This window comes from Xiphophorus hellerii, chromosome 7, assembly GCF_003331165.1.
Source record: "Xiphophorus hellerii strain 12219 chromosome 7, Xiphophorus_hellerii-4.1, whole genome shotgun sequence".
In the NCBI taxonomy this organism is placed as follows: Eukaryota; Metazoa; Chordata; class Actinopteri; order Cyprinodontiformes; family Poeciliidae; genus Xiphophorus; species Xiphophorus hellerii.
In genome coordinates this window covers 26,893,652-26,950,483 of record NC_045678.1, presented here as the reverse complement: position 1 = coordinate 26,950,483, position 56,832 = coordinate 26,893,652, and the positions used below count along the sequence as shown (strand labels likewise).

The 56,832-nt window shown below is 38.4% G+C and overlaps 3 protein-coding genes across 16 annotated transcripts; 1 reads left to right on the top strand and 2 right to left on the bottom strand.

The window, feature by feature from the left end:
* The first annotated feature begins 11,503 nt into the window (after nucleotides 1–11,503).
* Nucleotides 11,504–23,326, top strand: LOC116723094 (activin receptor type-2A-like). 2 transcript variants are annotated; one of them, XM_032567687.1, is made up of 12 exons: nucleotides 11,504–12,408; nucleotides 14,862–15,087; nucleotides 16,431–16,546; nucleotides 17,445–17,590; nucleotides 18,176–18,199; nucleotides 18,423–18,566; nucleotides 19,564–19,707; nucleotides 20,639–20,772; nucleotides 20,847–20,961; nucleotides 21,465–21,603; nucleotides 22,077–22,207; nucleotides 22,544–23,326. In XM_032567687.1, the coding sequence occupies exons 1-12, from the start codon at nucleotides 12,354–12,356 to the stop codon at nucleotides 22,736–22,738; spliced, it is 1,569 nt and encodes a 522-aa protein (XP_032423578.1). In that variant the 5' UTR covers nucleotides 11,504–12,353; the 3' UTR covers nucleotides 22,739–23,326. The 2 variants fall into 2 exon arrangements, with proteins under 2 accessions (XP_032423578.1, XP_032423579.1); XM_032567688.1 differs by lacking the exon at nucleotides 18,176–18,199 and having other exon boundaries at nucleotides 11,506–12,408.
* Nucleotides 23,327–24,554: 1,228 nt separating this feature from the next.
* LOC116723098 (interferon-induced protein 44-like) lies at nucleotides 24,555–31,853 on the bottom strand. The gene is made up of 10 exons (XM_032567695.1): nucleotides 31,757–31,853; nucleotides 31,573–31,596; nucleotides 30,054–30,083; nucleotides 29,739–29,759; nucleotides 29,633–29,666; nucleotides 27,853–28,054; nucleotides 27,571–27,729; nucleotides 27,282–27,450; nucleotides 27,009–27,109; nucleotides 24,555–25,173 (listed from the first exon to the last, which is right to left on the bottom strand). The coding sequence occupies exons 1-10, from the start codon at nucleotides 31,779–31,781 to the stop codon at nucleotides 25,000–25,002; spliced, it is 939 nt and encodes a 312-aa protein (XP_032423586.1). The 5' UTR covers nucleotides 31,782–31,853; the 3' UTR covers nucleotides 24,555–24,999.
* A 3,081-nt stretch (nucleotides 31,854–34,934) lies between these two features.
* Nucleotides 34,935–54,195, bottom strand: LOC116723092 (interferon-induced protein 44-like). 13 transcript variants are annotated; one of them, XM_032567676.1, is made up of 22 exons: nucleotides 54,098–54,195; nucleotides 53,914–53,937; nucleotides 52,402–52,431; nucleotides 50,913–50,942; nucleotides 49,635–49,805; nucleotides 49,444–49,473; nucleotides 45,484–45,516; nucleotides 45,083–45,103; nucleotides 44,976–44,996; nucleotides 44,870–44,903; nucleotides 41,470–41,671; nucleotides 41,188–41,346; nucleotides 40,883–41,051; nucleotides 40,610–40,710; nucleotides 39,338–39,493; nucleotides 38,721–38,868; nucleotides 37,898–37,927; nucleotides 37,735–37,782; nucleotides 36,970–37,032; nucleotides 36,657–36,701; nucleotides 36,322–36,571; nucleotides 34,935–35,045 (listed from the first exon to the last, which is right to left on the bottom strand). In XM_032567676.1, the coding sequence occupies exons 1-21, from the start codon at nucleotides 54,120–54,122 to the stop codon at nucleotides 36,357–36,359; spliced, it is 1,755 nt and encodes a 584-aa protein (XP_032423567.1). In that variant the 5' UTR covers nucleotides 54,123–54,195; the 3' UTR covers nucleotides 34,935–35,045; nucleotides 36,322–36,356. The 13 variants fall into 13 exon arrangements, with proteins under 13 accessions (XP_032423567.1, XP_032423564.1, XP_032423569.1 ...); XM_032567673.1 differs by having other exon boundaries at nucleotides 37,735–37,818; nucleotides 54,098–54,193; XM_032567678.1 differs by lacking the exon at nucleotides 49,635–49,805 and having other exon boundaries at nucleotides 37,735–37,818; nucleotides 54,098–54,191.
* Between the last annotated feature and the right edge of the window lie 2,637 nt (nucleotides 54,196–56,832).

Below are 56,832 nucleotides of genomic sequence, written 5' to 3'. Positions count from 1 at the left end.
TTAACATTATAAATTGAATACAAATGTTCTGTTTTATATTTTGGAAAATTGGGATTGTTTTTTCCACCTTTGCACTCTTTGGGTTTCCAGAGTTTAAAGTGAGGTTAGCCCATCCAACAACTTCTGTTTTTTTGACAGTCATGTTTACAGCTTATGTCTATTTATACACTGAATTCAGGTCCTGTCATATCTAAAATATTCAAAAGAAAATGCACCTTTGGAAGCTGAAATATCTCAACACAATGCTACTCGACACACTATTGGCTGGAAAGCATCAAGGAAAGCAGCCAATACAGGAGTGCTATTTCCTTTCTTTTATGCTGATTGGCTGCACCCCAAAAATGGGAAATAAGGAGAATATGTAGATGTTAACTTCTGTGGTAATGCAAAGATGATTTCCATTGTGTGTGTTAATGCATAAGGCATATTTTGTGTTTGAACTATTAAAACAGGCAGATATAAGTGTTTTTGGAGGTAATTGTAGGAGGTTGTCGTCCCTGAGTGTTTCAATTCATTTCAATTAAAGAAACAAAATTTGAAATGTTCTTGAAAACAATTGAACTGTTTCTTTAAAGAATAAAAACCAAACTGGTTTCCAGTCAGACAGGACTCATGTGGGACTGCTGTGAGAAGAGCATCAAACTGTCACTCTGAAAACCTTCTGTTTTCAGAGTAACAGTTTGACGTAACTTTCAGACCTACCAATCAATCTGATCGTGTATCGATCAGAACCGTCTCATGGATAAACAGTAGATTTTCCTCCCCTGTGTCCCACCTCAGAGGCTCTTCTTCCCTCGCTCCCCTCACAGCGTCGTCGTTGTCATCCTCTCTCTGACTCGTTATCAGGACGCCGAACAAACGTGTTCTTCAGCAGTGAACAGATAAAGAGTTGATGGTGGTGCCCGCCCCCAGGAGCCCGTTTGGGGGGCTTATGAATGTGCGTCTGATTTCATATAGAGATGGAGGATGCCACCACACTGAGCTGCTTGTTGACTGTCGTCCAGATGTGCAGCGGTCAGAGCCAGCCCATCAATGCCCCCCCTGTTCCAAACACACTCAGGGTCTCATCTGCACCTCATATACCCCCCCCCCCCAACAGAGAGGACAGAGGCAGGGAGGGGGCCACAGAGCACAGTTCATGTGTTCACTGTCACCTTCTGCTGTTGGTTCATGTGTCTGAACAGAGGAAACAGAGACGCTTTAATCCCCTGATGTTTAACGTGACAAGCAGGGAGAGTCTTTACCCGTCACAGCTCAAACTGCTGGGAGGGTTTCCAGTTTGACCTGCCTCAGAACTGGTCCTTTAAAAGAATCCAACAAATCTGAACTGTTCAAAACAGAACACCCAAACTGTTCATTTAAAAGAATCCTACAAATATCAGCTGTTCTTTACAGCATCAAAACACACGAACTGTTCCTTTAAAACACTGAAAATGTGTGCTGTTCTTTTAAGAAAACAATGCAGTCCCTTTAAAACACAAACACCTGAATTGTACATTTAACAGGGTGTCTGTATGCTTCAGCAAGTTAAATTTAAACATTGATAAGACCTTTTTAATGCAAAAATTGTAACTAATTTAAAATATAGTGGGGTTGGGATTGGGAGATCTTGCTGTATTACAATCAAACAGAGCAGAAACTGCACACAGACAGCTGAATGCTTCCTTTAACGTACTCAAATCAAGATTTGTTCTTTTAAAACAACACTCAAAAGTCTGAACTATTATTTTAAAATATTAAAAAAACCGTAACTAGTCAAAGCCAAAAGAAAATAACAAAATGAACTGTTCCTATAAAGAGTAAAACCCCTGAAAACTCCTTTAAGCAGTAAAACTAACAAATATACCTGTACTGTATCTTTAGATTTAAAAGTGTTGAAGTGTTCCTTTAAAAAACAAAATGAACCCCTTCAAAATCTGGGTTGATGTAAAGAACAGAAGGAATACACTTCCTGCTCCTTCTTCTCCTTTTCTCTTTTTTGTGTTGTTAGTTTTGTTTTGAGATGTTCCAGCAGGAATCTTTGATTTCTGTCGGGATTTTCTTGACTTCTCATCAGTTCCCACCTGTTTCTGTCTCAGTGATGGATCAGCGCGTGTTTTTATAATGTCAGACGCAGATTAAAGACCACCCAACCCCACCCGCACTCATGTGTGTCAACAAAGATAAGTGCAGTCTGATAATCTTCATCCTAATGCAGAGACACCTGCTGTTGCCACGGCAACATTCAGCATCCCATAATGTTTCTATAAGCAGATTAGGCCTCTAATGCAGGTATCCGAGGTAAATTCCTGCTGTTGGGAGCTGATGGAAGGCTGCTGTGTTAAATGGTGTCACATCCATCCATCCATGAGAGTCTATCAGGTTCCAGTCAAACTTTAATTAGATGTTATTATGATGCATGAAAATGACAGAACAGCTGCAAGGTTGGTAGAATAAAGGCGGAGCTTTAGGTAAATAGGCGGAGCTTTGCATGAGCAAACAATTAGATACATGCATTAAAGAATAAAAGCATCACACCAGGTATGTTTCTGATGAGGGAATAACTTTATAGCATGAGATAAAGATAAAAATAGTTGATCTTTCATAACAAAAATACAGTTGCATTTTACATAAACCATGTTTTAAGAACAGCTTTCAAAAATGTAAAAAAGACCCTATAAATTTATATTTAGCCAGAAATTTTATTCTCTACACAGAGATATAAGCAACATAAATCTTTGTGGATGAACATTAATGTGTTTGTAGATTATAATCTGGAGTCTGATGCATCAACAGGCTGATCAAACCCGTCACATAGTCCTGCTCTCCATTGTGTTCAATCAGCTTTCTGTGAAAAAATGGATTGAAAAGTTTTTTATATGGAACTCTGTCACTCACCTATCAGCAGGGAGTCTTCTGGCTGAAAATGTTTTCACAATAATAATACAGTTATTGTCCATAATGCATCCATCATACTTTCCAAACATAATGAAATCTGTCATGTAACCTGCAGTGATGTGTTGTGTGTGTTAATAAATAATAAAATTAAGCAGAGCCAAACTGATGGACAAAATGAATAAATCTCTTGCACTGCTGCAGTTTGAAGGCTGCCATATAAAACATGGAGCTGTTTTAGACCAAAACCCTGGAACAGGAAGTTTTTTTTAATCTTCTTGTCTTCGTCTTGGCTGCAGCTTAGTCTGACGTGTGTGCAGCTCCACCTCTCACCTTGTTGCTGTGAAAGGAGAACTGGGTAAAACGGCGGCTGGTTGGGTAACATCAGTCTGACTCAAAGTGCTCACTCAGCAGCTTTCATCGCCGCGTCTGTTAGCAGGTAAGACAAACTGTCAGCAATGTGGCAACTCCAGACGACCTGCTGCTCCCACACTTCCTCTCTGATCAGTTTCAGAGGACGACAAGAGGAACAGAGTTAGATTTTACCTTCTGTCCAGCCTGCAGGAGCGTCCTGCAGACGCTTCAACGCCCTGCTGACACACTCTGCCTCATCGCTGCTCAGAAAGGGTCAGTGAGTCACTGTCGCAATGTTACAAACTACCTTAACGATCTAAAAACCACCTAAACTGCAACACTACTCTTATGAGGTTTATTAAACATGGAGAAAATAAGAAAACAGTGTTAAATGTAGAAGAAAGTAAAGTAGACAGTGTGTTGATTTCAGTTTCTAATGGAAAAAAGGACAGTAGCTGATTGTTTTGAAATTTGTCCAGTTCTGTTTAGGAAGTTATGATTAGGTTTTGTTTTGTTTTATGTCCTATTCCAAGTTCTATGTTCAGGGATTTAATGGTTGCGTCTTGTTTCTGTCTGTATTTGTACAAAATTGACATACCTGGTTCTGGTTTGTGATCACACACGGTCTTGGCATTTTAGTTTGTTGCCTTTATGTCTGGTTCTGGTATGCTGACAAACCACATCTAGTGATAGTTTTGTTAATCAGCTGGTTTTGATCTTGACCTGGTTTGGCAATTTGTTACTAGTTGAATAATGAAGTTGAATTCACCATTTGGTTCTGGTGAATTCAATGATTACAGACCTCAGTTCCTCCCTTTTTGATGTTCTCAGTTTGATCCTGTTTGCATAATGTTCTATGACCTATGACCTGTGAAGACCCAATTCTTACTCAAGATAAAGTTAAAGCATTTAGGTGAATTTGTTTGATGCTTCAGGATAATTTATGTAAGTATAAAACGACCTGCTGCTTGTAAGAGAGTCATTTAAAACTAGACTGACTGAAACATCTCCTGAGCTGCTGTTATACTTCTTGAATCAGAAATTGTTAAAACCGTCTTTCTGAACAAAACCAAACTTTATTTATGAAAATTTCCTCATCAGACTGGTTTCCACATTTCTTTATGCTTGATCTGATTTTCATCACATCCGAACTTTCCCCCAGTCTGGTGCTCTCTCCTGATCTGGCCTTTGACCCATAAACAGAACCCTCTTAACAGGACCGGAGACAGGAGGTGCTGTCAGAGCAGAACATCTGCCTGACCCTAATTTAAATGAGCCAGAACCTGGAACCTTTCACCTGGTTTCTGTCTGTCTCATATGAAGTTATCTCCTCAAACTTTATATTCATGACCTGCTGCCCAGTTTCAGTCATTCAGGTGGTTTTTGTGTGACACAATGATTTTTTTTTTGTACTTTTCCACTTATGTGAAAAAGTGGCAAAGGTCACCAGTCCAGGAGGACATGATCCGGCTCATAAAGAGATATATCTCCAATCCAGAACGTTCTGGATTGGCAGTTTAGTCCTGGTTTATATACTGGGTTTCTGAGGTTGGTGTTGTCTCTGTTCAGGGTCTGCTCCTGACCCAGTTCTCAGGTCAAAACTCTCTGACCCAGAATCAGAACCAAACAAGGAGAAGCAGCATTGAGCTTCTATCCACCTCAAATCCGAAACAAACTTCCAAAAAAACTGCAAAACAGCTGAAACGCTTAGTTCCTTTAAATTAGGTTAAAAACTAATTTTCTATAGCTGCCTAGAAAATATATAAAATTAGTTTGTCTTTAGAAAATCCATTCAAACTCAAGCAGCTACACTGTTGCCATAGTTACCATTATACCAGAAAAAAAAAATCATTGAACACATCCAAACAAAAATCTCTAAAATCAGAGTTTCAGCAGAAGGAAGATGACAAAATGAAGTTTACTGCAGCAAGCAGCCACTAGAGGGTGCTGTACCCAGTCTGCAGGGTATTGTGGGTATTATTTGATGGACACTGTTTTCAGCTAAGAGCAGGTGTAGATCAGACATCTGAAAAGATCAGATCCTCTGTGCAGAAACAAAGATGGGTCATGTGACTGTGTCCAGTTAAACATGGAGCGTCCCATCCCCCAGCCCGACCCCGCCGCCCTGACAATGTTCTGATCCAACATCTGATCTGTTATCAGCTGCAAACATCTCTGTAATCTGACCCTTTTATCAGATTACCACAGATTACCACTGAATGCCTGGCTACACACACATACACACACACACACACGCACACACACACACACACCCACACACCAATATGTAGACACACACAAACACACGCCAACCTGAAAACACACAAAAAAAACATGCAGGAACAGATAGACTCATGCAGGTACAGCTTGAGTGACCAAATAACATCATCATATTAGTCCATCAACATGACAGCAACATGATAACATCACAAGCCAACCAGCCTGCTGTGAAAATATCTGACAAGAGAAAAGCTTGCAAACCTTCTCCTCAAGAGAAATATACCTCAGTTCTGTCACCTTTCACATGCATGACTGCAGAGATGATTCCTGTCACCACAGATCATATGACTTTACGTATTATTGAAACACTAGATTTTCATCTCCACTCTGCAGTAAATCAGTCACAAGCTGTTGATCTGCTGTAACAACCAATCAAAGTTCAGACACCATCCATCAACTTTACTCATAAACAGAATCCAAACTGATCCAGGAGTGTTTCCAAACTGATTCCAAACTACACCAGGAAAGTACAAACCCTGAAGGTGAATCCCTAATGCCTAGTTCACATGGTAAGATTTTTAGACCAATTTTCACACACTGACAATCATAAAGCTGTTCCTATTATCACAGAGGCTCTTAAGGTAACCTTACGTGATCTTCCTGCTGTGTGTCTTGTGCTAAGAGTGATCTGGTCTGCTCAGAAAGATATCGGGGACGAGTCGACTGGTATCTAAAATCAAAAAATTGAACATGTTGAATTGTCTTGCCTCGATATCGTGTAGGTGACGGAAATACAGAGGGAAATTCAAAGATGACAACATAACTGCTTTGGCACATTAAAAAGTCTGTTGGATGTCAGAGATGTCTTTGTTTTGTTTCTTCTCTGTTAAGCATGATCCACAAACTATCACCATTGTGCCTACCTAGTCGGCCATGTTTGTTTACTCTGAACTCACATTTGGCCTGAAGGGGTTTTGTGAGATTTTCTGTCTGACATCTGAATGTTGGTGAATGAAATTGATTTGTGCGAGGTGTGTTGCTCCTACTATACTATCAAATCTGTAACAGCTTAGACTGTGTATCGTCATGTGTGTGTGGTCTCTCGGGTTTTGAAAATTTGCTGTGTGAACCAGACATTAGAGGATTTTCTGGTTCTGGGGATCAGAATGACTGGGCTTGTTCTGGCTGCTCTGAGATTCATTTAAACTGTGTTTCTCAACTGAATATTAACAAGTCTTATCAGAGACTCTGCCTGCAAATCATCATTTTTGCAATTCTGATAGAAATCAGAACTGCAGATTTAATGAATCCCATCAGAAAAGTCTGACCTTCAGAGGAGAGGAATAGGAAACTTCAGATCAGACATAATAAACAGATGAGGTCTGGATGAGACAGATCTCACTCAAAATCTGAACCTAGGATTTGATTCAGACCAGATTAAGAATGGTTGAGGAGTTTCGCTTCCTGCAGCATCATATGCTGCAGCTTCATCTGTAAAGGTTTACTCAAACTGATAAACATACCTGCAGGAAACAGCAGAGGAGAGCTTTCCTGTGTCATTCACAAAAGAATCCAAAATCTGCAGACATTGGGAGCGAACGGAATCAGAGAGCGTCATTACTTATGTGATGAGCTGCTGCATCCAGTATCTGTGTTCATTATCTGGGCTCTGATTGGACGACAGCACGGTCCCTTCATAATGAGACAAACTAATGATGAGGAGAGGAAGGAGGATGGGAGGGTCAAGAGGTCATCGATAACATTATCACCTCCACTCTGACACAAAGCTCGTCCTTGAAGGCTGAAAGGTTCTCGTTCAGACAAAGAGCTCAGACAGCAGGAGAAACATGTCGGAATACAGATGCTGCTGAGATCTGAACTTCCTCCAGACAGAACCCACAAATTTTCACGTATGTTCAGACGGTCACGCGTGTAATTTCTGCTCACACTGCAGTATCTGCCACTCTGACAATTGGAATCTGCAGTGACGTCTTTCTGAACTTTGAGTGAGTGAACTGTAAGGCCGAAGACAATCTTGAGACTCGAAGCAATAAAATATTTTGGACCCAAGATCCAGCAAGAACATACTGAAGGAAGAGGGATGCAGTTCCTGTAGGTTAAAGCTCAACTCTGAGATTTTTGTGCACATTCAAGTGGCTTAGCCTCCCTCTCCAAAGTCAGCTCATTCTGTGTATTCTCCTGTGGTCAGCTACATTAGCTGGCAGTGTCCTCAGCAGATGGACATTCCATATCAAGCTGTCAGTCATCGTATATACGTACATCCATGGTTTATCATTTTGTTTTAAAAAAATAAAATAAAATCTGCAAAGTGAAGAAAGAAAAGGCAAGTATACTTTTCCTGCAGCAAGAGGCTTCTGCAAAATTACTTTCTGCATTCTTAAATTTTTTTGAATTTCTATCTGGGAGAAACTATGAAGACAAGTAGCAGCTTTGTTGTCTCAGACTGGGATTCGAGAGTTTTGAGTTTCCTGGTGGTGGCGCTGCAGTGCGGGCTCTTTTTCCTGTGCTGCTCTGCAGGCTCTCTGACACCTTCTTTCTGCAGGAACAGCCTTTAAACCAACAGACAGGAAGCAGCATGACAGGAACACATCAGCCATTTTCAGCCTGTTTGTTTTGTCCCAGTTGGGCTCTCCACTTCAGAATAAAAACCCTGCAGGACGTCCAGGCACTGCCATCAGGTCACTTTTCTTCGTCCTGACTCTGAACACAAAGACGGAGTCGAGGAGGACGGAGTCTGCAGCTGAAAGCCACCAATGGGCCCCTGATGTCTGCAGGATGTCTGCAGCAAAAGGCCTGAATAAAACCGAGGGTGCGTTTGGTTTTAATGTTGGCTGCAAAGGAGAGCGACCGGCGGGGAGGAGACGCTTCCAGAGCCGCGGCAGCATCTCTTAGCAACAGCACCTTTCAAACCAGACCAGAACTCAGCTGGAAGAGCCTGTCAGACAGGAATACGGAGGACCAATAAAAAATAAATAACTTTATTAGTGACTTGCAAAAAACAACAACACATAAATCATTCACATTTTTAATACATTTCCACATTAAAACGACCAGTCAATATTTCACAGGGCTTTTATGCATGTGACCAGCACCAGGAAGTCCATGGTGTTCCAAAGTTTTTAAGAAATTGTAAAAAAAAATGATGATTATTTGTGCATAATTCAAATGGGTCACTGTTGTGTAAACACATTTTACTGAAATTGGAGTTTTATGTTTGATAGAGCAAGTTGATAATTTGCAGAATGAACTGATTTTTCTGGTGAATTCTTCACAAAATAACTGCTGCTCCACTTCTTTGCGGACTTTGACTAATCAGAAGATAATTTTCTGACCACTTTTCAATTCTGCACTATATTTGTTGATCTAAGAGAGAAAATCCATAGAAGAGAAAGGTTCACTGCTACTTTTGCAAAGCACTGTACTCCACAGTTATGACGTGGATCTCATTGTAACACTTTCAACAGGTCAATCCCATTTGGAATTGCATCCCTCAGGGTTCCCAATGGAGTCACAAGGTGGAGCTGATTGATGAGGAGAGAGCAAAATTTTCTTTTAAATCTGTTTATTAAAGACAAATCAAGCTAAATAAAACCCCTCCATGATGTCTGAGAAACAAAAAGCTCCCAGTGGTTCCCACAAAGTGTCATAATGTTGGCAGACGGAGCCAAGCATTAAAATAAACCTCCACACTGCTGCATTCATTAAGTCCCAGCTGGAGCAAGAACCGTTTCCTCTTCTTCACACGTTCAAATGAACAGAACACGGCAGGAGTTCCTGTCCTCCAAACAAGCTTTTATTTTGGTGGGACAGAAGCCTTTTTTCGAGGAACAAACCAAAACCACCAGAAATCTTTATGTTCCCACAAAGCGGACCTCAGATCAGACCAAAGGTTCCTGATAGTAACTCATAACCTGCACTGGTGGATCAATGGAAGCAGTGAGGGTTTTTTAAGATCATTGTAGCTTCTCAGTATTCTTGCGAACTAAGTGGATTTGGTTTAAATGGTCGCTGAAGAAGCTTCAGGTCTCCACTGGAAGGTTCTATTGGTTTTGGTTCCAGGATTTTCTTCTGGGAATTTTGTACTTTCAAAATAAAATGTTATAGAGAAAAGCAACCTTCCTCTGCTCTCCACTGAAGCTCCAAGCAACTTCCAGGTTTTCCAGAGCTCCTTTATTCAATAGTTTTAACAAATGATTTCATGTCATCAGATTTGTGCAGAACATGAGTTGTACTGTGGATATATTTTAAACCATGACTCTTAGGCCCTTCAGAGGCACCATGGGCTTGTTGGCTGCTCTCCATGGTGGCTCTGTGAGTTTAGTGGAGGTTGTGGTTGGTTTGGAGTTGTACCATGCTCTTTCCATTTTCACATGTTGGATTGAAAGAGCTCTGCTTGAGATGTCTCAAGCTTGGGATGTGGTTTTATACCTTACCTCTGCTTTTAATGTGAAAGTTGAAGGTAGGTAGATGCCTTGTATTGTCCTTTAGAGAAGCTAAAGGAGACTGACCGCACTAATTCTTTAAAGTTTTAAAAACGATGCTTTATTTTCCTAAAACTTCACAATTATATTCACCATTTTGTTGATTTATCACATACCCAAGCAAAATAAATAGTTTGTGGGTTGTTTAGAAATGTATTTATTATTTCTGATGATTGACAGAAAATAGGCTCCAGTTTCCACCTCCGTGTCCGTGGTGTGTCAGCTGATCCCAAATCAGATCTAGCTGTTGCGCTTTCAATGTATGTGGATGATTTTACAGCAACATATCGGTATCATACCGCCCTCTACGGGACTGACTACAGTACTACACATTCATCTAAAAAGCATCACATTTTTTCCTTTCATCATCCTGAAGTTTAAACCGTGATTTCATCGTTCATTTTGATTACTTTTATCCAAAATGTTTCATCTTTGACCCTGATCATTTTATCTGCAGTGTTAAAAAGGCCACCATTCCATAATTTATTATCATCTGAGGCCTCACATCTTAGCTTAATTTGGCCAGTGTGAATGTTTTGTAAGATAAATCCTGTTGTATTCAGTGTTTGCTATATGAGAAGCCTTAGCACTGCTGGCTTCATTATGTATCTGTTCTCTTACAGAAGCAGAAAGTATAGTATTAAATTACTACACAAAAGTATAGTACGCTTATTTTTTATTTAACACAAAACAAATTAACAAAACACTGCAAGCATATGAACAGACCCTTATTGGTATATCTTTAAACTGCAGCTCTCCCTTTTTTTTTTCTCTCTTTCAAGCTACTAAAGTGGAAACATTGAACAAATGTCTTCAAATGGACACAGACTCTTGCTCCAGATTGTGTGATACTTCAGTGGGTATCTATTGAAGACCTAGAATTTCTCTCATTTGGCATATATTAAAAGTGTTTTGTGGTTCTATCAAAAGTGTCCCGATTTTGTTTTGTCATCGTGTCCAATAAATTATGATCCTCAGTTTCCCTTATCTTGCTTCTATTCTTTCTTGCTGTTTGTCCCTTAATTTTATCTCTAAAAAAAATTTGCCAGAGGAAACTTTAAACATAAATACGTATGGTTAAAGTATGATGGATAATATTCTCCATCATACATGTGCTGTCTGATGGAGAATATTACTTAAAGGTCCAAGGAGCTTTAAGTAATAAAGCTCCTTCAATAAAAACACATTCAATAATTCATATCGTCAGAGCTATTAATCTTTGTTAATGAGCTCAGTTATTATGAAACTGATTGATTAAATTACTGGATCTGGTTTACTGGAATCTGCTGGTTAAACTGGCTGGTTGTAAAATAGAGCACCGGCCTGAAACATAAAATATTATTTCCCTTCACTTGAGCGTCACAAGACGCTTTATTTTGAAAAACCGGCTGCAGCCTTCTGTTCCTGTTAGTAATCTTGACAGGCATAAAGCGGCGCTGTGTGAACAGATTGGGCCTGCGTTCATAGTTTGTTTTTATGGTTTGATACTTTGCTAATGTCACGACATAACCGTCCATACTCGCATTGTCTGTCAGATTTTTCAGAACATGAAGCTGGTCCGTGGGCCAGAAGAGGTTGGATATCGCTGGTTTAAAGAGCCTGACAGGGGGCGGGGCTTTTCCCGCTCCATCAGCTGTTTTACATCCACACGTAGCAGTTGATTGGTGGAGAAAGACCATTCCATCTTTCTATTGGCTGCTCGCAGTGTCAGTCACTATATTGTGGAAGAAGCTTAAAAACAGATTAATATCTACACGGCAGCCATTTTTTGCAATGCTGGGACGGTCAGGGAGAGCAGAATCTAGCCTGAGACAACTGAAGCTCTATATCTACCCGTTCTAAGTCCGGAATCAGAACTTCGGCAGGTTCGGTCCAAGTCGCGATTCAGTTTGTGCTGGATGAAGAATTGTCTCTTCAGTTTTAGATGGCAGGGCTAAGCTAGTAGCTAACCCCGGCTCGGGTAGATGAAGCAACCGAACACAAGTCCATCACAACCGAACTAAGGTAAACAAGGACCGAATGGTGGTTCGGTTCTCATGGAAAACAGCTCCAGGTCTGGAGCGAAGCTTTCCAGCCAGAACCGAACCCGCTCCTGAAGAAATCAATCTCTGCCAGTCCGCCTCCTCTGGGACTCTGTTGTGATCCAGATACCCCTGATCCGAACCGACTTCAGCTGCCCACATGATGACCGAACTCTGTGGGTCAACGTTTCGGACATTTCTCCAGTTCCACAAACGGGTTCTGACTCTTCCCGCAGAGCTTTGGTTCGGTGTTTTTCGGTAAACGGGACGGACCTTAATCAGCTGTCTGGATCGAAACGTGGTTCCGTGTTCTGTTCATCAGAGCCAGTTTAAAAGTCACAGCGTCACAAACACAACTCAGGCTTTACGATTTGGACTCAGGATGGGACAAGAAGCCAGACTGGTTCTGAGCATTCTCCTCATCTCCTGCTGCTCAGGTGAGATGCACACCTAGCTAAAGGTTAGCTGATCAAAGTTAGTTCTGGTTCCGTTGGTACCAGCTTCACCCAGATTAGTTCTGTTTAATCAACCAGAGGTGTTTGGTTCTGGTGTTTTTGCTCCTTTTGGCTCCACATCATTGGTTCTTATCCACCCTTTGCTAACTCCATCCTTAGTTGTGTTTCTGTTCCCGCACACCTGGTTCCGATCTAATCTCTGATAGTTTCCCGATCATTTGAACCGGAAGTGTTGGAGCTGAGAAGCGAGCTGCTTTCTGTGAGACCCGAGGTCTGGGTTCTAGGTAAAAAGTCCGAATTTCAACAATGTACCGCTTACAAACATCAATATAAGCTTTACTTTAAGCCAACACCACTTTTAATTTGTTCAGTTTATAGTTCCAGGCGCTACGTGTAAAATTAATTTTAGACGCAGCTTACATGCATATCTTGTAACATAAACCTTCCCACCACATCTGGATAAATCGATGTCAGTAGTGGCCATATTGAAAAGCGAAGTGGGCTTTAATATGCGACACTCCAGCTGTGGCTGAACTGGGAAATTTCGAGTTCCCAGTTGTAAAAAATCAATTGGGAAAATCAGTGGGAAAGTGGAGCAACTCCAGGCTGACTTCCTGTTTCAATATGGCCGCTCCTCGCATCAACAGTAGTAATCTGTGGTGGAAACAATCTTATTTTACAAGACACATAAGCAAACACAAGTGAGTGTTTGCTTATGGAAAGTTAGACTTAAAATAATGTTTGTAACGTCAAACTCTGTTTAAGGGTGACGCCATGTTGAAATTCCAGCTTCTTAATTAGAACACTGTGATCTCTGGTCTGACGCCAAACCCAGGTTTGTGTTCCCACTTCCCAGGTAACTGGAACAACATAAAACCAATTGTCCTGGAGAACTACAGGTACCCACCTTCATCTTACAGTCTGACTCCAGAAACGGCAGAAATGAACATTATTCATTCTTTTCAGAAGGAGTGGAAGGGAAACTGATCCTGAACTGAAATTCCAGCTCTTTTGAATTTTCACAAAGTCTAAAGACCTTAATTCAGGACATTCTTCTTCCTGCCTCAAGTTCTCGTTGTTCTGAAGAACAGTTCAACATTAATCAAACTCCTGTTCCCTTCCCTTTGTCTTTTTGTCATTAGTTTTATTGCTTTCACTTTTTCACCTTGATGCTCTGACATCTTCCTTAGTCCATCTAGAAATAATCACTTGTTTTCCTTAAATCCATCCACTGGGAGCCACCATGTGTCTGCTCGGTCCAGGTCGGATGAGGCTCTTGGTACCAAACACTGGGCCAAATCCTACTTCACTAGTGTGTCCTGTTCTCCCTCGCTGTTGGCTCCTAAATCAGGAAGTTAAAATATTCCACAGAGAAATGGGGCACTCCTTTAACAAGCACGATCAGCGCTCGCTAATTTCAAATACATAAACACACGTCGCCTGACTTGCTCTTATACTGTTATGTAAGCAGTTATCAGTCCTGCAGCGCACTTTATTTTTATGGTGAAGAACAAAAATGTAATAATTCCCAGAGGATCCCAGTGAAACACAAATCAATTTAATGTAGGTTTATATTAGATAATATACGGACAACATGCAAACTTTTATATAGCACAGATTGTCTATATTAGAGAAATGCTACACATTTTAATAGTTGGTGTAGCAAAACATTTAAATTTAAGAAATATTTGACTATTTTGTAATTAACAATAATGTAGTAATATTTAATATATCAGAAGTAGACATTACAGTGGTTATTGTGCCATTAAATTGCAATATCATAATACACATTATGCATATTGTGAAGAGCTGCTGGGACTTCATTAAGTGTTGTGTAATTATCTAAGCCTCATGCATACAGGCTGTCTGCGTCTTTTATGTTTATTGGATTTTAGTAAAAGGACATATGCTGGCAATGTCAATAAAAACAGTCTGAACTCAACTGTAGAAATTTGAGTTTGGAGTTTTTACATAAAGATGTGTAGGAATGCTGTCAAATACAATGTTCTGATTGATTTTCTTTTTTTTTCCCTGTGATTTGTAAGATCTGGGTTAAAAGTTTTGGTTGGGCAATGAAAAATCAAACCTACCCGTTTGGGGTTTCCACTAACTGCTCCTCCATCCTGATTAAATGAAGTTTTTCTTGAAAATGGGGATTATAATGGCCAACTAAAACCTAGTTAATAACTTATGAAGATTACTGCTTACTGTACACTGGTGTAAAAGCATTCAAGTCCCAGTCCAGAGCTGAAAAACACCAAATTAAACTGAAAAAGTTTAACATTTAATAACTTAAGTTTTTTATTTAATTTGTGTAGAACTTTTTAATCATAGTGCACTTAAAACCTGTCCTGTGAGACCGTTGATGAGCTCTTCCACGCTATGAACGCCTGCAGCAGAACTTCTGCATATTGAAAGTCTTTTTGTCGCGTCAGGGTCGATCCTGGGCCGCTCGGAGAGCCACCAGTGCGTTCAGTACACCCACAACCCGTCGTCGTCCGTCCCGATGGACGCAGAGGGTCGGGCTGACGGCAGGACCGTGGTGACCTGCTCCGGGGAGGAGGACAAGCGGCAGCACTGCTTCTCCACCTGGAAGAACGCCTCCGGAGAGGTGAAGCTGATCCAGCAGGGCTGCTGGCTGGACCACCCCAGCTGCTACAGGTGAGGAGCTCAGGGGAAAAACTGTTTGTGCTCCTACGATTAGTTATTAAATAAATGAACATCCGAACACAGGCAGGGATTCTTTAATGTGACAGGAATCTGAATAATGTTGGGTTTCTCTGTATGTTTACTGTGGAATCTGCCTGTCTTAACATTATTTGTGTGATTTAATAAGTTAACCGTAACATGGTGGTTGGTGAGCTTCCTTCACAGCCTGTTGAACCAGTTTATTAGCATCTGTAGAGTCAGTGAGTTCACATCTTTCTGCCTGTTGAATATGATGAAACCTGTGTACTACTTTAGTTTTTATGAGGACAGACATCAGTGTTTCCATAGAATTATTGTGCAACATCTCCCATCCCTTCAGGGTGAATTTTAGTTCACTCTGTCTTTATATTGATTAAGATCACAACAGAAGTCATTCGAGGTTCATCCGTTTATTAAACAAACAAAACCGTTTTGTGTCTTATTTACACAACGGCCGCGATGCTCCAGACACGAGCAGAGAACAGAGCTGGTGTTGCTGGATTCATGATCAAAATATTAAAATGTTCAGTTTGAAAACCAACCAGTTTTTAATCTCCCAAAACTTACAGGTTAAAGTTTCTTTTATTAAAATATAAGAAACGGATTCCCTGACTGCTTCCATATATGGCAAATAACTTCAGTGTTTAATATCCTTGTGAAAATGAAAATTTCAGATATGAAACACGACTTCCTTCCTTTTTTCCACTGTCAACAGATAATTCTTCCTAAAACAAATCTTGAGTAAAGCTGTGTTATTTGTTAAATCACATTCATCATATCAGCATCAATGTTTGTATAAAACTGCTTGCATACAATATTTGGCAGATTATTATATTTAAAGCACCATGCATGCTATTCCTGCATGCCTGTGGCATTTCTGGGCTGCTACTGACTTTGATTCCTTCAGTTGATGCATTTTTTAGTGGCTGAGACGCTGAAGCATTGAGTGGTGTGGACATTGCAATATTTATCAGTAGTAAATTAATTGTATTAAGTCCTGATTTGCTTTTTATTTTGTAACTCTTGATATGTTGAAAGTCTGTGAAGCTGTTGATGTCTTTAATTACATTTATTATTATTCATTCTTTATTAGTTACATTTATTAATATCTGAAAAAGTGCATTTTTTGATTGTGTGAAGCCACTGTGATAATAACACCTGATAACTGCTTCTTCAGGAGAAATCATAATAAAAAAAGTCTCACTAGAGTCAACAGTAGAGTTCAGTTAGAGATGTTTTCACTCTGGTTGGTCAGCTGATCACTGCGTTCACATGGTGATGATGACGATGTGTCGCTGTTCTTCCTCCTCCACCAGGAGTGAGTGTGTGGAGATGGGAGAAGCCCCTGAGGTCTTCTTCTGTTGCTGTGATGTCAGTTTGTGTAACATAAAGTTCTCTCACCAACCCAACGTCAGCGAGCCTTCAGCAACACGTAAGAGACACCTGTTCACCGGCCATGCCCTCACCTCCTGTTCATCAGACCTATAACTTTTCTGATTGTGTCACTTCTTTGTAATCGCTCAAAGTAGAAACAGCAGATGTAGAAACTCTGTGTAGATCAGGCCTGTATTCTGTTTCCACTTGTTTTGAAACTGTAGGGTAGATCGTTCTGTTTACTAAGACTCATATTTTATTAAAAAATGGTGTAGATTGGTGTCTAAATCAATGTTTATCTCTTGTTGACGTCAATATTTTTCCTACTTTTAGAAATAAACTAATGACATCATCATTACACCGATGATGTCAAGTCAGCCAGCTGACATAATTATTAGGTTATGACATCATCCGGATATTATAATTCTCCTGTGATGTCATAATTATGGCGTAACGTCCAAATCCAGATGACTTCATCACTGTTACCCTGATGACTTCATGCTAACCTGATAACATCCAAGTCTGTCGTAATAAGACATTAATCAGTTGAAAATAAGCTTGATAATTGTCATTCTGATTATCGTTTGAAGGAACCGTTGTTTGTGTTGTGTCTTATTTTGGATATTTAAAATATGTTGCAGTGTTCTTTACAAAATTAAAAGTTTTTTGGAGAAGGTGAACTTGCATTATTATGAGTAATAATAATGCAATGAAGTTGCATTAAATAATAATGTAGTTGCGATATTGAAGTTATTTATCGCAATAACTTCTGGGACAATTTCTCGTCCAGCAGAATTTATCGCGTCAGGCCTGATGGCATCACCAGTCCTTCCTGCTTAACAACTTTATCACACATGGTTATTTTCACCTGGTTATATCATGTCTGATATTTTTGTCTCTTGTGTTTATTTCCTTCTACTTATAGTACCTGTCGTCCTCTTTTTATTTTTCCATAGCAACCAGTGCCCCGCCCAAGCAGCCAGTAGAGCCTCTGATTTTCTCCATGGTGCCCAGCCTGGCCGTCAGCGGCGTGGTGCTGCTCTCCTTCTGGATGTACCGACGCCACAGACGGCCGTACCCTCCGGTCCTGCTGCCCACACAGGCAAGTCCACCTGGTTCTGGTCCCATGAGCGGAACGGTTCAGCTGCAGTTTGATCTCTTAATCATGTTATTTTATTAAAAAAATATATATACAAAAAGCAGTTGACAGGTTCTGTCTTTTCTGTTGCTCCAAACTGATCTTAGTGGGACAGACTGAGTCTCAACAGTTCAGCTCAAACCTTCTGTGATTGTGTTGCCATGGGAACCCTGGGAAATCAGTGCCGTCTGACAAAGTTATCTGAACATTGTGTGATGGGCTGAGTCCAAACACTGCAGGGTTCTCCACTCCATATAAGCGCCAGATCCTGACTTTTAGTTTCTATGAGTCCGCTCTGCTGAGACGGTAACAGACGCATGCAGCTCACCAGAAACGCTCATCTTTTTCTAACCCTTCTGGATCAGGACTCCGATCGTTTATTCATGTCAAACAATGACAGACATTTGAGGTGGCGTCAGCTGGACATTTCTGTACCCTGTGAATAAACTTGTGACCAAGGCTGTCAGCAGCTCAGTGCTGTCGGTGGCGACTGACGACAGATCTCAGATCAGCTCTGACTGTGACCTCCTGTTTGTGTTTGTGCCTCAGAACGTCTTCCACATTCTGATGGAGGTAAGAGCTTCTCTCATTCCTCCCTTCCTCCCTCTATGTGTACAAACACTGATCACTGTGATGCTGCCTGTGCTTGTCTCACACTGATGATGTCCACTGAGGAAGAGGAGGATGATGATGATGATGATGGTGCATGGAGATCTGTTTGGTTATTCTGAGGAAAACGACTCAGATCTGAAGGATCCCATCTCACCCAGAACCTCCTGTTTCTGTTTTCCTGTAGGACCCCAGTCTGATGCCTCCGTCCCCCGTCTTGGGTCACAGGCCTGTGCAGCTGCTGGAGGTCAAAGCTAGGGGGCGCTTTGGCTGTGTGTGGAAGGCTCAGCTGCTCAGTGAACAAGTAGCTGTCAAGGTCTTCCCCATCCAGGTGAGTCTGCTCCATCAGTTCAGGATTAAGTGATTAAATTTAAAGATTTAAATGAACAAACTTCCAGGAAACTGCAAAACAGCTGAAACACTGAGTTTGTGGAAATCAAAAACATGTACAGAGTTGCTTTTAGAACCATAATCATTAGAACATTGACTAACATATTTGGTGCATATGGATGATGGCATTCAACAAAATGTAATGTTTACTAGTTTCACAATTGGTAACTGTATGATGTTTTTATGAACTGCCTTGTTGATGAAAATGACATTAAAAAACATTACATTTGAATCTCAGTGGCAATAAATTTTATTAGTTTTCCCAAAAAAGATGCATACATGCAATCTGGGGGCCATAAATCGACTATAACTAAAGAAAACAGTTACGTTTCCCCAGTTGTTTTTCCGCTGGTATGCTAACACCATTCATTCTCATCCATTAAAATCCTTTATTGGATGTCCAGATTCAGAAATAGCCAAATGTTTCACGTGTGGAAAAGATAAATCTAGCTACATTTTAATAAGAATAAGAGAGAGAGAGAGAAAAGAGGCTTGAAAGATGATCTGCCAAAGGATGCTGATGAGTTAGCTGATCATGCTGAAAATGAATCCAGCGCAATGATAGAGGGACAAAAGCAATTATCTGAAAAATGTTGAGTTAGAACTGCAAAGAAAAGTTTTCAAACTAAGCCACATAACGTAATCTGTTATTGAAGCAACACAAATATGTATAATAGTTTACGATTTTACTGTCAATGGCTTAAAATAGTATTTTTAAAAACACTTGTTCACTTTATGCATTCACTCAGTGGCATTATGAGTGAGAAAGATGACATAAAAATGGCAATAAATTTAATATACTGCCTTCTGCAGAATCCATGCAGTTCCAAGAGATTGACCAATATTTCCCAAACACATTTTACTTTAATAAACGTTTCCAGTGTTGCCTGAATCAGAGTCGCTTTATTCGATGTTGAGTTTTCCGTCTCTGTGTTCAGGAACGTCAGTCGTGGCAGACGGAGTACGAGATCTACAGCCTGAGTGGGATGAGGCACGAAAACCTGCTGCTGTTCATCGGAGCAGAGAAGAAAGGCTGCAACGCCGATCTGGAGCTGTGGCTCATTACTGCCTACCATGACAAGGTGAAACGGTGACCCCTGCTGGGCTTTTACAGTACTGCAATATGTTGACAGAGGATGGACCTCTGCTGGTGATGCCGGGTATTTCAGGAAATAAAATATGGACCACTGCTAGATAATAAGGCTAAATACACAAAACAGTGACCTCTGCTGGATACAGAAGAAACTGCAATAAACATAAAAAAATGTAGCTGCAAGTAATGTGGAGAATCTCAACCAGAGACACATAATTCCTACAAAAATATGTAATCTCCTGCAGAAGATGTTAGTGTTAGCTTTTTTTTAAGTTGCAACACTGTATAAATTGAATTTTGTTTACTTGTGTGTAGCAGTTACAGCAAAATTGATTTGAAATTTTTATAACAAGAGTTTTGCAAATAAGAGTTTGATATATTTTATAATAAAGTTTATTTAGCTATACAGCAATTACTTAGTGATATCAATAAATAGTAATTCAAAAGGCAAAGTAACAGTGAAAAAAAATTAACAGCTATATATTTAATGTTTGTGTGTTTTTACATTAGTATTTGGCATCTTTCAGAAAGATGCTAAACAAGAGTCTAACTATTAATTGGTTAGACTCTTGTGCTAAAGAAACCCTAACCCTGAATAAGACACAAACAGAATATTGTATTTTTTTTTTATTTTACGCAAAACACTACCATGCAAGTTTCTTGTGGGAAGTTTTGTTGAAAACTTCCCACAAGAAGTTTTCAACAAACTTCTTGTGACCTCTGCTGACCTCTGCTGGACAGTCAAGGAGGTGCAGCGTAAACATTGATTTGCTCCTGCAGAACTTTTAAACCTGAAAATGACACATTTATTGTATTTTTCCTGCTACAAAAGTGTAAAAACTGCATTTATTTTAGTGATCAAACTAATATTCCCACACAGCCGTGTTATAGTATCCTAACTGTCCGTCCTGTGACCTCAGGGCTCGGTGTGTGACTACCTGAAAGCCAACGTCCTGTCCTGGTCTGAGCTCTGTCTCATCGCTCAGACGATGTCCCGAGGTCTGGCCTACCTGCATAAGGACGTACCTGGACACAAACCTTCCATTGCTCACAGGTAGGACGTCACATCCAAGTACAGAGGTTAAACCACAGGCACACAGAAGGTTTTCAGTCGTCTTGTTCTTTCAGGGACTTTAAAACGAAGAACATCCTCCTGAAGTCTGACCTGACGGCCTGCATCGCTGACTTTGGCCTCGCTCTCAGATTCGAGGCTGGGAAATTTTCGGCGGCGAACCACAGACACGTGAGTCCTCCAGAGAAAAGTTCTGCTCTGTAATCTCCTCTAAAGGGCTGTTGCTAGGTAACCTGCAGCTGATCTCACTACTCTGGTGGCTGATGGGTAAAACATTTAGTTATTCAGAAGTGGGACTGAAATGGTTAATTGATTATTGAAATAATTGTCAACTAATTTACTAATCGATTAATTAACTAGACTACACAGACTCAAAAAGAGTCAAACTGCTGAAAGAACAACATAGTTAGAGTTGTAATAGTCAAAACTGTACAAAATGTAAATACGTTTTGTTCCAGCAAATTTAAATTTTCTGTGTATTTCTAATATTGTAAAAAATAAGCTTAAAAAGAAAAATCAGAATGTGCCATTACTCAAATAATCGATAAACAACCAAATTAGGTGTCAGTGTCAATGATTCTTGAGTTTTAGCTCTACTTTAAAGCTCTTTTGGATCAGTTTAAAAAAAACGACCTCTTTTGTGTAATCTTTGATGTTTCTATGTTCCTGTTCAGGTGGGGACCCGGCGCTACATGGCCCCTGAGGTCCTGGAAGGGGCCATTAACTTCCAGAGGGACGTCTTCCTGAGGATAGACATGTACGCTGTGGGCCTGGTGCTGTGGGAGCTCGCCTCACGCTGCAAAGCTGCTGACGGTAAGAAACACGACCCGACTTGTTGGGCTGAATCATTAAAATACTGGAAGAGTTTAACAACTGTGTGATAAACTGTGTGGTTCACACGTTTATCAGAACCAAACAGATTTGGAGCTGAGCTCTCTAAAAAACACAGCAAGTCTAGATTCAGTCTGGACAAGTTCAGCCCGTTAAGTAGGCAGAGTGGCTGCGCAGCCTTAAGAAGTCTTAAATTCATATAAATAAAATTAAGGCCTTAAAATGTCTTGAATTCGTTTTCAAAAGTTAGTTGGCCTGTAATACGTTAATTACAGGTCTTGGATTTTCTCCTGACAGGATTATTGAATCTTGTTTATTCTGAGGGTTTTTTTTTTTTCTCACCAGACTTTTCGGTCATGCAGAAGTTTGAGTCTCACTCAAACGTCTTCGTTGTGTTCTGTGACTTGAGGCTACCGCTAACATCCTGCTCATATCTGCTTCTGCTCAATGTCCAGGTCCGGTGGATGAGTACATGCTGCCGTTTGAGGAGGAGGTGGGCCAGCACCCGTCTTTGGAGGACATGCAGGAGGTGGTGGTCTTCAAGAAGCTGAGGCCGACCTTGAGGGAGTGTTGGCAGAAACATGCAGTGAGTCATACTACGCTACCCAGCATGCACCACTGTCTTAACAACTCAAACTGAGGAAATAACAGCCATGTTAGAAATTGCAAATGTGTTTTACTGCGTTGTTTCTCACTGGTGTTGTGGACGTGTTTGTTACTGATTGGTCTCTGACCGGTGTTGTGGACGTGTTTGTTACTGATTGGTCTCTGACCGGTGTTGTGGACGTGTTTGTTACTGATTGGTCCCTGACCGGTGTCGTGGACGTGTTTGTTACTGATTGGTCCCTGACCGGTGTCGTGGACGTGTTTGTTACTGATTGGTCCCTGACCGGTGTTGTGGACGTGTTCGTCTCCCCTGCAGGGTCTGGCTCTGCTCTGCGAGACCATCGAGGAGCTCTGGGACCACGAGGCCGAGGCTCGGCTGTCGGCCGGCTGCGTGGAGGAACGCGTGACGCAGATGCAGCGGCAGGCGAACGCCACCGCTCCTGAGGACCTCGTCACGGTCGTTACCATGGTAACCAACATGGACTATTCTCCAAAAGAATCCGGGCTCTGATGGGGAACATTGACTTCTACCTGCAGGTGGAAGGTAATCTGAAACCCGTGACGTAACGTTGGCACTACAAAATAAAAGACTTGAGGATCATGATGATGATGATGATGATGGACAGCGAAGGATTTCAGGGTGAAACTAAGACCTGGTTCTGGCTCCTGATGGACAGTCGGACTTGAGGGTTTTGGACGGTGGAATCAGAGGACGATGGTTCAGTTTCCAGGTGAATTGTTGACCTCGTTTTTAATCTTCTGGAAAGCAGAGAATCGCTGCTGAAGACTTTCTGTGAACACTTCCTTCCCACAGACGAGTTGTCTAATCTACAGGAACCTGAGGAGCCTTTTACGTTCCTGTTGAACATCTGCTGCTCAACTGAAGAACTGACCTGTTTAGTGTTTCATGACCAGCATCTCAGGACAACTTCAGATGTTTTAAGAACTAAATTATTTATTGATGATCTGAAAAAGTAATCAGTGTCTGGTCCGCAGAACGCAGCTGACTTTATTTTATAGTTTAATACAATCCACAAAGTCTGTGACAAAGCAATCCAGATGTTTCCAGTGTTTGTAAAATAAATAACAGTTTTCAAGATTTGAGCATCTTCATTTTTCTCTGCTGTCGTAACAGCTAGCAGCGTCCCGATGCTGTTTTTTCAGAACAGAGAATGAAAACTTCAGCTTAGATACTTGCTGATACTAAGTAGTTAATAAGTTGATACTTTAGAGCAAAGTGGCTTCTTTTCTTACAGTTTTGACTGTATTAACAAATCCAAATTATAGCATGACATACACTGTGTCGTACTTACAAAAGACATTTTTTTCTGAGCATTCAGTTACTAAATTTAAATTAAGATCTAAACCGTAACGCATACAATAGTAAAACATCTGTATGATAGCATAATGTTACGCTGTTTATTCTGTTTTTCACTGGGACTTGGTCTTTAAAGCATTAATTTTGGTTACTTGATTACATAGATTTTAATATGTTAAAAATGTCAATGCAATTAATCAAGTTTTGTTGTTTTTACATAATGATTTTTGTTTAAATTTAGACAGAGCAGCTGTCTGTTTCCAACATGCGGAAACTGCAAAGAGCTTTATTACTTTATCCTGGCTTATTAACAGTAGCTGCTCATTTTGTAAGTTCAGCTGGGTTTTTTTATTACTTGAAGATGTTGCACTTCTCATCCAAATGACTTCTTTAGTGTTATGGATCGTATATAACAGTCTTTAAAGCTGTAGTTGGGACAGTCACAGGTACTGAGGTTCTTTGAGTCCCTCACACAGCTCTAGTTTTTCTGTAAGGCAACACGCCTAACTTCCTCTTTATCTGAAATGTTCACCTCTAACGTCCTTAAACAAACAAGCAACAAAACTGAGATCCTCCTTGTAGGAACCAAATCTCTATCACCCAAAGCTGACAGTTTCTTCCTTTCATTAGATGGTTCTACTCTCCAACTCTCCTCATGTCAAAGAGTCCAAGTCATCCTAGACAGCACTCTGTCCCTCACCTCTCCTTTCAGTCTTACAATATGACCCATTCTGTTTATTCCACCTACGCCATATTAATCATCTTTGTCCCTCCCATCCCTAATACTCCATATCTCCTCTTGTCCATAACCTTGTCGCCTCCTGCATCGGCTATAACTGTCTTCTCAACCTCAAAAATCCCTCCATAAGCTTCAAGTTGTACAAAATTCGTGATATCACATTAAAGAGTGATATGCAGTTCCTGCTAGTGAATAAATGGTTCACTTGTTTTCACCGAAGTTGCATCCAACTCAACAAATAAACCAAAATTATTAAATTGACTAGACAAATAAGATTTGTGGAATTTATTCAAACTTCTGATCGAACATTGCGTTTTCGTCTTAAATCAAAAATCATCCCAGTTGTTCCTTTTACATCAAAATCACACCCAATAGTTTAAATATGCTTAACACTGTATCATATTGCATGGCAACTACTATTGTAATGCAAGATTGATGAGAAAAGGCAAAGCAGGTTTATTTGTATAACCTATATGTATAAAAAACAGATGAAGCACATCAGGAAAATATCACATTCATATGAAAAACAATTATATAGCAGAACCTTTTACATAAAAAAACAAGCACCAGAAACATACAACAGATTTAGCTCTGATTTAAGATAAATGTTCAAGATTCAAATTTGTCCTACATTGCGTTTTAATGACATTAAATTGCATCATTGCAACACCATCAACATTCTCTCTCCTAAAGCTGCTGCACCTCACTGTTTTCTCTATATATCAGTTTTAACCTTCTCAATGAAGTCGTCTCCAGAGTTGATCATATTCCTCAGAGCGCTCAGGATCAGAGTATCAATGTCATCGTTCATGTCGATTTCTTCACTGTAGTTCTTCACAGGAAAGATGCAGTTCACTGGGATTCCCACTGCTGAGCTGAAGTCTTTCATCTGAACAGTAAAAACCAGCCAGTCACAGTCTGAAACATTTTTTGTGTTTTATTGTTGAACCAGGGATGTGCTGTGAGGTCATGAGCCTCATAGCACATTTTAACCCTCTATGGCATGGCGTTGCCCTCAGGCAACAAACCACATAGCTGTACCTCACATTGCTCCTTTATTTTATTTTTTGGGGGGCATGATTTTTGACATATTTTTGTCCAAAAAATAGTTCTTTTATGAATATAGTTTTTGTTTGATTTGTATTTCATTTCTCATAATCAGTGTAGACAATCTTGGTGTTCTAGACCAATGTTACCCTGAGGCAACAAACCCAAATCTGGTTCCAGGAGGTGTCAGAGTCCGATTTTATGATTGACATGTAATTAGGGACCACCAAGCTCCCAAAGAATGCAGGAAAATATTTCTTCCCCACAAAAATAAAAAGTCATGCCATAGAGGGTTAATCTGAGTCAAATTTTTGAATCTAAAAGCCTGCATCTCAATTTTGACCTGAACTGCACACATTATTTTAAAATCTTAAACTCAATAGCATATTGTTAAACAATAATACAGCAAGAAAAAATAAGAAATATAGGAGATAAAATTTCATTCTTTTCATTAAATGTTGTCTACTGTTGATCTCTCTTTCCTTATTAAAACTGAAACTCACCTGGTCTCACCTTTATTTGTATATAAATGCCATATTTCTATCTTTTTACACAAATGTCTTTGTTAGTCTGTAAAACTTCCCAAGCTTGTCTCTCATTTTTATTTATTTTTTTCACTGAATTTAAGGCCAATCAGAAAGATTTAGCATATCGCTCACATTTATTAAAAAGGCTAAACAGGCTATGGAATATCTACAATGGGGTGTTAGTGTCATATTAAGAAAAAATAATAAATAAAATTATAACAATAAAGACAAAATTACGAGAATAAAGTTGAGATAATGACTATAAAGTTGTAATACTATGACTTTATTCATTATTTTGCCTTATTTTCATACGACATTATTCTCATAACATTATTACTATTGTCTTAATAACATGACTTTATTCTTGTACGGCTTTATTCTCGTCATTTAATTTACTTAATTTTTTTCTTAGTGTGGCCTTAATACTCAGCATGCTTAGCAAATGTGTAATTTAAAAAAGCGGATTAGCGATAAAAAGAGACAACAATGCGCATGTGTCGACTGTTTGCTTCATTCAGTGTGACACAGCGCCACCAGCGGTGAGATACAGTATTGCACTGCCTCACCTCGGACTTCTTCAATATACAGTACAGACCAAAAGTTTGGACACACCTTTTAATTCAATGACTTTCCTTTATTTTCATGACTATTGACATTGTAGATTCACACTGAAGGCATCAAAACTATGAATAACACATGTGGAAATATGCACTAAACAAAAAAGTGTAAAACAACTGAAAATACCCCTTATATTCTAGTTTCTTCAAATTAGCAACCTTTAGCTGTGATTACTGCTTTGCACACACTCTGCATTTTCTTGATGAGCTTCAAGAGGTAGTCACCTGAAATGGTTTTCACTTCATAGATGTGCCCTGTCAGGTTAATAAGTGGGATTTCTTGCCTTATAAATAGTCATGAAAATAAAGAAAACCCATTGAATTAGAGGATATGTCCAAACTTTTGGTCTGTACTGTAGGTCATGCATGAATTCACAGATTTTCATCCATAAATGTTGAAAGAACAGAAAACAAATTCATCAGTCAAGTGGACTTCCCAATTACTTCCCAATTTGACCATTTTTCTAGTCAAAATGAGACATTGCTTCACCTGTGTGCAGGTCACAGCGCTGAATAAAATGACTGAAACTCACCTTTTTTCTCAGGTACTTGCTCTTGTAGACAATCCTTAAGTCTTTGTCAGTTTCACAGCAGGCTTCATCTATACGTGTCATCATTAACATTTGAGGAATTCCTGCAGAAATAAAATACACCCAAGTAAATAATATTTGTATTTTTATCAGTAATTGTCAGTGAATGCAGATAAAGTTTCCATCAGATTGGAACCAGAGACCCCGAACTGGACCTTGTTATGGATTTTCTCTGTTAACATGAAGTCTGAATAAGATCATTATCCATAAACTCACCCAGGTCTCTGGCTGTATCTCTGACGCTCTTCATCTTCTCCAGAACTGATGAATTCATCTGTGGAGTGTTGGCAGACATCACACAGACCAGGACATGAACTCTGTCATCAGCAGAGGGGGTCGGGTTGTAGCCTGGGTCATCCTGAGATATTGGAGCAACTTGGTTGAACTGGAAGGGATTAAAGATACATCATGAAAAGTATTTCAAATAGACACACCTCTGGTCTTTAAATCAGGGCTTCATTCATTCATACAGAGTTTTTATAACTTGTTTATGAAGTTGCTGCACCTCATAACCTTCCTTCAGATGACCTCTCAAAGCCAGTTTGATGTCGTCAGCATGAACTCCCCTGTTGGTTCCATCTTCCAGTCCCATGAAGTCGTTGAAGACCAGAGGGTAAAATGTCTTTGCACTTCCTCGTCCTTTATTGAATTTATGAGTTTCATGCTAAAGCACAAAAAAAATAATTTTGATCCAGAGAAAACTCTTGTTGCTGAAACAGTTATTTTCTGACTGGTCCATTAAAGTTTATATTCTGAAATATAAACAGAAGAGTCTTAATTTTCAAACCTTTTTGGTGAAGCTTTTATCAGACGTGGTCGCGCTGGCCAAAGCAGGAGTTGTCATCCGACCTCTGAGGACGCTACTGACAGAGTTGATGAAACTGGACTTCCCAGCTCCGACGGGTCCGTAAAGGAGGACCCGGAGGTACCTGATGTCATCTTGTTCTGGTTTGTATTCCTGCACATATTTAAGGTTCTTCTGTTTTTCTCTGAGAACGTAAAGTAAATCGGTTAGTTCCATCCCAAAATGAACAAAATGCATAAAATAATCCAACAGGATGCCAAACCAGTTAGATTCAGAGACCAGCAGAAGAACTCAATAAAAGAAACCATCTCAATTTAAAGACTTTTATTTACAAAAATCCTAAAAAATAATTAACCAGGAAATAAAACCTGTATTTGCCAGCCTGAGGTATTTAAAAACCACTTATTAAATCATTTCAGACCAATCTTTTGGACTAATCCCACTTCACTCTCCATTTGGTCCTTGTCATGAATCGTGAAAGTTTGTACAAATCAAAGGTCATTTTTTGTAATCCTATTCAAGTAGAAGAATTGCATAAAGCTCTTTTAACTGGACTGTCAGAGAGATTTAATGTTTATTGTATGTCACTACTGGCAGCCTTATCACATGGCTTCCTAGTTATTTTATTAACCATTTTAAAGGGACAATATCATGTAATATCAAAGTTTTTCAGCTTCACACCAGGTTATAATGTAACTTAATCATCAAAAACATACCTGGAGTGTTGCCTTGATTTTTTTCATGCATGTTTGAGAAATCCTTTAGTTTCCCATGGCAACCATTCAACTGTGCAAAACACCTGGGTGGATTGAGTGCCAGGTGGAAGAAACTCCACCTCAGAGCAGCCCTCCCCAGCAGCACTCCTGCTCAGTTCCTCTAAACTAGCCAGCAACAATTAGCAAACAAGTGTGTGTCTACTGAGCTCATCATGGGAGTTACTTCTCAGTGCAGTGCTGGTAGAAATGTTGCTGAAGGGTTAATAGAGGATCGATATTGTGATGACTTACTGAAAGAGCAGGAGTTTTTAAAGAGACAGACGCCCAATTTCAAGGTGTCAAATCAGGAGGTAAAATTTCTCTTAAGTCATATTTGATATAACATTGTTATAACATTTTTATAACTGAAGGTAATATGCTTACTTGATTATGCTATAAAATGGCATGTATCTGCAAAACACATAGCACTGCACCTTTAAGTTTATTCATTGCATATTAGATTTGTTCCAACCCACTCATGAGCATTTTAATCATGAATGTCTCTCACTTCATAATCCTTTTGCTCTTCATTATCCCTGTACTCCTGCTCTTACCTAAGAGCAAAGTTGAACTTTGACTCCACCACATTCTTATCTTCTGATATCAGTGGTCAGCTCATCTGTTTCATAGTCGTCCATCTTGTAGCAAAGCTTTTTCAGCTAAAAATAATAACTACATTTATTTAAACTGTGTTCCTCCTGTATGTTGATGATTTTCCCTGCAGTATTTTTTTCATTTATTTCATTTTCTGCTTAACACTTTATCATACAGTCCCCTCCTGTTCCACTGACTTCCCCCATTTCCTGTAAAATCACAAACCCTTTGGGTCACACAGCTGTGATCAGAACAAGCAGAACGTCCCACAAAAAGCCCATGTGAAGCTGTGCTTTTTCTTTTTCCACTGAGCTCTGGAGCTGCATTTTTACATTTCAGCAGAGTGACAAACAACCTAGCAGCAGTAAACAGGCTGTTATTGATCAGATGTGACAGTTTTACTGTAAACTCACCCCCAGTCTAGTTCCCTCCACGGTTCATCCAGAGCTGAACAGAAACATGAATTATTATTCTGCAAAAATACCGGAAACATTTCAGAAACGTAATGTGATCACTCACTTGGAGACTGTGCCTTTTGAGCTTCAGAAAGCAACAACAAAAATAAAACATGAATTAAACTGTTCCTGAAAGACTTTTTTCAAATCAATTTCCCATGTTATCCAAACTAAATTATGATTTTACAATCACTCACTTGGAAACTGAGCTTAATTGAAAAAAACAGAAGATAAATTATAATAAGCTGTAGTTGAAGGATATTCTTTGATCAAGTTAGTCTTTCCAAATGTATTAAAACAAACATAAATAACATTTTAAAATCTTGAAGGCAATGAATGTGGAGCAGTAAATAGCATTGAATTTGACACTTTAACTTACCAGCAAGTTTTGCCTTAATCCTTTCCTCTTCTAAAAAAGAGAAAAGAAAGTAAAATAAAAACTTATGATGGTCACTGCAGAGTAAATAGGTGATTCATAAAGTATCCTGCAGATTTTTTTGTACGATTTGCTGAATCTGAATCAATTCATACAAATATGTAGAAAAGTCATCTGAAGTAAAATACACTGACTTAGATGCATAAAAAATGACTTGTGTTGAGCCATTCTGCTGTTGTTGCTGCTCTGCTGCAAAATGAACCAACAGCAACCTTCTCCTCCCTTAAATTATGTAGGTTGCTCTGATGAACCACATGACTTCTGATAAATCCCTTTTACTTTCACTTTCTGTTTTGTCTGTTCTGCAGTGATAAGAGTTTTTACTTGTTTAAACTTCTAGAATAGCTTTCCATTTTATTGATCAAACCTAACCATTTTCACTTATAGCTGACCAGATTGCTTTGTTTCCAGACGTCCCTCTCCACAGACAACCTCAGTCTTGTCCAAAGACTGAGGGCAAGACTTTAAATAAAATTAACTGATGGGTTTTATAAGGGTTTATGATAATCTTTAATAATTTTTATCATACAGCGTGATAAAACAGAACTTCTATAGAAACAGAAGCTTACAGAAGAAGAAGCTCTGGTCAGTCATTCCCTCCAGCAGCACACACATTATATCAGTACTGCATTGTTTAAATAGCAATAGTTTGTATGTGTTGCTTCCAACTAATGAGCAAACCAGGGATTACTGAGAAGATTACAAATTGTTATTAATTAAGTTTATTCATACATCTGGTTGAACATTTTATCATCTTCCTCTTGCATCAAAATTTCACCATCTCCAGTCAGTCAAATATTCCAGAAATGATTAACATTGTATCATATTTCACAGCAACTGTGAAATATGATACAAGACTACGGTTGTCTGTGGAGAAGACAACCTCAGTCTTCACTGAGATATTGATTGATAAGATATTGATATCTTACACAGGTCCATTCAAAGTGCTTTGCGTGAAAAGCAGATCAATTAATCAATCAATCAAATTTTATTTGTATAGCACATTTCAGCAGCAAGGCATTTCAAAGTGCTTTACATCATTACAAACACAGAAACACAATGCAAGATAGAATCAACAATCAAAACACAACATTAAGTCAAGTTCCATCAATAAATTTGTAATTGATTACATTTCAAATACAATCCTAAACAGGTGGGTTTTTAGTCGAGATTTAAAGGAAGTCAGTGTTTCACATCAATTTCCCATGTTATCCAAACTACATTATGATTTTACAATCAACCACTTGGAAACTGAGCTTAATTGAAAAAACAGAAGATACATTATAACTAAACTGTAGTTGAAGGATATTCTTTGATCAAATCAGTCTTTCAAAATGCATTACAACTGACTTAAATAACATTTTAACATCTTGACTTTTACTTTAAATCAGTTTCAGCATCAGGAGCAGAAGGCAGTGAATGTGGAGCATTAGATAGCATTGGATTTGACACTTTAACTTACCAGTTTGTTCTGGGGGCCCAAACCCTAAAAGAGAAAAGAAATGAAAGTAAAAACTTATGATGGTCACTGCAGAGTAAATAGGTGATTCATAAAGAATCCTGCAGATTGGTTTTGTACGATTTGCTGAATCTGAATCAATTCATATAAATATCTAGAAAAGTCATCTGAAGTAAAATATACTGACCAAATAGACGCAAAAAAAAAGCCATTCTGCTGTCGTTGCTGCTCTGCTGCAAAATGAACCAACAGCAACCTTCTCCTCCCTTAAATTACATCTGCTGCTCTGATGAACCACATAACTTCTGATAAATCCCTTTTACTTTCACTTTCTGTTTCGTCTGTTCTGCAGTGATAAGAGTTTTTACTTGTTTAAAATACTAGAATACTGTAGCTTTCCATTTTATTGATCAAACCTAACCATTTTCACTTATAGCTGACCAGAATGTTTTGTTTCCCAGATGTTTTTCTCCACAGACAACCTCAGCCCAAATACAAAACAAAGAAGTCTAATTAACTGATGAGTTTTATCAGCCTTTTTTATTTTTTATCATAAAGCACTTTCTCCTGACTTGAAGGACGTTTGAATCATTCCTCACTGGCCAGTCATTCCCTTCAGCAGCACACACAATATGAATTATTTCACCAGGAACTCTAAGTTATTGCAAAGTGACACAGAAACAATCAATTCATTTATCTGGGGTATGGATAACTGTATTTTTAGCTCATACTGATCCGTATGTAAATAGAAGCTCTGCAGACTTAAAGTGAAAGTATTTGCTGTTGCTTCAGATAAGCTGCAGGGTTTATTATAAGTCACATGTTCAGTGCAGGATGTTGCAGGGTGGGGACGGAAACACCCTGCGGTAGGCAAACAGCCAAACTCAGAGCTGTTTACTATGTAAACTGTTTAGAGCTGTGCAGAATTAATTGCAAACTATTTTGTTATGTGCCTTTACTAAGGGTTGCACAACTTCATATTGTTTTTTAACGTCAAGGTCAACATGATAAAAGTAAAGTCAATGACGACTAATAGTGATATCATAGAAACATAAAAAAGACTTCACAGCAGCTTACAAGCTTTATTAGCTATTTTCATAGCAAATATTGACAAATGATCACTTAGGCAGAAGTCTATTATGTAGCGTGAAAAGAAGAAAAAGAAAGAGTGGTGATCTTTTGTCACTGTGGACCAAAATATTACACAAAGTCGAGTCTGACTTTTATTTTTTCTAACACCAGGTTGACTAATATTATTGGTATCTTGTGTGAGCCAGGTGTTACCTGTTTCTGTTAGGAGGGCATCAAGGAGCCTTTGTGTGACATGGAAGTGTTTTGGGGGTGAAAGTTAAGGGGTTGGGAGTTAAGTTGATTTTTAAGTGAGGTATATAATCTGAATAACAAGGAACATCAACAGGTATTCTGAAAGGAACTTCCTTAGAGGCAGAAAAGTATACGATCTGATCGGTTATTACCCTATTTAACAGCTTTAATATTCATTTGGAACAGTTTTTTTTTGTTTGTTTGTTTGATAAAAATAAATGTAATTGGAAAACCAGTCTACATTAGCTTAATGAAACTGTTATAATTCTTATTCACTCTGACTAATCAGGTTTCACTTTAGGATGGAAATCTTTTATTTCTAAATTAGAGGCTGCTCTATATTGTTTATCACTCCAAGTCAAATTGAAAATATCTTGTAATTCTTCAGTTTATTGCTGGTAAAAGTTCAGTTTGTTTATCTGAATAAAGACAGAGATGGCTTCTCTCAGTTAAAGCACATTCACTAAACTGTGCTACAAACTAAAAACCTGATCGATCAGGGGCTCACTGAATGTTTCTTACAATTTGCTAGTCTCAAAATCTCACAATTAACTTCACAGAAAACACAATGTAGATATTTGTTTCTTCTATAACTTAATTCTCTCAAACAACTAATTATTTTGAAGAGTCTAGGCTTATTTCTTTGAACTTCATTTCAATGCGTAAAACAAGAGAGAAGGTTAGACAATAGTTCAGAATTCATTAAACATTGTTGCCTCAGACTGAACATTCATTTGAGCCGCATAATTCTGGTGAAAGTTGCATCGAAGGCAAACGAGGACCAATCGGTGCAGTCAGCAGGAGGTGAGGCTGGAGCAGCAGAGGACAGAGTTGTCTTTAGTTTAGCAACAATGTCCAGTGAAGTTTCATCACATTGATTTTAGTTATTGCACGTTAATGTGACATAAAAAGCTGTGAGTAGTGTGTCGTGGAAAAAATACTATTTCCAAGCACTGTTCAGGTGAAATCACTCAATCAGGTTTATTCATATATTGTGCACAATACAGAGAGCTTGTAGGACAATCAGTAATGAAGCAGGTCTGGATGAAAAGCTCTCCCAGGCAGAGACAACACATGAGTTTTATACCAAAGATAAAGAATTAACAACAAAGGGTGAGACAGTCTGGTTCTGATGCAGCTGTAGAAAACAACTTCCAACCTTCTACATGTAACCCTAATAGTTCTTTTGGTGAGAGTTCACAAGCATTCATATAACACGACTAGCAGATGTGACCTTATTGTAATTTTTCCATCACAAGTGAAATCACAGGCGGCAAAAAAACAGTCTGTGCCGCTCACCTTCCTGTCCATCACATGTGGAACATTAGAGAACTGAAAACAGACACAAATGAAAATAAATGAAACAGTAAATTCTTCTGTTTTATTCAGCAATATTTTTGTCTTACAGTGAAGGTGTAGAAATCAAACCAATGAACATTAAACATGACACTTATTGGTGATATGTTCAAATAGCAACATCTGTAATGAAAATTAATACAAGATACGGATTAAGATTCACCATCTTAATCCGGTAGAACATTTACATGTTACATTTCTACAACATTCATTTGTTTATTTTTCATAGCTGCATAAACTGAAACTGACTGCAGCCTAACAGCATGAAGTTGATGAACATTTCCTGTTTATCTTCTGTTCTAGTTTTCTTTTATTTGCCGATTAGTTTCGGCCTTAAACCTCCGTAGAATCAGAGCAAACTTGTAGTTCGCTATATAAAACATTCTGTCAGAACTAAACATTCAGAAAACACAGAATTGAAGATAACTGGAAGAAAAAAAATGCTGTTTACAGTCAGAAGATCAGTAATTTTAGATTTAGATTTCCCTCTTTTATTCCATCATCAAATATGCAATTGTGGTCTCTGCTGAAAGGTGTCGATAAATTAAAGTACTTAAAACAAAACTGATAAAAAGCAGAAGCTCTCTATGTCTGGCAGAGAAGTACGTCTTCAATTAACTTGATTGCTTGGGCATTTTGTGAACATTCCAGTAATCCTGGTTTAGTCTCCTGGTAAAAAACATGGACATAAAACACATTTTTCAGCACTTCAGAGACGTCACATCCTGCAGTGGAATAGTCCGGGTGTCTGGTGTGATGCATCAGAACCACAATGAATGGTTTACCAGATGATGAGACTGGAAAAAAATAATATAAAGTAGTCGTCATGAAGAGTTGAGTTCATCAAAAGAAAATAAACTTCTCTCTCAGTTTAAATCTGGAAACGTGAATTGGAAAAAAATCAATCCTTGCCTCCAACACTAGTCTGAACCAAGAAGTTGATCATACTCTGTAAAAATTCTCTTGTTACAAGTCAAAATGAAATGAAACAGCAATTTTCACTTCAATTTTAACTTATGTTTGGTAATTTAGGTTAACTGTATTATTTTACACAATCAAAACTCCAACAATCCCTTATCCTGATTGAAATATACCTTATACTCTTTTGACGTACAAGTTTAGTTCTGATATGAAATGAAATATGTCTCTCAAAGCATATGGAAGTAATTCAAAAGGAGCATAAAATAGGACAAAATGTTTTGGTTTTTCCTAAGATTTTATTAAAGACTAAGATAATGAAACTTATTTATATCCTTCTGAATAATAAATATATTTTTAGGCCTTACAGTAACCAGACTCTTATCATTGTTGACCAGATTTTTGCCTGATTTCTGGAAGACACTCATGTTTAGTGTGAGTATTTGCCTATTTTAAACAAAAGGGTTTGTTGAAATCTTTATAAATTAGCATAAAAAAATTCGGTAACACTTTATTTGATGGGTTGTGAATAAGACTGTCATGACACCATCATAAACATGACATAACACCTGCCATGAACATGAGTAAGTCTTCATGAATATTTATGACTGTTATCATAAAGTGTCATTCGGTAAATCATGACACTTTTAATACAAAGTTGACATTATTCAAAATGTCTGTTAAGACAACTTGACATTAACCAAGAAATCATAATCTGACATAAATTTGTTATAAAAGTATTACTGATCAAACTTTAAAAATTATGTAGCTTTATGTTATTAAAGCTAAACATAAATAAGACGGTGTCATGACAGTCTTATTCACAACCCATCAAATAAAGTGTTACCAAAAATTCTTCTAAGCATTTAGATGTCAGTTGTCATTAGTGAACAAAGATGAAGCCCTGATTTATTTATACTAACCAGATTGTTGTGCAAGAAGTTCTAGTATTACATGTAGACAAAAGTAACGCAGTGATGGAAAAACTGGGAAAGGAGATTTTTTTTTTTTTTACTATGGGGAGGTAGAAGACACAGCAGGTTCATTTTAATTATCCTTTATGTACAACAAATAATGTGAGAAATCAAACTATTCAGCTGGAATCAGATGCTGGTAGTGGTAAGATGAATATGAAGTTTTAAATGATTTCATCACCTGCTTCCTTTTCCATTGCAGACTTTACTTCTGATTCATAACTGCGGCCAACTGGACAGAAGACAATGATGATGCTGCAGTTCTTCCTGGTTGTTTTTTTCCAACTGTACTGATGACTTTAAGTTGTTCTTCAATTGTTTTATTATGGCAGTATCAGCACCAAACGTATCACTGGTAGGAGTATAGTTAACCTTCACCACTGGGGCTGGAGATTTTAAAATGTTGGATAAAAAATATCCTTTGCTGTCTGCTGAAAAAGTTGAATAATAGTTGCCATTAATATCTGCCAAACTTTCACAGATTACAAAATGTGTAAAAATGGAAGATGAACTTACTGGTTTGATTTGATTGCTCAGGTTTCGCTGGAGTAGGTAGTTTACCTTATAATTAAAAGTAACAGGAATAAATACAAACACAGTAAATAATATTATTAAATTCTTGGCAACACGTCAGCACAGTTTATGAGTGACACTAAAGTAAATTTCAGACAAGTTCAGTCATTAATAGCAAAGGAAAAAATGATAACAAATCTCATTATAAATGTATAATTTAAATAATATTAATTTAAAAATGGTTAAAATTTTTGAATTTAAGAGCATATTCTACCAAGATTATATATTTTGTATCAATACAATTGTTTCCACAGACCTGTCAGATTAGACCAACCATCTCTCAGACGACTCCATGTAGGAGGGTCATCAGTGTTACTTCCTGGTATTCGAAAGAAAAGAAGAAAGTTTCTTTCAGAGCTGCAGCTGAAACTGAAACTAAACATTATGTGAGATCCAATTATAACAAGCATGTTGTCTCCAGTGCAACACAAACTTATCATGACTGAATAAGTACTGGAATAAATCTACACCACACAGAATAACGATCAGTATCTATAACTACTCCACTCACCAGGCCACAACTGTTACCAGGTAAATGTCACACAGGTTACCGTGTGAGATCACTATGTTCATAATCATGTATGTAAGAAAATAACTTGATACTCATAATTGTGCACATTTTTTTCAGGGTATTTGTGGCTCTTGTATTATTGAGGCAGAAGACATGCATTACATGATCCAGAGCCAAAAACCCTGGGACAGCTGCATTGAGGATTGTAGCATCCTCATATGGTGAGTTTTCTTCAGCACCAAAGTATCTGGAATCCTCAGGTATGAACAGATACATACAGTTACTTTACAGTCTTCAATGTGTGCATTATTTTCTTGGTGCCTTTTGATGTTTTTTACAAACTTCTCAAGACTTATTAAGCCGTGAGCCATAACTGTGTTGCTCTCTGGCGCTTTGTGGATTGTATTAAAAATAATCCTATTCTATTATTTGTTGGAGTGACTGTAACAAACAGTTTCTCTGTGGAATCAATATCTTTTTTTACTTCACTGTTATTTTAGCTTAACATACCTGTTGACTTTTCTGAAGAACTCTCATCCCCGTCATCTTGCTCCATCCCTTCGTCACAATTCCCGTTTTGTGATTGTGTCCCACCTAAACACAGAGATTTTCACACAGTTTGTGAGTTAACTTTATTTGCAACAGTCACTAAAATAAAATTGTGTTGACTTACCCAAGTTGTCCATCATTGCAGATGATGTTTCTGCAGAGAGAGCAGGTAGTTTAATTTAGTTCTTACATAAACAATGATTTAGCTTTCATGTAGCTAAAATTTCGATTTAAAATTTTATCAAAGGAAAACAACGAACCAACAGTTCCTCAGATTTCCAATGGAAAGAGAAGATTTAACTGTGTGCATATTTTGAAGGGGGGCAAATAGTTTTAGAGTGACTTTGCCATTGATACAATACTTTTTAATTGTTAAGCAAATACTGAGAAGAAAGACAAAAAAATCTCTATAATGAAGTGTTTTATATTGGCCAAAAATAATGAAAATCTATTTATTCTACTTTGACATCCACGATGGAATGGACATTTTGTGACAAAATATGTACTTGTAGTGAATAAAAAAAGATATGGCATCTTGTTAAGTGTACCAACTAGAAATTGTGCACCAATAAAACTTTGATCAAAGGCAGAAATGTAAATCCTTTTTTAACTTTGTGGGTCAGAGTCTCATCCAAGGACACTCTGCCATGTTGTGGAGGACTGTGATGGAGTATAATGAGTTGTAGTAAGTTCAGTTTAGGTTTATGTGCTAGTAGTTCTCACTTGTGTTATTACTGATTAAAAAATGATTGTCAGAAACACCTCCTGACTGTTATCTTGTTCTGATAAGGAGAAGACTTATCAGAACGAGCACTGAAAATGTTGCTTGAGTTTTCTCCTTACCAGATCTCTGGCTCTCTCCATCCAAATAACAACAGCTCTGAAGCAGGGAAATTGAAGAGTAAAAACAATCTAGAGGAAACACACTGGTCTGATCAAAGGCTCACCAGTGTGGCTGTTTCCAGGTTGGTAGATCTGGAGGGCAGTCTCCAGTTTGGGCCCTTCTGGCTGACTTGCTGCTTTGTGATCCTTTTCTCCTGCAGAGCAGTTGACCTCCATGTTGTTGTCCTCAGCCCCCACTGCAGCCATCTCTGCCTGTGGAATTTATTCAAACTTCTGATCGAACATTGCGTTTTCGTCTTAAATCAAAAATCATCCCAGTTGTTCCTTTTACATCAAAATCACACCCAATAGTTTAAATATGCTTAACACTGTATCATATTGCATGGCAACTACTATTGTAATGCAAGATTGATAAGAAAAGGCAAAGCAGGTTTATTTGTACAACTTATTTGCACACAGGGTGATTTAAAGTGCTTCACATAAAAAAACAGATGAAGCACATCAGGAAAATATCACATTCATATGAGAAACAATTATATAGCAGAACAAGCACCAGAAACATACAACAGATTTAGCTCTGATTTAAGATAAATGTTCAAAAGATTCAAATTTGTCCTACATTGCATTTTAATGACATTAAATTGCATTATTGCAACACCATCAACATTCTCTCTCCTAAAGCTGCTGCACCTCACTGTTTTCTCTATATATCAGTTTTAACCTTCTCAATGAAGTCGTCTCCAAAGTCGACCATTTTCCTCAGAGCGCTCAGGATCAGAGTATCAACGTCATCGTTCATGTCGATTTCTTCACTGTAGTTCTTCACAGGAAAGATGCAGTTCACTGGGATTCCCACTGCTGAGCTGAAGTCTTTCATCTGAACAGTAAAAACCAGTCAGTCACAGTCTGAAACATTTTTTGTGTTTTATTGTTGAACCAGGGATGTGCTGTGAGGTCATGAGCCTCATAGCACATTTTAATCTGAGTCAAATTTTCGAATCCAAAACCCTGCATCTCAATTTTGACCTGAACTGCACACATTATTTTGAAATCTTAAACGCAGTATTATAGTCATATTATCTCAATAAGATGAGATAATGACTATAAAGTTGTAATACTACGACTTTATTCATTATTTTTCCTTATTTTCATATGACATTATTCTCATAACATTATTACTATTGTCTTAATAACATGACTTCATTCTTGTACGGCTTTATTCTCGTCATTTAATTTACTTAATTTTTTTCTTAGTGTGGCCTTAATACTCAGCATGCTTAGCAAATGTGTAATTTAAAAAAGCGGATTAGCGATAAAAAGAGACAACAATGCGCATGTGTCGACTGTTTGCTTCATTCAGTGTGACACAGCGCCACCAGCGGTGAGATACAGTATTGCACTGCCTCACCTCGGACTTCTTCAATATACAGTACAGACCAAAAGTTTGGACACACCTTTTAATTCAATGACTTTCCTTTATTTTCATGACTATTGACATTGTAGATTCACACTGAAGGCATCAAAACTATGAATAACACATGTGGAAATATGCACTAAACAAAAAAGTGTAAAACAACTGAAAATAGCCCTTATATTCTAGTTTCTTCAAAGTAGCAACCTTTTGCTGTGATTACTGCTTTGCACACACTCTGCATTTTCTTGATGAGCTTCAAGAGGTAGTCACCTGAAATGGTTTTCACTTCATAGATGTGCCCTGTCAGGTTAATAAGTGGGATTTCTTGCCTTATAAATAGTCATGAAAATAAAGAAAACCCATTGAATTAGAAAGGTGTGTCCAAACTTTTGGTCTGTACTGTAGGTGATGCATGAATTCACAGATTTTCGTCCATAAATGTTGAAAGAACAGAAAACAAATTCATCAGTCAAATGGACTTCCCAATTACTTCCCAATTTGACCATTTTTCTAGTCAAAATGAGACATTGCTTCACCTGTGTGCAGGTCGCAGCGCTGAATAAAATGACTGAAACTCACCTTTTTTCTCAGGTACTTGCTCTTGTAGACATTCCTTAAGTCTTTGTCAGTTTCACAGCAGGCTTCATCTATACGTGTCATCATGGCCATTTGAGGAATTCCTGCAGAAATAAAATACACCCAAGTAAATAATATTTGTATTTTTATCAGTAATTGTCAATGAATGCAGATAAAGTTTCCATCAGATTGGAACCAGAGACCCCGAACTGGACCTTGTTATGGATTTTCTCTGTTAACATGAAGTCTGAATAAGATCATTATCCATAAACTCACCCAGGTCTCTGGCTGTATCTCTGACGCTCTTCATCTTCTCCAGAACTGATGAATTCATCTGTGGAGTGTTGGCAGACATCACACAGACCAGGACATGAACTCTGTCATCAGCAGAGGGGGTCGGGTTGTAGCCTGGGTCATCCTGAGATATTGGAGCAACTTGGTTGAACTGGAAGAGATTAAAGATACATCATGAAAAGTATTTCAAATAGACACACCTCTGGTCTTTAAATCAGGGCTACATTCATTCATTCATTCATTCATTCATACAGAGTTTTTATAACTTGATTATGAAGATGCTGCACCTCATAACCTTCCTTCAGATGACCTTCCAAAGCCAGTTTGATGTCGTCAGCATGAACTCCCCTGTCGGTTCCATCTTCCAGTCCCATGAAGTCGTTGAAGACCAGAGGGTAAAATGTCTTTGCTCTTCCTCGTCCTTTATTGAATTTATGAGTTTCATACTAAAGCACAAAAAAAATTATTTTGATCCAGAGAAAACTCTTGTTGCTGAAACAGTTATTTTCTGACTGGTCCATTAAAGTTTATATTCTGAAATATAAACAGAAGCGTCTTAATTTTCAAACCTTTTTGGTGAAGCTTTTATCAGACGTGGTCGCGCTGGCCAAAGCAGGAATTGTCATCCGACCTCTGAGGACGCTACTGACAGAGTTGATGAAACTGGACTTCCCAGCTCCGACGGGTCCGTAAAGGAGGACCCGGAGGTACCTGATGTCATCTTGTTCTGGTTTGTATTCCTGCACATATTTAAGGTTCTCCTGTTTTTCTCTGAGAAAGTAAAGTAAATCGGTTAGTTCCATTCCAAAATGAACAAAATGCATAAAATAATCCAACAGGATGCCAACCCAGTTAGATTCAGAGACCAGCAGAAGAACTCAATAAAAGAAACCATCTCAATTTAAAGACTTTTATTTACAAAAATCCTAAAAAATAATTAACCAGGAAATAAAATCCTGTATTTGCCAGCCTGAGGTATTTAAAAACCACTTATTAAATCATTTCAGACCAATCTTTTGGACTAATCCCACTTCACTCTCCATTTGGTCCTTGTCATGAATCGTGAAAGTTTGTACAAATCAAAGGTCATTTTTTGTAATCCTATTCAAGTAGAAGAATTGCATAAAGCTCTTTTAACTGGACTGTCAGAGAGATTTAATGTTTATTGTATGTCACTACTGGCAGCCTTATCACATGGCTTCCTAGTTATTTTATTAACCATTTTAAAGGGACAATATCATGTAATATCAAAGTTTTTCAGCTTCACACCAGGTTATAATGTAACTTAATCATCAAAAACATACCTGGAGTGTTGCCTTGATTTTTTTCATGCATGTTTGAGAAATCCTTTAGTTTCCCATGGCAACCATTCAACTGTGCAAAACACCTGGGTGGATTGAGTGCCAGGTGGAAGAAACTCCACCTCAGAGCAGCCCTCCCCAGCAGCACTCCTGCTCAGTTCCTCTAAACTAGCCAGCAACAATTAGCAAACAAGTGTGTGTCTACTGAGCTCATCATGGGAGTTACTTCTCAGTGCAGTGCTGGTAGAAATGTTGCTGAAGGGTTAATAGAGGATCGATATTGTGATGACTTACTGAAAGAGCAGGAGTTTTTAAAGAGACAGACGCCCAATTTCAAGGTGTCAAATCAGGAGGTAAAATTTCTCTTAAGTCATATTTGATATAACATTGTTATAACATTTTTATAACTGAAGGTAATATGCTTACTTGATTATGCTATAAAATGGCATGTGAATGGAAAACACATAGCACTGCACCTTTAAGTTTATTCATTGCATATTAGATTTGTTCCAACCCACTCATGAGCATTTTAATCATGAATGTTGTCGAGAAAACTGGCATGGGGTATGAGATCTTTCCAGGTACACGCAGAAAAGAGTGCATAAAGGCCTGAGCGAGAGAAGCAGTGTTGTGTATTGATTAAAACAATAATGAAGTTGAATATGTATGAATAATCAGTAAAATGAGTATGAGTAATCACTGAAACTTTCTGAAATGTATTTCTAACTAATGATCTGTAATGACAGTAACCACAAGGTAATGAATAGGTTTGATGATTTGCAATAAGCAAGAAATGTGATTAATTCTTAATGAAAATAACAGCTATGATGATTTGAAATGATCTCAAATAATTAATACAAGTTAAATGTGTGTAATAAATTGTAAAAGAGAAAATAGTGAGGTATAGGAAAAAAGGAAGCTACAATATTAGAATCAGCAAGAAGGGTGTAGCCCGGCTGGCAGCGATGTCTCAAGTTGGGGAAGAGCAGGGACTTTCCGTGAGTGTCAGCAATAACAGCAGATGGTCAGGAAGTCACGTGGACTAAACTGACCGCGCACACACACTCATGGAAAAGAAAGGTATAAATTGGAGCTGAAAAGAGGAAACGGGGTTCCTAGTCCGGCAGCGCGGAGGGAGAGACAACACGGAAAGGCAGATTGAGTAAACGGACCGCACTTCGGAACCACAGGGAAGCTCGGACTTCACGCTGCCAAGAAAGGACTGGATACCACCGCCTCAGCTCTGGTTCTTAATTCGACCGTCGGTCCCATCTCAACTCAACAATCGCAAACTCTGCAACAAGACTTGGAGGAAGGACAAGGACCCCGGGGGGATAAGGAGCTGGGTTTTGCTAAAGGATTTGGACCCGTTCTACTTTGCTACCTTTCTAAAGAGGATTTTCCACACAAGGATAAAGACTCTGACCAAGGAAGTTAGAAGTTCCTGTTGCTAGAAGATACACCATCATCTGGGGTTGAGTAGAATCTGTTCTCTAAAAGCCAACCTTAGAAAAATGCGACATAAATTAGGGAAAGAGGCAGGATGGTAGGATTATGCATGTTGATTTTATTACACTGCTTTTGAACAATATATATAATTGATCATTGATTTGTATGTCACATATCCCTGCTTAAGCTTGCTTAATAAATTTATACTATAAAATTCTAATGAGGTTGGTGGACATTGGAATTAATTGAGTCACTTAAATTAATTTCTGTTCTCTTACTTAAGGTAAAACTAATGTACATGATTCTAGTAAATAGGAGGCTTTATAATTTCCTTTAGTGAGGATAAATAATGACCCTGGGACTTTCATCTAAGTCACTAAATTCAATCTAGCCGGTTCCAAGAGCGAGTCATATTATAGAAAGCGAGCTACCGTTAACAGGAGTGGTTATGGGAATTATGCAGCTGCGAGGGCTACTCAGCTGATTGTTTCCTAACTGTAAAGGGTCGTAACTTCTGGATCGGAGGTAGTTAGAGCTAGACGAATCGTTTTCGCCACCAGTTTAAATAGATTATCTCTCATAGATCTCTTCTAGGGTAATACCCAGGTCTTAGAGATTTTCCGGACCTGTTAGACGGAGAACTGGTCAGTAGTCAGTCCAGGAGAGTTGTGAGCAGTGGGCGGGGCTGACTATTGCAGGATGACCAACAATGTCTCTCACTTCATAATCCTTTTGCTCTTCATTATCCTTGTACTCCTGCTCTTACCTAAGAGCAAAGTTGAACTTTGACTCCACCACATTCTTAGCTTCTGATATCAGTGGTCAGCTCATCTGTTTCATAGTCGTCCATCTTGTAGCAAAGCTTTTTCAGCTAAAAATAATAACTACATTTATTTAAACTGTGTCCCTCCTGTATGTTGATGATTTTCCCTGCAGTATTTTTTTCATTTATTTCATTTTCTGCTTAACACTTTATCATACAGTCCCCTCCTGTTCCACTGACTTCCCCCATTTCCTGTAAAATCACAAACCCTTTGGGTCAATCAGCTGTGATCAGAACAAGCAGAACGTCCCACAAAAAGCCCATGTCAAGCTGTGCTTTTTCTTTTTCCACTGAGCTCTGGAGCTGCATTTTTACATTTCAGCAGAGTGACAAACAACCTAGCAGCAGTAAACAGGCTGTTATTGATCAGATGTGACAGTTTTACTGTAAACTCACCCCCAGTCTAGTTCCCTCCACGGTTCATCCAGAGCTGAACAGAAACATGAATTATTATTCTGCAAAGATACCGGAAACATTTCAGAAACGTAATGTGATCACTCACTTGGAGACTCTGCCTTTTGAGCTTCAGAAAGCAACAACAAAAATAAAACATGAATTAAACTGTTCCTGAAAGACCTTTTTCAAGTCAATATTAATGTAATCACTCACGTGGAGACCGAGCCACACGAACTTTAGAGAAAAAACAGAAGATACATTATAACTAAACTGTAGTTGAAGGATATTCTTTGATCAAACAGACTCTGCCTTTTCAGCTTCAGAAAGGAACAACAAAAATAAAACATGAATTAAACTGTTCCTGAAAAACTTTTTTCAAATCAATTTCCCATGTTATCCAAACTACATTATGATTTTACAATCACCCACTTGGAAACTGAGCTTAATTGAAAAAAAAAACAGAAGATAAATTATAATAAGCTGTAGTTGAAGGATATTCTTTGATCAAGTTAATCTTTCCAAATGTATTAAAACAAACATAAATAACATTTTAAAATCTTGAAGGCAGTGAATGTGGAGCATTAAATAGCATTGAATTTGACACTTTAACTTACCAGCACGCATTGAGGCCAAAATCTCTCTCTGTCCTAAAAAAAAGAAAAGAAAGTAAAATAAAAACTTATGATGGTCACTGCAGAGTAAATAGGTGATTCATAAAGTATCCTGCAGATTTTTTTGTACGATTTGCTGAATCTGAATCAATTCATACAAATATGTAGAAAAGTCAGCTGAAGTAAAATATACGGACCAAGTAGACGCATAAAAAATTACTGTGTTGAGCCATTCTGCTGTCGCTGCTGCTCTGCTGCAAAATGAACCAACAGCAACCTTCTCCTCCCTTAAATTATATCTGCTGCTCTGATGAACCACATGACTTCTGATAAATCCCTTTTACTTTCACTTTCTGTTTTGTCTGTTCTGCAGTGATAAGAGTTTTTACTTGTTTAAACTTCTAGAATAGCTTTCCATTTTATTGATCAAACCTAACCATTTTCACTTATAGCTGACCAGATTGTTTTGTTTCCAGACGTCCCTCTCCACAGACAACCTCAGTCTTGTCCAAAGACTGAGGGCAAGACTTTAAATAAAATTAACTGATGGGTTTTATAAGGGTTTATGATAATCTTTAATAATTTTTATCATACAGCCTGGTAAAGCAGAACTTTGCAATCCTCACACACAGAGGGCGTTTTCATCATTGCTGGGGATTTTAACCAGGCCAACATGAAGACTGTTCTCCCTCACTTCAACCAATATGTGGATTTTCCAACCAGGGGAGTGAATACTCTAGACTTGGCCTACACCAACATCAAAGAAGCATTCAGAGCAGCCCCCCGCCCCCACCTAGGCTCTTCAGACCACCTATCTGTTATGCTAATTCCTGCATACAAGCCCCTGCTGATCAAAACAAAACCTACAGTGAAGCAGGTGAGAGTGTGGACTGAGGGGGCCATGGAGGCACTTCAGGACTGTTTTGAGTGCTCTGACTGGGAGATGTTCAAGGCAGCAGCCACTTACAACGACCAGATCAACATCGATGAGTACACCATGACTGTGTCAGCCTACATCAACAAGTGCACAGAGGACGTCAGCATCACTAAGAACATTATCACCCGGGCCAACCAAAAACCCTGGATGACTAAGGAGGTACGTGAAATGCTAAAAGCACGGAACTCAGCCTTCAAGTCTGGCGACAAGGAGGCACTGAGGACAGCGAGAGCCAACTTGAACCGTGCTATCAGGTTAGCAAAGCGAACCCACAGTCGAAAAATACAGGAGTTCTTCCACGACACCAGCAACACCAGAAGTATGTGGCAAGGCATAAAGGCGATCACAGATTACAATCCATCCTCCCCCCCAGTGGGTGAAGTTGATGCCGACTTTCTAAATGGACTCAATAACTTCTTTGGGAGGTTCGAGGCACTGAACAGTACTCCGGCAAAGAAAACTGTTCCCCACCAGGAAGAGGAGGCACTCTGCCTGGACACAGCCGATGTGTTGAAGACCCTGAAAAGAGTCAACCCACGGAAGGCCCCAGGCCCCGACAACATACCTGGGCGGGTGTTCAGGGAATGCGCAGGTCAGCTGGCTGGTGTCCTAACAGACATTTTTAACACCTCACTGGACCAAGCCACAGTGCCAGCCTGTCTAAAAACTGCCTCCATCATTCCGGTGCCGAAGAAACCTCAAGTCACCTCTTTCAACGATTACCGGCCTGTGGCACTGACTCCCATCATGATGAAGTGCTTTGAAAGGCTGGTAAAAGAACACATCGTCTCCAGACTCCCCTCCACATTCGACCCGTTCCAGTTTGCCTACCGCCGAAACCGCTCCACTGAGGACGCTATCTCCTCTGCCCTACACCTGAGCCTGGCTCACCTGGAGGAGAAGAACACTCATGTGCGGATGTTGTTCCTGGACTTCAGCTCAGCGTTCAACACAATCATCCCACAGCATCTGGCAGGAAAACTGGAACACCTGGGCTTCAGCACCCCCCTGTGCAACTGGCTGCTAGACTTCCTCACCGACAGACCTCAGTCAGTCCGGATCGGACAACACACCTCCGATGTCATCACCCTCAGCACAGGCTCCCCTCAGGGCTGCGTCCTGAGCCCTCTGCTGTTCACTCTGATGACACACGACTGCGTCCCCAGGTTCGCCACCAACCACATCGTGAAGTTCGCGGACGACACAACGGTGGTGGGCCTCATCAGAGACGACAACGACCTGGACTACAGAGAGGAGGTGGAACAGCTGGTGGACTGGTGCAGAGACAACAGCCTGATCCTGAACGTTGACAAGACGAAGGAGATGATCGTCGACTTCAGGAAGAACCGGCCCAGCCACGCTCCACTGCTCATCAACAGCTCGGCTGTGGAGGTGGTCAGCAGCACCAAATTCCTGGGGGTGCACATCACTAACGACCTCACCTGGACTGGGAACACCACGTCTCTGGCCAAGAGGGCACAGAAACGTTTGTATTTCCTGCGGAGGATGAGAAGAGCACACCTGCCCCCGCCCATCCTCAAGACGTTCTACAGAAGCACCATAGAGAGCATTCTGACCAGCTGCCTCTCTGTGTGGTGTGGAAGCTGCAGCGCCTCCGACTGGAAGAACGTGAGGAGAGTGGTGCGGACAGCAGAAAGGATCATCGGGGCCCCCCTTCCCTCCATTCAGGACATTTCATCCCAGCGCTGCGTGTCCCGAGGCCGAAACATCATCAGTGACCCCTCACACCCCCACCATGGACTGTTCTCCCTGCTGCCCTCTGGAAAGAGGTTCCGCAGCATCCGGTGCAGGACCACCAGGTTCCGAAACAGCTTTTTCCCACTTGCCATCAGACTGCTGAACTCTTAACTGGACTGCACTTAAAATCTGGTCTCCACTTTATACCTTGCACATGTACAGAGCTAAATAACTTATATTTTACTGTCATTACTGCACTTTATATTCTATATTTATATTTATATTCATATTTTATACTGTATTTTATTTTATTCTGGAGTAACCTCACAACATTGAAAGCTCAAAACATTGTCCTGAGCCATATGCAACGAAATTTCGTTCTGTATTCACCCTGTGCATGCAAAATGACAATAAAGTCAGTCTAAGTCTAAGTCTAAGTCTAAGTTCTATAGAAACAGAAGCTTACAGAAGAAGAAGCTCTGGTCAGTCATTCCCTCCAGCAGCACACACATTATATCAGTACTGCATTGTTTAAATAGCAATAGTTTGTATGTGTTGCTTCCAACTAATGAGTAAACCAGGGATTACTGAGAAGATTACAAATTGTTATTAATTAAGTTTATTCATACATCTGGTTGAACATTTTATCATCTTCCTCTTGCATCAAAATTTCACCATCTCCAGTCAGTCAAATATTCCAGAAATGATTAACATTGTATCATATTTCACAGCAACTGAGAAATATGATACAAGACTACGGTTGTCTGTGGAGAAGACAACCTCAGTCTTCACTGAGATATTGATTGATAAGATATTGATATCTTACACAGGTCCATTCAAAGTGCTTTGCGTGAAAAGCAGATCAATCAATCAATCAATCAATCAAATTCTATTTGTATAGCACATTTCAGCAGCAAGGCATTTCAAAGTGCTTTACATCATTACAAACAAAAACACAATGCAAGATAGAATCAACAATAAAAACACAACATTAAGTCAAGTTCCATCAATAAATTTGTAATTGATTACATTTCAAATACAATCCTAAACAGGTGGGTTTTTTGTCGAGATTTAAAGGAAGTCAGTGTCTCACATCAATTTCCCATGTTATCCAAACTACATTATGATTTTACAATCACTCACTTGGAAACTGAGCTTAATTGAAAAAAAAAACAGAAGATAAATTATAATAAGCTGTAGTTGAAGGATATTCTTTGATCAAGTTAGTCTTTCCAAATGTATTAAAACTGACATAAATAACATTTTAAAATCTTGAAGGCAGTGAATGTGGAGGATTAAATAGCATTGAATTTGACACTTTTACTTACCAGCACGTTTTGCCTTAATCCTTTCCTCTTCTAAAAAAGAGAAAAGAAAGTAAAATAAAAACTTATGATGGTCACTGCAGAGTAAATAGGTGATTCATAAAGTATCCTGCAGATTTTTTTGTACGATTTGCTGAATCTGAATCAATTCATACAAATATGTAGAAAAGTCATCTGAAGTAAAATATACTGACCAAGTAGACGCATAATAGAATGACGGTGTTGAGCCATTCTGCTGTTGTTGCTGCTCTGCTGCAAAATGAACCAACAGCAACCTTCTCCTCCCTTAAATTGCATCTGCTGCTCTGATGAACCACCTGACTTCTGATTAATCCCTTTTACTTTCACTTTCTGTTTTGTCTGTTCTGCAGTGATAAGAGTTTTTACTTGTTTAAACTTCTAGAATAGCTTTCCATTTTATTGATCAAACCTAACCATTTTCACTTATAGCTGACCAGAATGTTTTGTTTCCAGACGTCCCTCTCCACAGACAACCTCAGTCTTGTCCAAAGACTGAGGGCAAGACTTTAAATAAAATTAACTGATGGGTTCTATAGGGGTTTATGATAATCTTTAATAATTTTTATCATACAGCCTGATAAAACAGAACTTCTATAGGAACAGAAGCTTACAGAAGAAGAAGCTCTGGTCAGTCATTCCCTCCAGCAGCACACACATTATATCAGTACTGCATTGTTTAAATAGCAATAGTTTGTATGTGTTGCTTCCAACTAATGAGTAAACCAGGGATTACTGAGAAGATTACAAATTGTTATTAAGTTTATTCATACATTTATCATCTTCCTCTTGCATCAAAATTTCACCATCTCCAGTCAGTCAAATATTCCAGAAATGATTAACATTGTATCATATTTCACAGCAACTGAGAAATATGATACAAGACTACGGTTGTCTGTGGAGAAGACAACCTCAGTCTTCACTGAGATATTGATTGATAAGATATTGATATCTTACACAGGTCCATTCAAAGTGCTTTGCGTGAAAAGCAGATCAATCAATCAGTCAAATTCTATTTCTATAGCACATTTCAGCAGCAAGGCATTTCAAAGTGCTTTACATCATTACAAACACAAAAACACAATGCAAGATAGAATCAACAATAAAAACACAACATTAAGTCAAGTTCCATCAATAAATTTGTAATTGATTACATTTCAAATACAATCCTAAACAGGTGGGTTTTTAGTCGAGATTTAAAGGAAGTCAGTGTTTCACATCAATTTCCCATGTTATCCAAACTACATTATGATTTTACAATCACTCACTTGGAAACTGAGCTTAATTGAAAAAAAAAAACAGAAGAGAAATTATAATAAGCTGTAGTTGAAGGATATTCTTTGATCAAGTTAGTCTTTCCAAATGTATTAAAACTGACATAAATAACATTTTAAAATCTTGAAGGCAGTGAATGTGGAGCAGTAAATAGCATTGAATTTGACACTTTAACTTACCAGCAAGTTTTGCCCAAATCCTTTCCTCTTCTAAAAAAGAGAAAAGAAAGTAAAGTAAAAACTTATGATGGTCACTGCGGAGTAAATAGGTGATTCAAAAAGTATCCTGCAGATTTTTTTGTACGATTTGCTGAATCTGAATCAATTCATACAAATATGTAGAAAAGTCATCTGAAGTAAAATATACTGACCAAGTAGACGCATAAAAAATTACTGTGTTGAGCCATTCTGCTGTCGCTGCTGCTCTGCTGCAAAATGAACCAACAGCAACCTTCTCCTAAATTAAATTACATCTGCTGCTCTGATGAACCACATGACTTCTGATAAATCCCTTTTACTTTCACTTTCTGTTTTGTCTGTTCTGCAGTGATAAGAGTTTTTACTTGTTTAAACTTCTAGAATAGCTTTCCATTTTATTGATCAAACCTAACCATTTTCACTTATAGCTGACCAGAATGTTTTGTTTCCAGACGTCCCTCTCCACAGACAACCTCAGTCTTGTCCAAAGACTGAGGGCAAGACTTTAAATAAAATTAACTGATGGGTTTTATAGGGGTTTATGATAATCTTTAATAATTTTTATCATACAGCCTGATAAAACAGAACTTCTATAGAAACAGAAGCTTACAGAAGAAGAAGCTCTGGTCAGTCATTCCCTCCAGCAGCACACACATTATATCAGTACTGCATTGTTTAAATAGCAATAGTTTGTATGTGTTGCTTCCAACTAATGAGTAAACCTGGGATTACTGAGAAGATTACAAATTGTTATTAATTAAGTTTATTCATACATCTGGTTGAACATTTTATCATCTTCCTCTTGCATCAAAATTTCACCATCACCAGTCAGTCAAATATTCCAGAAATGATTAACATTGTATCATATTTCACAGAACTGTGAAATATGATACAAGACTACGGTTGTCTGTGGAGAAGACAACCTCAGTCTTCACTGAGATATTGATTGATAAGATATTGATATCTTACACAGGTCCATTCAAAGTGCTTTGCGTGAAAAGCAGATCAATCAATCAATCAATCAATCAAATTCTATTTGTATAGCACATTTCAGCAGCAAGGCATTTCAAAGTGCTTTCCATCATTACAACACAAAAACACAATGCAAGATAGAATCAACAATAAAATCACAACATTAAGTCAAGTTCCATCAATAAATTTGTAATTGATTACATTTCAAATACAATTCTAAACAGGTGGGTTTTTAGTTGAGATTTAAAGGAAGTCAGTGTTTCACATCAATTTCCCATGTTATCCAAACTACATTATGATTTTACAATCACCCACTTGGAAACTGAGCTTGATTGAAAAAAAATCAGAAGATAAATTATAATAAGCTGTAGTTGAAGGATATTCTTTGATCAAGTTAGTCTTTCCAAATGTATTAAAACTGACATAAATAACATTTTAAAATCTTGAAGGCAGTGAATGTGGAGCATTAAATAGCATTGAATTTGACACTTTAACTTACCAGCATGTTTTGCCTTAATCCATTCCTCTACTAAAAAAGAGAAAAGAAAGTAAAGTAAAAACTTATGATGGTCACTGCGGAGTAAATAGGTGATTCATAAAGTATCCTGCAGATTTTTTTGTACGATTTGCTGAATCTGAATCAATTCATACAAATATGTAGAAAAGTCATCTGAAGTAAAATATACTGACCAAGTAGACGCATAAAAAATTACTGTGTTGAGCCATTCTGCTGTCGCTGCTGCTCTGCTGCAAAATGAACCAACAGCAACCTTCTCCTCCCTTAAATTACATCTGCTGCTCTGATGAACCACATGACTTCTGATAAATCCCTTTTACTTTCACTTTCTGTTTTGTCTGTTCTGCAGTGGTAAGAGTTTTTACTTGTTTAAACTTCTATAATAGCTTTCCATTTTATTGATCAAACCTAACCATTTTCACTTATAGCTGACCAGAATGTTTTGTTTCCAGACGTCCCTCTCCACAGACAACCTCAGTCTTGTCCAAAGACTGAGGGCAAGACTTTAAATAACATTAACTGATGGGTTTTATAAGGGTTTATGATAATCTTTAATAATTTTTATCATACAGCCTGATAAAACAGAACTTCTATAGAAACAGAAGCTTACAGAAGAAGAAGCTCTGGTCAGTCATTCCCTCCAGCAGCACACACATTATATCAGTACTGCATTGTTTAAATAGCAATAGTTTGTATGTGTTGCTTCCAACTAATGAGTAAACCAGGGATTACTGAGAAGATTACAAATTGTTATTAATTAAGTTTATTCATACATCTGGTTGAACATTTTATCATCTTCCTCTTGCATCAAAATTTCACCATCTCCAGTCAGTCAAATATTCCAGAAATGATTAACATTGTATCATATTTCACAGCAACTGAGAAATATGATACAAGACTACGGTTGTCTGTGGAGAAGACAACCTCAGTCTTCACTGAGATATTGATTGATAAGATATTGATATCTTACACAGGTCCATTCAAAGTGCTTTGCGTGAAAAGCAGATCAATCAATCAAATTCTGTTTGTATAACACATTTCAGCAGCAAGGCATTTCAAAGTGCTTTACATCATTACAAACACAAAAACACAATGCAAGATAGAATCAACAATAAAAACACAACATTAAGTCAAGTTCCATCAATAAATTTGTAATTGATTACATTTCAAATACAATCCTAAACAGGTGGGTTTTTAGTCGAGATTTAAAGGAAGTCAGTGTTTCACATCAATTTCCCATGTTATCCAAACTACATTATGATTTTACAATCAACCACTTGGAAACTGAGCTTAATTGAAAAAACAGAAGAGAAATTATAATAAACTGTAGTTGAAGGATATTCTTTGATCAAGTTAGTCTTTCCAAATGTATTAAAACTGACATAAATAACATTTTAACATCTTGACTTTTACTTTAAATCAGTTTCAGCATCAGGAGCAGAAGGCAGTGAATGTGGAGCATTAGATAGTATTGGATTTGACACTTTAACTTACCAGTTTGTTCTGGGGGCCCAAACCCTAAAAGAGAAAAGAAATGAAAGTAAAAACTTATGATGGTCACTGCAGAGTAAATAGGTGATTCATAAAGAATCCTGCAGATTGGTTTTGTACGATTTGCTGAATCTGAATCAATTCATACAAATATCTAGAAAAGTCATCTGAAGTAAAATATACTGACCAAGTAGACGCAAAAAAGAATCCATTCTGCTGTCGTTGCTGCTCTGCTGCAAAATGAACCAACAGCAACCTTCTCCTCCCTTAAATTACATCTGCTGCTCTGATGAACCACATGGCTTCTGATAAATCCCTTTTACTTTCACTTTCTGTTTCGTCTGTTCTGCAGTGATAAGAGTTTTTACTTGTTTAAACTACTAGAATACTGTAGCTTTCCATTTTATTGATCAAACCTAACCATTTTCACTTATGGCTGACCAGAATGTTTTGTTTCCAGACGTCCCTCTCCACAGACAACCTCAGCCCAAATACAAAACAAAGAAGTCTAATTAACTGATGAGTTTTATCAGCCTTTTTTATTTTTTATCATAAAGCACTTTCTCCTGACTTGAAGGAAGTTTGAATCATTCCTCACTGGCCAGTCATTCCCTTCAGCAGCACACACAATATGAATTATTTCACCAGGAACTCTAAGTTATTGCATAGTGACACAGAAACAATCAATTCATTTATCTGGGGTGTGGATAACTGTAATTTTAGCTCATACTGATCCGTATGTAAATAGAAGCTCTGCAGACTTAAAGTGAAAGTATTTGCTGTTGCTTCAGATAAGCTGCAGGGTTTATTATAAGTCACATGTTCAGTGCAGGATGTTGCTGGGTGGGGACGGAAACACCCTGCGGTAGGCAAACAGCCAAACTCAGAGCTGTTTACTATGTAAACTGTTTAGAGCTGTGCAGAATTAATTGCAAACTATTTTGTTATGTGCCTTTACTAAGGGTTGCACAACTTCATATTGTTTTTTAACGTCAAGGTCAACATGATAAAAGTAAAGTCAATGACGACTAATAGTGATATCATAGAAACATAAAAAAGACTTCACAGCAGCTTACAAGCTTTATTAGCTATTTTCATAGCAAATATTGACAAATGATCACTTAGGCAGAAGTCTATTATGTAGCATGAAAAGAAGAAAAAGAAAGAGTGGTGATCTTTTGTCACTGTGGACCAAAATATTACACAAAGTCGAGTCTGACTTTTATTTTTTCTAACACCAGGTTGACTAATATTATTGGTCTGTTGTGTGAGCCAGGTGTTACCTGTTTCTGTTAGGAGGGCATCAAGGAGCCTTTGTGTGACATGGAAGTGTTTTGGGGGTGAAAGTTAAGGGGTTGGGAGTTAAGTTGATTTTTAAGTGAGGTATATAATCTGAATAACAAGGAACATCAACAAGTATTCTGAAAGGAACTTCCTTAGAGGCAGAAAAGTATACGATCTGATCGGTTATTACCCTATTTAACAGCTTTAATATTCATTTGGAACAGTGTTTTTTTTGTTTGATAAAAATAAATGTAATTGGAAAACCAGTCTACATTAGCTTAATGAAACTGTTATAATTCTTATTCGCTCTGACTAATCAGGTTTCACTTTAGGATGGAAATCTTTTATTTCTAAATTAGAGGCTGCTCTATATTGTTTATCACTCCAAGTCAAGTTGAAAATATCTTGTAATTCTTCTTATTGCTGGTAAAAGTTCAGTTTGTTTATCTGAATAAAGACAGAGATGGCTTCTCTCAGTTAAAGCACATTCATTAAACTGTGCTACAAACTAAAAACCTGATCAATCAGGGGCTCACTGAATGTTTCTTACAATTTGCTAGTCTCAAAATCCCACAATTAACTTCACAGAAAACACAATGTAGATATTTGTTTCTTCTATAACTTAATTCTCTCAAACAACTAATTATTTTGAAGAGTCTAGGCTTATTTCTTTGAACTTCAGTTCAATGCGTAAAACGAGAGAGAAGGTTAGACAATAGTTGTCAAGAAAACTGGCATAGGGTGTGAGATCTTTCCGGGTGCATGCAGAAAAGGTGCATAGAGGCCTGAGAGAGAATAAGTAATCTTGTAGTTGATTAAAAGTTAATTAAGTTGAATATGAATGAATATAATTAGTAAACTGACTACCAATAATCACATAATAACCTTCTGAAATGTACTTTTTCTGAAATATGATCTGTAATGATTTCTGTAATGATTTAACTTGATTTCTGTAATGATTTAACTATGAAACGATTATGGTTGATGAATTATAATAAGTGAGAGATGTGATTAATTATTAACTAAGGATCAAACTTGTAATAATTTGAAGTCAATGTTCAAATGGGTTTAATACAGGTTAAATGTGTTTAATGATTGTAAAAGATGGAAAAGTGAGTTAGAAAAAGAGAGGAATACAGCACAGTCCTGAAACAGGAAATGTCGCAAGCAGTTCTGAACAGATGGCCAGGGCGCACAGGATGGTTGGTGTGTTGAGTTTGGCTGAAGCAACGGAGAAAGGAGAAGCACGGGACTTTCCACTATGGTCAGCAAAAACAGGTTGAGAAATGTGGGGGCTTTTCATGAGAGACAGAGCAGATGTGAAGAAAGTCACGTAGACCACACCTCCCCATACACACACATGGTGGGGAGATGCATAAGAAGGGGCTGAAAAGAGGAACCAGCCGTTCCCAGTCCGGCGGCGCAGAAGGAGAGACAACTTACAGGAGCAGCTTGAGCTACGGACCGCACTTCAGAACCACGGAGGAGCTCGGACTTCGCACCACCAAGAAAGGACTGGGTCCCATCGCCCCATCTCTGGTTCCTCATTCGACCGTCGGTCTCGTCTCAACCCAGCACTTTCAAACTCTACAACAAGACTTGGAGGAAGGACAAAGGTCCCTCAGGGATAAAGAACTG

What these genes read in the sequence shown, in the direction of transcription:
- LOC116723094 (XM_032567687.1), top strand. Translation starts at nt 12,354, where the DNA reads ATGGGACAAGAAGCCAGACTGGTTCTGAGCATTCTCCTCATCTCCTGC. An exon ending in TCTTCCACATTCTGATGGAG is followed by an intron (nt 18,200 to 18,422) that starts GTAAGAGCTTCT and finishes GTTTTCCTGTAG; the next exon opens with GACCCCAGTCTGATGCCTCC. An exon ending in CGGCGGCGAACCACAGACAC is followed by an intron (nt 20,962 to 21,464) that starts GTGAGTCCTCCA and finishes GTTCCTGTTCAG; the next exon opens with GTGGGGACCCGGCGCTACAT.
- LOC116723098 (XM_032567695.1), bottom strand. Translation starts at nt 31,781, where the DNA reads ATGGCTTTTTTTTTGCGTCTATTTG. An exon ending in TTTTTTTTTGCGTCTATTTG is followed by an intron (nt 31,597 to 31,756) that starts GTCAGTATATTT and finishes TTTCTCTTTTAG; the next exon opens with GGTTTGGGCCCCCAGAACAA. An exon ending in GATTAAGGCAAAACTTGCTG is followed by an intron (nt 29,760 to 30,053) that starts GTAAGTTAAAGT and finishes TGCTTTCTGAAG; the next exon opens with CTCAAAAGGCACAGTCTCCA.
- LOC116723092 (XM_032567673.1), bottom strand. Translation starts at nt 54,122, where the DNA reads ATGGATTCTTTTTTGCGTCTACTTG. An exon ending in TGGGCCCCCAGAACAAACTG is followed by an intron (nt 52,432 to 53,913) that starts GTAAGTTAAAGT and finishes TCTCTTTTTTAG; the next exon opens with TAGAGGAATGGATTAAGGCA. An exon ending in ATCTGAAGGAAGGTTATGAG is followed by an intron (nt 41,052 to 41,187) that starts GTGCAGCATCTT and finishes AATCTCTTCCAG; the next exon opens with TTCAACCAAGTTGCTCCAAT.